This window comes from Mytilus trossulus, chromosome 10 (assembly GCF_036588685.1).
Source record: "Mytilus trossulus isolate FHL-02 chromosome 10, PNRI_Mtr1.1.1.hap1, whole genome shotgun sequence".
NCBI lineage: Eukaryota > Metazoa > Mollusca > Bivalvia > Mytilida > Mytilidae > Mytilus > Mytilus trossulus.
In genome coordinates, this window is record NC_086382.1 from 71,814,985 (window position 1) to 71,877,317 (window position 62,333).

General features: G+C 32.4%; 3 protein-coding genes and 1 long non-coding RNA gene across 6 annotated transcripts; 2 read left to right on the forward strand and 2 right to left on the reverse strand.

Annotated features, from left to right (window-relative positions):
- The first annotated feature begins 8,415 nt into the window (after positions 1-8,415).
- LOC134688483 (uncharacterized) lies at positions 8,416-11,302 on the forward strand. Its single transcript, XM_063549242.1, has 5 exons — positions 8,416-8,490; positions 8,784-9,234; positions 9,457-9,627; positions 9,894-10,169; positions 10,464-11,302. The coding sequence occupies exons 2-5, from the start codon at positions 8,791-8,793 to the stop codon at positions 10,947-10,949; spliced, it is 1,377 nt and encodes a 458-aa protein (XP_063405312.1). The 5' UTR covers positions 8,416-8,490; positions 8,784-8,790; the 3' UTR covers positions 10,950-11,302.
- Positions 11,303-16,636: 5,334 nt separating this feature from the next.
- Positions 16,637-18,045, reverse strand: LOC134686614 (uncharacterized). The gene is made up of 3 exons (XR_010101628.1): positions 17,799-18,045; positions 17,218-17,341; positions 16,637-16,732 (listed from the first exon to the last, which is right to left on the reverse strand). It is a non-coding gene; the product is annotated as an uncharacterized LOC134686614 (long non-coding RNA).
- Positions 18,046-20,930: 2,885 nt separating this feature from the next.
- Positions 20,931-50,314, forward strand: LOC134688484 (uncharacterized). 3 transcript variants are annotated; one of them, XM_063549245.1, is made up of 2 exons: positions 20,931-21,017; positions 47,759-50,314. In XM_063549245.1, the coding sequence occupies exon 2, from the start codon at positions 48,087-48,089 to the stop codon at positions 50,253-50,255; it is 2,169 nt and encodes a 722-aa protein (XP_063405315.1). In that variant the 5' UTR covers positions 20,931-21,017; positions 47,759-48,086; the 3' UTR covers positions 50,256-50,314. The 3 variants fall into 3 exon arrangements, with proteins under 3 accessions (XP_063405315.1, XP_063405313.1, XP_063405314.1); XM_063549243.1 differs by lacking the exon at positions 20,931-21,017 and adding an exon at positions 24,426-24,657; XM_063549244.1 differs by lacking the exon at positions 20,931-21,017 and adding an exon at positions 43,530-44,086.
- A 4,171-nt stretch (positions 50,315-54,485) lies between these two features.
- On the reverse strand, positions 54,486-57,310 carry LOC134686615 (complement C1q-like protein 3). The gene is made up of 2 exons (XM_063546290.1): positions 57,120-57,310; positions 54,486-54,986 (listed from the first exon to the last, which is right to left on the reverse strand). Exons 1-2 carry the CDS (start codon positions 57,307-57,309, stop codon positions 54,529-54,531), a joined length of 648 nt encoding a protein of 215 aa, XP_063402360.1. The 5' UTR covers position 57,310; the 3' UTR covers positions 54,486-54,528.
- Between the last annotated feature and the right edge of the window lie 5,023 nt (positions 57,311-62,333).

The following is a 62,333-nucleotide window of genomic DNA, read 5'->3' on the forward strand; positions in this document are numbered from 1 at the left end:
TTAGATACCTTTTAGTTGTCTTCACGTTTACATTCTTCATTTTATCTACACTGACATCTGTGAGGTATTTTATCAAATCCAAGAGTCGTTGTATTAATACTTGTTATACCAGGCATTCCATTTGTCTTGACAAGTTTCATTTTTAGATCCTGCACTGAAGTTGTTTTCCTTTTCTTTGGTGCAATTATAGGCATGAGGTCTGTTTTCTTCCTGAAAATTCCTCCCATGTTCACACTCTCATATATTTCGTCCACAGGATTATTCGGCTGACTAACAATACGTTCACTTGGTTTATCAACAAGTTTTAAATCATCATCATCATCCTCATCACTAGATATATCTGTAAACAGACTCTTTGAATTGTCAAACTTTACTTTATCTGCAAATAGTTCTCCTTCTTCTGATTTTGTAGTTATTCTTGTTTTATTTGTATCAACTGTTTGCAATTGAGTTGCAGGCTCACATGAACATACAGGTTTCTCGTTGTTGTTTTCATCTTTACTTTTATCTTCGTAGATTGATTTTGTTATTGGTTTTTACCTGGTGAGATTACCTCTCTTATTTGTGTTATAAGAACACAACTCACAGAAAAGCCTATAATCTGTACACTCAATTGAATGGCGGTTTCTGTCTTCCTTATTTCCAAATTCAACAGGACAGACTGGAATTTAAACTTTTCCTCCAAGACTTGTGTTAAAACAACCTCCCTTGGTGTTTTCTTGGTATTCGACATGATGTCCTTCTGAACATACAGCAATAAAAACACACTATTAATCTTTAGAATTAACTATAAAAACAACAGCAACTATATATACAATTTTATGTACATCTTGAAAAACATAACTTTAATACACCTGAATATACACCCTGACGCTTATTCAACACAGTAATCCTTCATCCATACAGATTAACAGGTTTACAACGCCTTCTCATTGCAGGCTGATGACTATTTCTTCCAAACACTTTGTTCCTAAGTCACTTGCCACATTCTCTTCTTCATTTTGCATGTTTTCTTAACCTTCTGTACTACATACATCGTTAACTGGTTCTCGTTCCTGACCGTACTCACTTTCTATCGCCTCGTCTCGGAGACTTTGCATATTCTTCTTGCGGATTATATCAACATGAACTACCTGCTCCTTGCCTCTATAAGCACAGTGACTCTGTATGTAACTTCTGTACAACGATCTATTATCTTAAATGGACCTCTCCAAAATGGAGTAAACTTCGGTGATCGTCCACTTTTTCTTACAGAAAATAAACATACACTTCGTCATCCTTTTCAATCTTTTGCCATGACAGCTTTAAGTCGTGATATCTCTGTTGTCGACGCATTGGTGTCTCGGTATTCTTTCGTACTATTGAATATGCACTTTCCATCCTTTCTTTCATTTTTTAAACCCACCTATTGGTTGGTACTTAATTTTTGTGCCTGTGGCATCTCTTACATAATGTCAAGTGGGGTTGATACCTCTCTACCAAACACCAAAAAGGTCGGCGTATAACCTGTTGTCTCATGTTCGGCACTGCGATATGCCATCATGACATAAGGTAGGTATTTGTCCCAGTCATCATGATTGTCGTTCATATATGCACTTAGCATTTTTGCAAGTGTTCCATTGAATTTCTTCTATTATCCTGTAGGAATGGGGATGGTATGGCGTTTTCTTGTTTTCTTTATGTTTAAAACTCTGCACATTTCATAGAACAAGCTGCTCTCGTACTGTCGTCTCTGATCGGAATGAATGTATGCTGTAATTCCAAACCTTGTTATTACTTCTTCTACTATCAGTTTTACTACCGTTTCAGCCTCCATATTTGGAATCGGAAAATCTCTTTCCATTTTGAGAAATAGTCTTACACAACGAGGATATATTTGTTTCCATTCCTTGTTTCTGGTAATTCTCCAAGTATGTCTGTCGCTATTCTCTACATTGGAAAGAGCTTTGAATTATTCCCATTAGTGCTCTTTTCGTTGGAATTGGTCGTTTCTTTCTAGAGCAAAACTGACAACCCCTGATGTACAATCTTACATCTGATTGTAATCCAGGTCAGTAAAAAGTAAGTCGTATTTGTTCTAATGTTTTTCTTGTGCCCAAATGTCCTGATGTTTTATCATCTGACATCACTAAAGAACATTTCTTGGTCTGTAAACGGTAGAACCACTTTTCGTCGATTTTACTCGTTTTCACTTTCATAATTTTGGATTAGATTTTCCCATTGACAAGACAAAATTCGAACAACAAAACCCTTAACCGATACTTCACTAAAGATGGGACGTCTATGATTTCGTAAACAAATCTTTATGTAAAGAAAATCTTTGGCCTTGTTTTGTAATTCTTTGAGATGCGATTGATCATCCTTATATTCGCCTGAGGTGTCCATTAAAACGCAAACTATTGCTTCCTTTAATAAAAATAAACACACTATTTCAGTAAAGGGTACACGACTTAGAGCATCGGCATTTCGGTGTTGAGCACACGGACAATGTACTATTTGTATTTCATACTAACTAAGGACTTCTTACCAGCAATTTCACTGAACCCTCTGGATTTTGAAATTGCATAAGCCAGCGTAAGGAGCCATGATCTGTCCTAACTACGAATCGTCTACCGTAAATATAGTGTTAATGATGTTTTACAAAGTTAACAACTGCAGGAGTTCTTTTCTTGTTACACAGTAACGCCGTTCAACCTTGCTTAAAAGAGGGACGAAAGATACCAAATGGACAGCCAAACTCACAAATCTAAAACAAACTAGCAACGCAATGGCTAATAATGAAAAAGGCAAACAGACAAACAATAGTACACATGACACAACATAGAAAACTAAAGAATAAACAACACGAACCCCACCAAAAACTAGGGTTGATCTCAGGTTAGCTTCCTTGTAAGCAGCAACCCTCTATCAAGAAAATCATGATAGGAAATGCAAGCACGGGAATATCGTATCAATTTGGAGATATATACCCCGTATGCAGGTGCTGCTGGAATGTTGCTACGTAGAAATGGAAAGTTCACAATTTGAAAGCTGAAATCATCTTTTCATGTTCGGCTGGAATAACATATCACAACGTTAGATCCTTGATCATTAAGTTGTGATAAAACGTCACCAATTGATTCAATACTTGCGTCTGTATCTAAAATAAAATCCTTTGTGAAATCCGGATGTGCCAGAATCTTTTTTAATTGTTTTTCAAAATTTCAAAAGATTCCTGGCATTTAACACTCCATAAAGGGTTTCCCCTTTTTTTTTATAAGAACGTGTAAGTACTGGCTATAATAATAAAGTTTTGCATAAACCGTCTATAACAAATAAACTTATCATAGATACCAGGACTAAATTTCATATATACGCCAGACACGCGTTTCGTCTACAAAAGACTCATCAGTGACGCTCGAATCCAAAACAGTTAAAAAAAATAAATAAAAAAGACCCCAAATAAAGTACGAATTTGAAGAGCATTGAGAACCAAAATTCCTAAAAGTGTTGCCAAATACAGCTTAGGTAATCCATGCCTGAGGTTGAAAAAAAGCCAATAACTGCATAGTCCCAAAAACGAATGTATTTCAGTCACATTGTTTAGGATTGGCCAGTTTTTCACGACTTAAATTTTTTTAGGGATCTCCTTTTCTGATATTACATGTCCCAAAAATAATACCTCTTTTGCACACAAAGAACATTTCTTTGCTTAAAGCTTAAGACCAGCTGAACCTAGCCTTTCAAATACTCGATCAAGATTAACTAACATGTCACTAAATGGTCAGCTACGATTACATCATCCTAAGAAACTTAACAAATGTCCCATTGCAACACAGCAAGAACTGTTTCCATCAATCTTTCAAATGTACTGGGTACACATCATAGACAAAAGGGCATGACTTTTTTTAATTGAAACAAGCCTCGTCTTGTAGCGAAAGGTGATTTGTAACTATCATCAGGATGCATTTCCACTTGCCAGTAACCTGAACATGAGAACCAGGCACTGCCAGCAACTTGTTCCAGGGACTCGTCAATTCTTTATATGTGGATACTCAAAAATTCGAAAGATCTACTGCTTAACCTTCATCACAATCTTTGCAATTTTTCAGCAACATAAAAACTTTTGATTTTTCTACGCTATATACTACTATTCCCATTCTCAGTTGAAAGATCGACTTCACCATCTCATAAAACAGAGCTTTTTCTATAAAAATGGGAATCGTAGATACGCATTTCTTGTTTTGGGTTACAATAATTCATATTTTGTGAAGAATCACACTGAATCTTCCAGAAAATATACTGAAGATGATATTATCAAAATGCTGGACTTTTTGATCGACAGTATATTTGTTGAGTTTGGAGGATTTATAATTCAAAAGGCAATCGGTATTGCAATGGGTACTAATTGTACATCCCTGTTGGCTGATTTGTTTTTGTACTCGAATGAAGCAGAATTCATTCAGAACCTTCTAACAGACAAAAAGAAAAACCTTGCGAAATTCTTTAATTTTACTCTCTGATATATTGATGATGTTCTATCATGGAATAACCCATACTTCAGCCAATAATTACATCTCATATATCCCATTGAACTTGAAATTGAGGATACTACTGATACTAGAAGGACTGATCCATACCTTGATCTTTTCCTCAATATTGACGTAGATGGACGACTTCACACGAAAATCTATGATAAACGGGACGATTTCAACTTCCCAATAATCAATTTCCCATTTCTCAGCAGTAACATACCCTCTGCCCCTTCGTATTGTGTTTACATATCACAATTGATACGTTATTCACGTGCTTGTTCACACTATACGGACTTTATATACAGGAGTGTGCTCCTTATGCAGAAACTGCTCCAACAAAGTTATGAGGAGGACAGACTAAAATTGACACTCCGTAAATTTTATGGACACCATCACGAATTGGTGGATCCATATGATGTGTCTTTGACCAAACTAGCTAAGGACATTTTTACAACATGGTAGAGTGTGGTTTGTCTTTATGTCATCTAATCTTTTAATTACCAAACGTGAAATTCCCGATTGTGACAGTTTTGCTGAGTGTGACTTCGCATTACTATAAGACGTGGTACGGTACTTGTCTATCCCAAATTAATGTATTTAGTTTAAATGTTTAATGTTGTATTTGTAATTCTCATCGGATTTTGTCAAATGTGTTGACGTCTTTTTTATTATATTTATGTGTTATGGAAAGAAAAATTAATCACCGCCTTCATTTATTAGATTTGATTTTGTTCAACGTAATCTGTACGATAATTTACGTTTGATTCATAACAAACTGGACATATGTATATTATAGTTTAAAATTGCTATTAATAAGTATTGCAATATGCATTGTGTTTAAATGTAATATCAGTATTTAGTTCTATTGTAATCTTAAATCAATCCTAATTCTATCTTACTTTTGAGATATAGTTTTGCATATGTCACGTCATTTTTAACTGTTTCAGAAATTTCATCAATTCAAATGTGACGTATTTTTGTGCCTTTTCGCAACTTGGTATGTGACGTCATTTTTATATTTATTGTGTTGAGGCCTGGATTGATTCGGGTGTGTCAATTCTGTGTTGGTCTTTGCATTATGTATTCCGGTTTTTGTTTTCTGTAATTAGTTAATACTTTTTTCATTTTCAGCCATAGCGTTGTCAGTTTGTTTTAGATTTATGAGTTTGACTGTCCCTTTGGTATCTTTCGTCCCTCTGTTAGTTCCATTATGTATATCTTTTATATTCGTTTAATAAAATTTACTGTTTGCAATAGCATTAATTGTTCTAAATAATAAGGATGTTCTTATCCCATTTAAAAACATAACCGTATTTGACACAACCTTTTTCAACTTTTGATCTTCAGTGCTGTACAACTTTGTACTTTTTTCATTTTCGATATTTTATATCTGGGCGTCACTGGTGAGTCGTTTTTGGCGTATTAAATTTTAAAGCTGATGCTTTCTGTTATCTATTAATCGTGTGTTTCTTTGTCTAATACGTTCTCCTATTTATTTGTATTGTAGTCCTGTAATATTATGTTGCATTTCAATGTTATATTTAGCATTGCCATAAAAGTGCGAGGTTTGGCATGCCACAAAACCAGGTTCAACCCACCATTTCTTCCTTTTTAAAAAAAATGTCCTGTACCAAGTCAGGAATATGGCCATGGTTATATTATTGTTCCTTTCTGTGTGTGTAACATTGTAACGTTGCGTCGTTTGTTTTCTCTTATTTTTTAGTGTAAATTCACATTGCGATAAGACGTGTCACGGTACTTGTCTATCCCAAATTCATGTATTTGGTTTTGATGTTATATTTGTTATTCTCGTGGGATTTTGTCTGATGCTTGGTCTGTTTCTGTGTGTGTTACATTTTAGTGTTGCGTCGTTGTTCTCCTTTTATATTAAATGCGTTTCCCTCGGTTTTAGATTGTTACCCCGATTTTGTTTTTTGTCTATGGATTTATGAGTTTGAACTGCGGTATACTACTGTTGCCTTTATTAACCGCTACCTTGTTCAATCTTTGATAATCAACACAGAAGCGATAAGATCCGTCCTTTTCTTCTTGGGTTAACAGGCTGGTATCGATTTTGATTGATCTCCGACTGTCAAATGAGTATTTATTTGTTTCTTTTGAACAAGCGGCATTAGATACAAAAACTACAAACTGCCGGCTACAATCGGAATAATTTGTCCGTGTAAGTAGATTTATCTTTTGAATAAGCACCTAAATATTCGTTCTAGTAAGGGACGACATCAAAAGTTCAATGTAGGATAAAAAAAAACTTACATAGTTTTTTCACTGACCCCCACACTACCCTCCCCCACCCCCCTCTTTACTTAATTTGGGAAAAATTGATTTACCAATAGGGATATATGTAAAAAATCAATTTTAGATATACAAAACTTGTAGACTTTTACCCCCCCCCCCCATCCTCCCCCAAACTATTTGATTTAAGTTGTTTATCCTACATCGATCTTTTGATGTCGTCCCTTACATCTGTCTAGTATGAATCAATGTTCGTTACGCAAAATCATTGACTTTTAAATTCTGACAGTGTAAGTGCCATAACTCTGACACGACATCAAGAATCGAAATATGGCTCATTTTTCATTTTGTAGTTGTTAATTCTTATATGTAAACTAGCTATCGTTGTATTGCATCTTCTTGTCTGAAGCCAACTAGATACATGTTGTAGGACTATCTCTATATATCTTGTAAGTCTCTTGAAATTTAAGAAGGGAGACATTATAACCTTTAATTCTATGTTAAAGTTATTTTGTTTATGTATATTCACTTAAATCAGTCATATGCAGGAAACACATGCCTAAACTAATTAAAGTGAAGATCTATTTCAATTGAAATAGAGACTAACATACAAAATAACAGTTATTCCCATGTTCCTAATTAATTACTTTACATTTGTTTCATGTACCAATATTCTGGTACAAAATCTCACAAGCAGCTTCGTAGCCGGACTATGTTGCAGTCAACAAATGCTTATATGTACATGCATGCGGCCAAAGTATGTTTTTAAAAAAGAAAAACATTTCCCTTCTTCATCAATTATATCATTCATCGAATCCCAAGCTCAGGTTGTGCATTGAACATTTCCATTTATACAGTTTCGGCTTGATTAAAATTCTCCCAACTACATTTTGTAAGTAGCCATGGATCAATGTTATGAGAGTATTATATATGTTGGGAGAATTTCTATTCACATTTTGTTACTACATTCAGTTATCAAAATAATTCAATTATTCATGCACATACACTTATCGAAGTGAATATCTTTATCAATTACACTAGATACTATATAAAAGTATTGGATTTCATTTACTTTAACATTATTAATAACATTTTGAACATGTGCCATTTCTCTCATCAAGTACAAAATCTCCCAAGCAGCTATACGTACCCGGACAATGTTGCAGTAAACAAATTCGAAATATATGCATGTGGCCAAAGTATCATTCAAAAAAGGAAAGACACGATTTTATTCAAACATGATATTTATCATTGAAATCTCTGCACAGGTTGTACAGGCAAAAGTTATGTTTGAACAATTTGGTCATAATTAAAATTCTCCCAACAACGACTTAATGGCTATGGATAGTTGTTATAAAAAGTTAATAATACGTTGGGAGAATTTCAATTTACATTTTATTGATACAATGAGTTCCCAAGTTATGCTTATTTAAAAACAATGTAAATATCAATCAAGAGAAAAAATACAGAAAATGCAAATATAATTGAGCCCATATTCATATAGTTTTCCTACTGATACGAAACATTTCTGTCGATTTAGATGTCTACTCGGACAACCTCGTGTGTTTTCTTGTAAATTGTTCACATGATCAGACTTATTTTTATCTATATAAATGTTTACGTCAACAGATTTTTACAGTATATAAACCCTATGATTACTAATATGGATCATAATATATCTGTAGTTCACAGCTTAAACATTTAGAGTTATATTGTAATAAAAGTGAGTATTATATTTATTATAGACTAAATATATAAGAGTGTTATATGATGATTTTTTATATACTAGTTTAGGGTTAATTGTATGCAATTACATTTTTAGAATTTATACCTTGATAATTCTTGTAATTGTTTCTTTATTTGAACTATAATTGTGTTGTGTGATACCATATCATTAGCCTAATAAAATGTTTTTATGATACATGTATTTTCATGATTTCGAAAGTAATTTACTCAGCACAGTCAAACATATATACGTAACGGTATGCGGATAACAATACATTATATTTTTTTTAGATCAAAGATGACTTTACCAGGTGGACCGATGGAAATATGTTTTTCATTTGATACGACTGGATCTATGTCAGGTTGTATTAATGAAGTGAAAGGAAATGTTCAGGACATGATACAACGCCTCCAAGCGGACATTCCTGGTATTCGGATGGCAGTATTTGCTCATGGTGACTACTGTGACAAACACAGCTACATAACGAAACATATTGACTTCTCGACAAATGTAGCAGAACTGTGTACTTGGGTAAAAAATGTGGGATCTACCGGCGGTGGTGATGGGGATGAATGCTACGAACTTGTTTTACAAAACGTCCAAAAGTTGTCTTGGACCCCAGGATCAAAGAGAGCGCTTGTGATGATTGGCGATGCTGATCCACACGAACCGGGATATAAATATGGCGGGAAAACTTATAAAATAGATTGGAGGAAAGAGGCATACCAGCTAATGACAATGGTAATTTCTTTCATAGAGTATAATCTTCATAACTTTATTTCATACTGTGTGTCCCATTCATTGAGAAACATTTGTTTTTGGTATTTCAAAAAAATAACTTTAGTTAATTCAATATTAGTTTACATAATATGAACACAACACTGTCAACACGATTTGATTGCTGATGTATTTATTTGTTTATACTTGTTTTCTCAGAATTATATTAAAAATATATATTTTCAGAATGTCAGAATATATGGCGTACAGTGCGGAAGTTATAGTTCAACGAAGGACTTCTACAAAAAGATATCTACTGCCACAGATGGCAAATGTTTAGAATTAGCAGATTTCAGAAACATGTTTGACTTTATGATGGCAATTTGTTACAGAGAACACGACGAAACTCTCTTACAGGTACACATTTAATATTCCCACAAAATAATTTTGATCAAGACAAAACTAGGATAGCAAAATAATAGACTGTAATGATTGTATATTGGAATCTAAACATAAACATTAACATATTTTATGTCACCGATCAAGGACCAACGATGATGAATCATTAGAATAGAATGCAAACAAAAGAAACAAACACATTCACCATATCAGAAAAGTTAAACATTTTGATATATTCAAAGCTAACATGCTTGTTTTTAGAATACATTTTTTTTTACTTTTAGAACTACGAGAAAGAGGTTCGGGCTAGAGGGTCAACGGTTCATAAAGATCTAGATGCATTATTTGGGAAATTGAGATCAGACGCTGATGTGATGGATACAGTTCCTGCTCCCATAACAAAGATACCATCGTTAACAAAGCCTGGATCTATTAAAGCCCTAAAACCAACTCCAAAGCCAGTACTAAAGAAAACCATAAAGACAAAGGCTCTACGCTTCAAACCAAAGCATGATAAATTGAAGGACAAAAGGAAAAACGGACTTTTTGATAAATACAAGGTATGCAATGTGTATGTGATATAAGCATTAGTTATAAACTATTTTATTGATTATAAAAATATGTAATGCAATTTCATAAATATATTTGAAACATAACTGTGTTTAATAGATCAACTTCATAGTCATATTTATATTATAGAATATTAAACTTTAATGGATTAGTTATGGCATAAATTCAATTAAATGTAATAAAGACTCTTAACTATATATAAGACTTATTCGAAATATGAGTCAAATATGTTTTTTTTTTATAATAGACATTTTTTTATAATAGACAGCTTTTGTACATTTCAGCTACAAAACTTGCCAAAACTAAAGAGGGAAAATGTTCCAGAAACAAATTTCATGTTGAATAGCGCACATTGGTCTAAATGGCAGGTTGCAATGGTATCGTCTGTACCAGATGACGAGGAGCACATGTGGGAAAAACGGCATGGGGATTCAGAAGGATACAGAAGGAAAGTAATTTGTGGCGGAAGTTACAAGAAACCAACTTTATACGAGTTCGCAGTACAAAATGGAGAACGTTGTAGGAGATACGTTGTTTACTGCAAGTCAAGTAAAGGATTCATTTTGAATAGAGGATCATGGGAAACTAGATTGTTGACAAAGTCTGACGTGAAGTCTCAGATTAATGACATTTTGAAAAAAGACATGCGACTGTTTGTCCGGAGTTGTCCATTAATGAAAAGTCAAGATAAACTACTCGCTTTGAATCATTATGACTATGCTTGGTCAAACAAAGGCTCAATAAGAACTGTGAAACACATAGATGTATAGAACTATAAATGGGCACTGCTAACTATAGTAATACTGGTGCATTTGTTATAAATACTCATCTAAGAAGGGGTGACTAACAATATATATCATGTCTCGGTCAAACATTTTCATTTTTGTTTTGCTGTGTATATTTCATAATGTTATCCTGATTGTAAATAATGTAAATATAATAAATAGTGTACATTGTAAGACGGAAGACACAGTTCAGCCAAGTTAACTTCTGTGATAAATTAATTGTGATAAATAAGGTTTCAATATTGTATATACAAATGTATATAGTGAACAATTATTGGTTTGTTGTATGTATGTAAATAGTTCAAATACATGTGAATAAAATATGTTATAAATGATAATTACTGTTGCTTCTCGTTTAACCATGTGGTGACCAGTCATGTTCTGACATTACTAAAGCAGGAGGCATACACGAACACATAAAAAATGAACTCAAATCATTCAATAAAAGTTCCTTGATTTTTTTTAACCTAATTTGATAGACATCTAAACTAAAATTTCAAAGGTTTCAAAAGTAAAAGTAAAACGGTGATATAAATAGCATTATCCTGATTTAGAGTAATTTCTCGCAATTTGATTGGCTGATATTGTCCTAATAAATTTCAGTACAATTTTTTATTACGTCAATAGGAAGTATCTCCCTTATTTATTACGTCATTTGGGATTATCTCCCTTCTACCGTTGACCTAATAATTATTTTTTTTTAAATGAGTTGCTTCATAGTCCTAATATTTGAATTTTTCACAGTTTTAGATTAAATGTCTAAAATATATTTGGTTGATGTTATCATTTTACTGAATTTAAATATAATAATATGTAATGTAACAAAATCAGGATAAATTCGTTACACAGTGTTCAATTGTCCTAATACGGAATTTATCGGGTCAATAAAATTCATATCGGGTTTGGCTTCGCCTCACCCGATATGAATTTTATTGACCCGATAAATTCTCGTATTACGACAATTACACACTGAGTAACTAATATTATGCACCAATGACTATTACAACTCAAACATTCTGCCACTGAACACAGATTTTGTATATCATTCATAGAAGTTCGTTTTTTTTTTTAAATCAATTGGGTACGTGTAACATGCATACAGTGTATTTCAATTTATACTGCATTCGTTCTATTTGAGCAGTCAAAATGCGTTGACTGTATATTTCTATGTCATATACAGTCACTGACCCGATATCACTTTTTCTCTATGAATATTTTTAGAAATTGCCGAAATAATATTTAATTATTCATACGACCTCTTCAACCTGTCCTTGTTTCCAATGCATACAACGATGCGTGGAACGACTCAACCTTGTTTCTTTTACAATTATTGGAAAAACAATTTTCATTTGTTAATATTTTTTGTTTGCAACCTATAAATCATTGTTTTATGCTTATGGTTGATATTTAGGTCCATACTCAAACGATTTCGTTCACCATCGAATGTGGGATTCAACAGGTACATGTAAATGTACATTTCATTGTGCTGTATTTCTCCACGAACATGATATGAGGCCTTTTTAAAGGAGATTTCCACCAATATTGTAATCAAATAAAAAACCTTAACGCATTAAACAACAGTTAAAATGCTTTTTTAGATTGCAGTATAAGGACAATAATAGTGCATTGACTTGACATATCAACGATATAAGGATTCGGCCCGAAACGGGGAAATAGCCCGGCACAAGTCAATGCACTATTATTGTCTATATATATTTGAGTTATGCCGCTTTGTCGGACGAATTTAACCTTATACAACAAAACGGATACAAAATGAAAAATCACATATTTCGTTGCCTCAATCAACATCGGTATCAACATCAACACAATTATCTTTATAAAACTCTCAAAACTTAAACCAAGGAATCCGACGTATATATGTACATATACGTTCATGACGTACAACTAGACGAATTTGCTTAATTGTTTTGTTCTTCCGCCCTTGTAATGAAAAAACATGGAAAAAATAAAACACCTACTTCAAAAGGGGTACAAATTTCTGCCCTGACTCGGACACTCCTATTCTTATTGAATTTCGATTCCAATACTAACGGAAATAAGCTGTATTTTTTTCTATATAATCGGAGGATATGCTTTTTTTGTACCCATTTTGAATATCACTATTTAATTCCACAGTGCAGACATTCAAAATCCGAAATTCTATCTTTAGATAAAAAAAAAATATATGTTTCCTGTTATTTTAATGTATGAGAACAAAAATAATATGTAAATTTATTTATTTTTCAAACACAAAGGTGATTAAAATCAACATTTTTTTCCGTCAGTATTTTGCAGTACATGATAGAAAATAAATTACAAAAGCGCGCCATCTTTTAGTTGACGTCGGCCGACGCAAAATAGTCCAATTTTCGTCGTAGGGCTACTGAGCGCCGCCAAATCATATTTGGGCCGAAAAGGCACATCCGGTTGTCCTACTGTTACTGACTGTACCATCCTTTGAAATTTATTCCTAGTCGGATACAACATGTAAAACTAACCAATATTTGCTGAATCTTTGTCAGTAAGATACATTTATGTCGTGAAACTCTCAACTTGTAGGTTATCAAGCTACTTCTTTTACATAGTCATAACAATGCTAGTTCATATTTTATGCTAACCTCAGACAATTGACTTTAGTATTGTGCAACGGGAATAGCAATGGCAATGGCAACTAGCTCTTCACAAGATACAAAAAGACACAGAATGCATACATTTCAGTAATCTAAGAATATTTTTATCCAGGGTACGTAGGATCGAACCGCATTGAGATTCAGAAAGATATATACACTTAGATCGGAAATATATAATAATATTTTTTTCTTTTTTACATAATTTGTGTTCGTTGTGGATTAATTTCCTATGTTTCATTATAATTTACTTGCAACAAGCCAGTCGACATTTGTTAAAAGTGGTGGTTCCTTAAATACCAGTTTAATCTCTACTGTTGATTCATAATTATTCATTACATTTCATGGATTTCGTCGGAAAGGATTACCACATACATGTATATAACTGTAAATGTTTACAGAAATACAAGCGTGGTACGCTCAATATGTTAAAACGACGTTTTCAGGTATCCATAGAATTACAAACTCTCCGGAATTCACGCAAATTGGTGCCCATGATATCAAAAGATTTCACAGTAACTCTTCAGAGGTTCAAAATAATATACATCCTATGCTTTGATAATTAAGGCATGAGCGTACATGTTGCAAGTAAATTCAAACTTGTGATTCGGACGTTACAAATATTACTAGGGTGTTAGAGTTACTTCCCTTTAAATAGTGCCACATTTAGAAGTTGAACTATTTATGAGAAATTAAACATATTAAGAAAGAAATAAAATCAGGTGTTTTGATCGTATGCACGGTAATTTCCAGTGGTCCACGTTAATCATTAGAATATGTTCAAGCATTCCAATATAAGTTTTTAAATATATATGATGTCATGAAATAAAACTGAGAATGGAAATGGGGAATATGTATAAGAGACAACAATTAACCCGTTCAAAGATAAAATAACAGCAGAAGGCCAACAAAAGGTTTTTAAGGCAGCGGGAAAATATCGCACCCAGAGAATGACCTCAGCTGGCCCCTTAACAGAATGTGTAAAAATGTAAAAATGTGTTAAATGTGAAAAGTCAGAGGCTTGGAACAGGCGCAAAAAATGCGGAGGGGTTAAACATATTTATTGAGATCTCAACCCTCCCCCTATACCTCTAGCCAATGCAGAAAAAAGAAACACACAGCAATACGCACAATAAATCTCAGTTTTAAAAGTCAGAGTCCGATGTCAGAATAGATATAAAAAAAAAAAAAAAAAAAAAACACAACAAAATGACAATGATTCATAATTTAACAAAGACTACTAGCAGTTACATTTGTACTGGTACGCAAGCTGTAAACCTCAGCTAAACTGATTGAATGATTATGTCTTCATCATATGAAAATCACGTACATTCCTTTCCGTTTCTTACTACTATAAGGACTTCGTTTGTCTATAAATTGTATATTATTCCGTATTGAATTACCTTTTGTGTATCAACATGTCTACTGTTTACATTTAAAAAAGAAGATGTGCTATGATTGCCAATGAGACAACTATCCACAAAAGACCAAAATGACACAAACATTAACAACTATAGGTCACCGTACGGCATTCAACAATGAGCAAAGCCCATACTGCATAGTCAGCTATAAAAGGCCCCGATAAGATGTATGCTGAAAACAATATTGTCTTGTCCAGAAGCCTTTATAATAGGACTTTAAAGTAGATAATAAAAAGAATGGTATGAAACACATTTTAAAACGATGTGTCGATATTTTATGCAAAATCTTCCTTAATCTTAAACACCCAAACACCGAAAACTTTTTTTTCTATGGGTTTATAATAGAAGTACTGTATAAATCGAGTAAATACAAGCCCAAAAAACTCAACAAGAAAAAACTGTGCATGTACTGATCTAGTGTCATAGATGGATGCCTTATATCATTTATTTTGATTAAACGCTAAAACTAACGAATGAAAAATGCACATGAAAACCTTAAACTATTGATTTATTGCCAAAATCTATATTTATACAATCATTTATATGCAAATTTGAAGATAAATTATAAAAAAAATTCATACAAGAAAAACTGTTAAAACTGTTTCAAAGTTGTCGGCAACATTATGTTGATATCTTATGAAATGTATTATAACATGATATCTTATGAAATGTATTATAACATGATATCTTATGAAATGTATTATAACATGATATTTTTCAATTTAAAGTATTAAATAACTTCAAATTGACTTGAAATGAAGTGTATATGAATGACTAGAGTTGGTGTAGTGAAAAGTTAATACACTGTAAAAACAGTGTTTAGACCCTAAACACTTATCTAAACACTTTTTCTGTGTACGTTTTGAAACGCGTTTAGCATCTAAACATGTTTAGATTTTAACAAGTGTTTAGATTTCAACAAGTGTTTAGATGTTATATGTTTAGAAATATATGGTGTTTAGACCTTCCAACGGTAAACCTACTAGTACTTTGATTTCACAGGAACTACTTGTGTGGTACAGCACTACAGGTTGATTAGTCCACACTGTATTGTAGAATATACAATACACGTGAATATTTCTGCTTTCATGTTCTTGCAATGATTTTTACCATAATAACATTTTTTGACTTGTCTATATAGTATATTAAAGCTGGAAAACTTCAGTAATGATAATAATAATATTAACAATAATATTTTTATTTTTCCTGGAGACCAAAGAAAAGTTTGTAAACAATACGACCAAGTTCAGTAAAGTCTGTAAACAATTGGACCAAGTTTTGAAAAGTCTGTAAACAATTAGACAAAGTTTAATCCTCCATTATTTATAAAGGAAAAGCCTGTACCAAGTCAGGAATATGACTTTTTTTCCCGTTCCTTTTGATTGTTTATGTAGTCAAGTGTTTGATTTTTTTTTACGTTTTATGGACCTTCCACCTTTTATACAACTTAGAGTCTGGTTCTTTTGTTTGACTGTTTTTCTGATCTAGTCTTAAACATAACATACAATCTATTCAAATTAGTTCAATAATTTATTTTTAAGTCTCACTAAAGCAAACAAAAAATACACAATTATAAAATTTGATGATTTTTATCCTCAAGAAATAGAAATTGTAAGTCCATCTCCATACAGGAATTTTTCATTGCGGAACAATCTTCTTTTGAATGATTAAGGCTCTTGGTGTGCAGTTTCTTTTCAGTTGTCAGGTGAACTTTTGTATCCTGAAATGAAAAAATGAAACCTTCATGTACAATTGTATGCAACAGTCACTTATTCTTAGATCATGTTTATTAAAAAACATTAAACAAGCTTCTTGAAAAAGATTCTTACAAAAGAAAAATACAAATTGTAGTTAAAAAGACAATACTTTTCACCTTGTACAAATGTATACATCAAAAGACAAATAAATCAAAGGGAACAATATATAGAGCAAACAAGCATGCAAGTTTTTTTTATATTATAAAACAAAATCCTTGATTTCTGAGAACTACAGCCTGTTTTTCCTATTCTATCCTAATAGTAATATTATGAATATTTTTTTTTTAAATTGACCATTTTTTACCTATTCAACAGGATAAATTTTAGAGAATGATTTAACCTCCATTTTTCAAAACTAAATTATAATCCTGATACCTTTGATAACTATTTCAATCATATTATAGTTCTGTTGGCAACTTAATAATATACTTGTAATATTTTTACTTACATCTGCTCTTGAAATTAAGTCATCCTTTTCTCTCTTCCTAATCTGTTCTTCAATTTTATCTATGGTATGGATTTATTCTAGCTCTTAAAATTTCATAATAATTTCCCACTTCAGTGTCACAGTCCTATAAATGCATACATACAAATAATTATAATAGGTTTAAATAAAAAAGAACAACTTGACACTTTATTTTTGACATTGGAGTCTCAGTTTCAGTGTTACTTTGTGTAAAGGATGTTGCAGTATAAGCCATTGGGAACTTATTCCTTGCAAAGATAGAATACTTGAAACTATGCTTTTATGACATTGTGTATAGCAGGGAACAGTATATCTAACATATATGTTCCTGTGTACAGTGACAGTTTAGACTATTCAATCTCATTTTAAATTTCCGAACTAGCTCATTCTTATTTTATGCTTGGTCCTTGCGACTGAGTATGTGTCTATATTATATGATTCATACCACAATAGTGGACTTGAAATAGCATAGGTTAACAGTTTAACGCACATATTCCTTTAATTAGTCTGTTAAATTATGGTTTGTGCCCCTCCCCCTTTTTACGAAATCTGGATATGCTTACCCTCCGCTGCTGCAATAACTGTTAAGATGGCTTTTGATTCCGTCAATATTCTAATATGAAGTTCTGTATCTGTTGCATCGTCAAAAGATATATATGCTTGATAGATATGATCCATTGTTTTAAATGTTGTTTGTCTTTGGCGAGTCCGAAGGCGTCCGTATCAAATTACAACGATAGATAACTCTGTTCGTTAATTAATATAAGACCACATTCGGACAACGACTCCGGAAATTAGAGAAATTCACTCACATACTATAAAAGATTATTTTATATAATATGTCTCTGGTATAAACAGTTAATTGCTTAACTTATAAGAAAATAATTGAAAGTAATTTTATAATCTTACAACACAAAAAAGGGAAACTCATTTGGGGAAGATGATATGATTTGTTCTCATTAATAAAGAAGCTCCGCATACGTTCTGAGACTACTATAACACAGAGATTGGTCACTCTCTGCTGAGACTACTGTTATAGTAGTCTCAGATACGTTGGACTGAAGTTTGAAAATAATGTTAATTTCAAGCAGAGACAGTCTCTGTTTCAAGACATCTAAGATATCATAGTTTCACAGAATATGTTTGAATATGTAGAAACATCGCAACTTGAGGTGAAACCAGTACTGAAATATTATAAAGTGTTTAGGTGTTTAGGAAAGTGTTTCAGAAGTGTTTAGATGCCATTTAATGTTTAGCTTAATGATAACATTCAGTGATAATAACCCTGCAACACGTTTAAATTCTAAACACGTTTAGGGTTTTATGTGTTTAGATAAATATCCGTTTAGATCCTAAACGCTTTCCTAAACACGTTTAGACCTAAACATGTTTTAGATCCGTTTAAAATCTAAACGCTGTTTTTACAGTGTACACAATAAATTGTTTATGCATTTTTAACGATCTAGTAAACTTTAAAACTTGATCTAGTCTATTTAAATATTTAGTAAATAAAATGCATTGAAAGAAAAAGCTTTAACGTGACACTTTTCTAACGGGTCAACCATCTCTTTTTAACTCGAAATACTTAAAAGATTTAATCAGAGAAATATATTTATATACTGCCTACATATACAAATATGCCTGTTTGTCCAACACAAAGAGAACATCTTTTGTAGTTTTGTCGTACACTGACTGTAAGGCATTTTTAAAGTAATTTCTATAGAATTCACGAACTCTAATTGTTACCACTGGACGAAGCTAGAGATCTACCTCAGTTATTGCTTATATAACTTGTTACGCGTTTTGACTTTTATAATTGTGTCTTCTAGACATTCGAATATATATAAAATGTATTGCTGCACGCAATTTTCTTGATTTGCTCATTTATTCAATTTTACATATGATATCGTTATGAGGCGATTACTTAGTTGAAGGCATTGTCAATGTTCCTGTCGAAGGTCGGTGGTTTCTCTCCTGGCATTCTGATTTCATTCACGACTAAAAACTGGCAGCTATATACCAAGGTCGCTGATGAAAGTTGCGTAATAACACTAACAAATAAACAAATAAAACAAATACATTAACATAGACTTTTTCGATTTTTTTCCTTTATTTTAGAGGAAACTTTCAGGTAGGACAAGATATTCGGTCTGTACTTACCCGGCTCGTGAAATAATAATTGAATGGATTCAAATGATAGACAACACATGCATCTTACAAAAAGACCTTTAATAAGGTCATCATGTTCTAGTTTTTTGTAGATTTTTGAACTCTACTAAATTTGAAGTACAACGACGTGACAATTGAAATTTTAGATTCAAATTTTTTTTTAGTTAAAATATTCCCATGGAAAATGCAAGATAGGATCTCATACAGGTTTAGGCATCAGATTAAAACAATAAATTCATGTGTTAGTTTTTTGTGTGTATGATTTGCTGAAACGGCCTAGCTGGAATAATCAGATTATTCCGCATTGATTCAGAGTGTGTAAAATGAGATAACATTTTAAGCATGGTGCATGTAATGTCCTAATAACGGCGGGACCATGAGGTACATGTAGACTTTTTATAAATTGTCTGTGATATAAGTAACAACTTTAACACTAGATAGAATTATCTCACTAAGCATATGCGTATAAGCATATAAATGATAAAATACGCCAGTTTAGTTTTCGTCATTGGTAGACTTTTCTTGAAATTCATTTAACCCAGACGTGCCTGTAACAAAATGTATACGCGTTTATACCGGACTATTTGGTATGGAATTTGCTCATTGTTGAAGGCATAACGGAGACTAATACCTATTAATGTATGTGTCATTTGGTGTGCAGAGTTGTAACATTGACAATCATGCAACATCTTCTTTTATATATTGAAAAACAAATTAGGTTTATCAAGTTCCATTTGAGAGAAACTCCTCAAACACGTTTCGGCGCTATACATGTCACAGTTTTCTCTTGAAATTGTCAGTGGCAGATACATTCAATTTTGTCAATTAAACAGGTGTTTAATATAGAAAATAGCTCTAGATAGGTATGGAATGGATTATGCATTTCACAAAACTGTTTGCTTTTTATTAACTCCAAATTTCTTTTTGAAGACCGTCGTTGGTTTCATTTCTATACACTGTTGAATTATTTGTATGGTATCTTTTTAAAATATTTATACCTTTTTTTTTACCGAAATCCCATATTTGAATGGAAATCTTTGTTATTTATTCAAAATTAACACCTGTTTAAATTACAGGTGTTAATCCAATATTATTAATTGACTAAATGAATGTATATTGATTCGGTATAATTATACATCAGATAGATTTGTTATTTACTACAATAAACGGCTTTTGTTTGAGTGTCTATTACATGAAATATTATTTTTACAGATTTCAATTACCTTTTAATGGATAAAAGAACCATACAATATAAATGAGTTAAAATAATACTTTTAACCTAAAGAATACGAAATTGCTCTTACATACTTTTTTGATATTCGGGTAATGTTTACAGTAGAGAAAAGTCTTAACCTACATGTATGTCAGCTGCATTAATTTACTAGTGATTTCCCAATAAAGTGAACTTTAAATTTCTATGCTTGATCATTTTCTTACATATTCCATTTGTTTTTAAACGTTATCAAAATGCGATATTTTACGAATATTTATCGGAATTAATGAAAGGAGATATTTCTGGATCCTGAATAACACGTGAATAGGAAATTAAACCAACTTTACAAGGAGCCAAACAGACATACAGACACAATGTCTATGAAACGTCTCTCCGAAAGGTAAGTCAGTTTACCATATCCATAGACCTAAGGCAGATGATTGGCTATACCATATGCATAGATTTAAGGCGGGTGAAATTTCAACGAATTATGAGACTTCAAATCATATACAATATATATATGGTATGCTTATATATAATAAAAGAAGATGTGGTACAATGTATGATTGCCAATGAGACAACTCCACAAGAGACCAAATGACACAGAAGTTAACGACTCTAGGTCACCGTATGGCCTTCAACAGTATACAATATCTACATGTATAGACCTAAGGCCGATGAAGTTTCAACAAACGGTGAGAATTAAAAAAAACATCATATACAATATAAATGGAATGCTTATGACTGACAGATACACATATGATGAAGGGTTGTGCTGTTCAAGACGATAATTAGTATACTTGTACTTGTATCGTTTTTACTCTATTATTTGAAAAGGATTAAAATACCATGGCAGTTTTTCAAACAAAACTGCTTCTTTGATTTTTTATAATGCTTTTTCTCACACGAAATTGTATGCCACTCCGCCTTTAATCAATAAACGCAAGAAGACTAAAGCCTAAACCGTATTTTTGGTAGATACATAAGAAGGACATCGTTAAACAACAACCCCAAATATATATAAAGAAAAGCTAGGTATTGTCATTCGGGTATGGTAATTCATTTTGGTTAGCAATGTTCATAGGGAATTGATCGTTCCCTTTTATGTATTCGGAATTCTTTTTCTTACTAAATTGTACATCATACATTACAAAAGCAAAGCAATTTGTTCCTATTTATCATATTTATGTGTCTGTAATTTTTATTAAAAGTATCCCGGTCTGGTTAATTTGAAATATGCACAATTGATATTGTAAATTGTTACCAGTTATAATAAATCAATTCTTCATTGCACAAAACTCCGGTACAGATAGAACTTAATTCAAAGATAAAATCCAAAACTTCGTTATTGAAAAAACTGCGCATTGTAAATTTTCAGTAACCGGACGTCCGGGTAATAAGTTTCTCTTTACTGCTTATTCTACGCACAAACACAATTAGAATGAATTACATGTCTAGAACGGAAAAGATATGGTGTATTAAGTGATGGCAGTAAATACGTTAATTGAATTTGAAAAAAAAACTTGGCAAAAGCGCTTTATTTATTTAGCAAATCACCAAAAAAAATATTTGTGCAAAGTGATGGTCTAAGTAGAGTGGACACCTATGGGTGGTGGCTGTTTTCAACAAATTCTAAGTACAGTTACAATGTAAATCAATATTCACTGAGCAAAACAAGAATTAATCTTACAAATTCGCACCCACTTCTAACCCGAATAATGCTGTTATTACTCCTTGCTATTCGATGCGTGGCTCAGTTACCTGAAGCGACTGGAATAATCGGGATAGCTGCTTCCTGCAGGTATTCTGAAAAACCCTCGAAACATAATTAGTAGAAACACAGACAACAAGGCCAAATAAAGAAAAAAAACAACAAAACATGACAAAGGCAAGACCATACTGATATGAAGAAACAATGCAGTAAATGTACATAACATAGCATTAATTGGACTTCAACTTCATCATAAACAACTTTGACTAAAAACTTTAACCTGAAGCTGGACAGACAGACTTACGGACGAACATACCCACAGGCCAGAAATCATATTTGCCCCTCTAATATTGTAACTGGGACATACAAACATAGCAAAACCTTTATAAAAAAGCTGATTGGTTCTACTGCTCTACATAATCAAACGTAGAACACGTACAATGTAGGTAGTGATAGTGCCAAAACGAGTAAAGGATGATCTCGTATTCTTCTTTGGCTGAAATAAAAAACCCATGATATACTCCACTTATCTTTCGATGTTTTTCTACAGTAAATGATATAAACTATAAGACTTTTAGAGGAACAGAAAGGGCTTAATACAACATAAATATTTGTTCCACCATTTTGCCAACTGCATCGCTCTGTATGCATAGAAGTTTTAAATGATTAAAACCCTTTTACATCTGTTATATAAGCAAGCGAGCATAAATATACTAAATTATTATTCATGAAAATACGTTAACAACAATATAAAAGGGCGGTTTGTGGTTTTACTAAAACGATAGCTTACATTACCCTTTCTATAAATGTTATTTTGATCAGGTAGAGTATTTGTAAATTGGGCATACACTAATGCATTGTAGAATTAGATTTAATCTATTGAATTTCAATTTAAAAGTAATGTTAAATCTTTCAGACTTTTTATGAGTATTTGAATTTGAAATTGATGTTTATATTAAAGTTCAATTAACACCTCCCTCTTGAATGTACCTGTCAATAGGAAAGAAAATACGCAGTCAGAGTTTTAATATAAATTCGTACAAAGGTTCAGATGTCTATTCTTAGTATTTACAATAAATATGCGTTTTAAATTCATATCAAAATCAGCAAAAACATAATGCTTCGAAAGGGTAGCCTGGATTGTCTGAAATCTAGAATTTAGTAAAACTAATCGGTCATAAGAATGATAATTTGATATCGGAAGTAATAAACGCGTCTTCGATTTCGCAAGATTAACTTCAACTATGAGTCCGTTTACGGTATTCGGTTTTTAAATGATTGATTATTGGTTTCTTAACGTCCAGTGGCAGATATTTAATGCATTTTCAGGACGATTCAGTAGTGTGTGTATTGATGCCAGGCGTTGTGGTCATAACACTTTCTAGTACGATTATCGTACTCAGGCTCAGAAATAAATCAATCGAATTATTGGATTTGGTGTTTCAAGCACTTTGTATTCCGAGTAATTAGTTTTTTTTGTTAGAATACCTTTTCGAGCAAAGCACTCCTTTTCCTTAGTTTTTTTGACTACACATACCCGTTGTCCCTTTGTTTTGATCATTATATTGCTAACATGTTCTAATCATGAGCAGGTTTGAACTGCTCTTCCAGAGCACCTAATATTTCACTAAGTAGACAGCGGAATTATAGTTTTTTTTTCCTGTTTACTATGCTGTGTTTGTCTAAAGGTAAAGTCAAATATATAAAGTAAGGTCACAAATGAATTAGGTATTAGTACACCCAGGCTTTAATTAGAATATTTAATTCAATAATTGTATAAAATTCCAATGTCTTTTTATATTCAAGCACGAAAAGTCGCTGTTAATTGACAATTAATAAACATGACAAATTTTCTCGGTATTATGGTCTACTTATTTTTACATTTTCAAACACAAATTCTAAAGGCGTCTAAGATTTTTTATTTAATATTGAACCAATTAATCTAATTAGTGTAATTATTTCAGTCGTATTTTATTGACCATGTTTGACGTCTAGATAACATATAACGGTAAATGCTTCGGTGGAGTTGAAATTTAAAAAGAAGTTTAAATCTCTATCTACAATTTAAAAGCCTTTCCGTCAGTTTTTGTTCAGATAGAAAGTAATACTTTAAATCACATTTGTTGACAAAACTTTAGGGCGATTGATTAGTGATTTTTCGCGCTCATTGATCAATCATTACAAAATCGATAATACAACGACAAGAACGACTTCTGTTGTGAAATCGGATATATTTAAGATTCGATTATTTCTGATGTTAATATTTTAGTAGTTCACAGTTATACATATGCAGGATTAAACGTTCGTTTTAAGACATTTAAATCGAGAGGTATGTACATGTAAGTTATGGTATATTTTTTTCAATAAATGCGATTTAAGAATGATTTTATAAAGTATCCTAAGATTAAGTCTAGCCTGGAACAAATCGTTTATCCAGAACACGTGGCTTTGTAAGTAATTGTGGTTCGGCATGTTGTTAGGTATGTCTTTAATCCGTTCATTCCTTTTGACTTATCAATCTTTCACGCAGATATCTATTATAGATCATTATACCATTTAGTATTTTGCCACTTCACTTATTTACTTCAATTGTAATAGGAAAATTGGAAGTTCAAAAATTAATTGGTTCAATTGCGTTGAAAAATATTGTTGTCTTTAAACTGTTAAAATCACGGAATAAATATTTTCCCAGTTTTTAAAATATTTTTTTTTACTACAAACTGGATGTTAATATCTAGTGATTTGAAGCACACACATTGTCGTTAAACTTGTCACGGTTGTTGTTGGTGAACTTCGGTGGGGGGGGGGGGGGGGGGGGGGGGGGGCTGTCTCCTTTAATTCACCAAGAAGAATGGAGCTGTTAAAGTGAGCAAATGATCCTAGTAGCATCTATCATTGCAGACAATATGTCGACCTCTAGATGTCTGTTCTGGTTGTGTACTCAGTTTGCTGTTTCGTTGAAGTACAATCCACATCGAATTGTATTAAAACAATATTTTAAATTTTCTTCTTTTTACATTAGATTTTTGCCCATAATTACCAATATTTATACTTTCGACTATGATCAGGTATTATTTTTATAACAAGGAACAAAATGCCATAAAAAATATGAATATATTTATTTTTAGATAATTCAAAATTAAAACTTTTGTATAATATTTAAGGCATTATTCACTTGAAGGTCATTGCATTCAAAGTGAATACACAAGTTTGCACTGCAACTTTTTTTTTACTAGTTATCTCAAGTCATTTTATTCAGGAGCCTGTAATTCAGTGGTTGTCGTTTGTTTATGTGTTACATATTTGTTTTTCGTTCATTTTTGTACCTAAATAAGGCCGTTAGTTTTCTCGTTAGAATTGTTTTCATTGTCTCTTATCGGGGCCTTTTATAGCTTACTATATGCGATATGGGCTTTGCTCATTGTTGAAGGCCGTACGGTGACCTATAATTGTTAATGTTTGTGTCATTTTGGTCTTTTGTGGATAGTTGTCTCAGTGGCAATCATACCACATCTTCTTTTTTTTCTTTTTTTTTTTATATTTTATGACTTTTTATGTTGTATTTCTTTTTCTTTGATTATTCTATGTTGTGTGTCCAACTTATTAATTCGGTGATAGAGAGAGTGTACACCATGTTTGTTGATCATTGCCAGTAGAGAGAGTGTTCCCCATGTTTGATCATTGCCATATTTCTCCATTCCTGTTTTGACTTTATTCCAACCTGGGATTATACAAGCATTTATCTACCAATATAATATTGAAATACTTGTCATTTATCGGCAAATTATTTTGGAAATGTCAATAAATTTGCCTTGAGTGATAAAGAACTTACATTTATTTCTTTTTACTTTTAGGGGTTTACTTATCTTCAATCAGACGTGTATAACGAATGTCTTTGTACTGTTTGAATTCAAGTTTGAACAGTTTGAATTTCTATCAATATTATCGCTATCCCATTAATCATTCGACTTTTTAACTGATCCAATACTAGAAATACGAGTTGAATACAAATTTCAAAACATCTTTTCAGTCAACGATACATAATTTTACAGTATTTAAAACAAAATAATTGAACTCTGTGAAAAGATCTGTCAGCTTATTACGCTTTACATTAAATATGTGCTGGCTTTTATATCAGATTTTACATGAATTGAACAGTGGGTATAGTCATATTTTACTGATCTTTACTGTATGTACAACTGATTAACATAAAGAATATTCGATTGAATACCCTTTTATGTGTTTAACCTTGCTTAGACATCACTTGATAGTCGTTTTCTAGTTTACCGAGACAGCCTAGTTGATCTACGGGTGACCCTTTCCATGTAAGGTTACATCGTATATGATACGGTGGCTAACATTACTTTTGTACCAGGAAAAGTGGCTAACATTACTTTTGTACCAGGAAAAGTGAAACATTGCTTTTTAATAAAAAATAATTGCAACTGCTTTATGTATATTACATAGAGGATTGCCATGCCTACCATATGCAAGTGGTCATTATTTGTGTTTCGGTCTGTCTGTCCGTCCGTCCGTTTCAATTTTCATGATACTATTTTTGGTTTTAATGTAGCTTAACATCAAGATGACGTGGAAGACATAAACAAAACTTTAAAAAACATTTTTTTTTTATGTTTTAAAATATATGCAAAAACTTACGGTTCTGACACAGATAAAACGACTTACGATTATAAATGTAATAGTTGTATCAGGGCAAAATGTCCGATAGACCTATGATCTTGTTCATTTTAAATTTTCATTAGCGTTGTATATCATATAATTTTTTGCATTGTCACTTTTCAAGACACTTTTTTAATAAATATTGTTTGAATGGTTGTATACAGTTACATATGAGCTAATGAATACTAATAAATGTAATATAAAGCTAGTCTAAGAATATTTTAGAAATTTCTATTTTAAAAAATTCAATTGCCTGGTTTGGTTCCTCAATAATAGTGTGTAATTATAAAACATTTAAGCTATTGACATTTATTTAATATTTTCTTCAAAGGCCAAATTTTAATTTACTCCAAAAGGTGTAAAAAGAATGAATTAAAATTAATTGGATTTCATTTTTACATTCTTTTATACAACCCTGAGAAACTTTTATGATAAAGGATGAGAAATTTAATAAATTCTTTTCAATTCAGCAATTTAAAAAAATATTTAAAGAACTATAGTTAAGGGCATACATATTAGACGCATTTCAACGAAGATTTATGCTGTGCAATAAAATGCCAATTCAGATAATAAATAAAACACAGCATAAACATTTGTGAATTATAAATGTCAACGGATTATATATATGAAGTTTAGTATACAGCTAAGACACACTTCAAAACAAGTACCTATGAAGTATGCTTCAGTTCAAATAAATACATTTGAATAGTCTGTATTTTATATTGTTAAATTATACAACAGTGCTAATGACCTTGTCATTCAATTGGTGCACTTCTATATTGTTAGCGACATGTGTGCTTGCTAAAAAGTTCTCCAATTTAGTATCATGATTTACAGTTTTGTTTAAATATCAAATCGAGAAGATATTGGAAAGGTTCACATAACTCTTAATGCTTGAAAAGCATAGTAAAATAAAGAAAAATGAGCCCTCAGTATGGTGAATGTGAAGTGCACGATGTCTTTGAAGTAATGCATGCGAATAATAAAACCCCGACAAAATAACAATTCCGCGTCCAATGTGAAATTGTGAATGTATTATTGTTGTGTAAATGTAATGTTTTGCATGTCTTATAGAGAGAAAAAAACATGAACGGTTCATCAAATAAATAAGAATAATGTCCAGAAGAGCACAGTTAATTTTGAGTTTATGCGGCATTGCATTGACAATGTAAGCAAGGCTTCAACTAGTATGATCTAGTATCAATTGCATTAAAAACAAATGAGTTTGCAGCTCCTGTTTATTTTTAATTAAACTCAGGTTTTGCTATATCCTTCCGCAAATGATTTGCACACAACAGTTCACATTTATAACATGATCTCCTCATAACCGGCCGAATCATAATTTGATAATACTAGTTCACGTTCAGGGTGTGATGTAAACACATTTATATTTATTTGTTTACAGAAGTAAGCTGCAAACCTTTTTTCAAATTTGCATCGTAAAGATAGTAAGTCGCTTTTGTGGTTGCAAGATTAATCGACAATTCATGTTTCTAATATCAGAAGATTTATTTTTAAATTCACTGCATTTGATGTTTTCAGTCTAAGTTTGTCTTCCTTTGCTTTTGTCATAACTTCTTTATTTAGCTCCGAGAATTCTTTTTTGTAGTTTTGTACCTGCAACCTTTCTGAGTTTGTCTGATTGCACTTACTTTCGGTTAATCTCCTTTTTTTTTTATAACATTCCAGATTTATATCTGAAATCCACTTTTTCCTTGTCCTGTTTCATATTCCAAGTACATTAGCAGCCGTATCACTAAAAATAGTTTTTACTTTGTTCCAATGTTGATTTAGATCAGGACCAATTTTGTCGTTGCTTTCACTGATATTTTGTAATGTTTAGTATTGGTTTCTCTTGCTGATGTTAATTTGTTTGTCCTATCTGGTTGTCTTTGTTTGTCTTAGATATAGGAAGATGTGGTGTGAGTGCCAATGAGACAACTTATCTGGTTGTCTTTAAGGCGATGGGTGTTATATGCTTTTCTGTAACGTTGTATTCTGACATCCTTTCTCCGTTAAATATGTGTATCTTTCCACGTAGACAAGGTGATGGTCACTTCCACAATCTATGCACTTTTATTGATCTACAATCTCTGACTGTAAATATCGACTTTACACTAAATCCATTGGAAGTTGAATGTGTACGATTGATAGTTAAGTTTTAGATGCATTGTTTTTTGTTGTTATTGGATATACAATAGCTGTGAGTAACTGCGAGCACTCTCAGATCTGTACTTAGTGGGTTTTTTTTGTTATTGGGATGTACAAGTACTCGGCCACGTCGACTCTGTTTTTGTGTGGGTTTTTTTTATAATATGTATTTCTATTTGTATCCCTTTGATGAGTGAAGATTATTTCAACTGAGTTTTATAGATCGTCTTATGTTGTACTGTCACACCACTGTCCCAGGTAAGAGTTAAGTGCTTTTGTGAAGAGTTATCTCATTGGCAATCATATCACATCTTCTTTTTACATATACAAATACCAGACAACAATACAACACATAATACATTTGCCATCATTTACACAACAGAACATGCGGCCCCCGAGCCATTTATGTTTGTTTAAAGTACAATTATTCACTGAGGTCTGTTTTAAAAATGAAAAATTAAATTATTCTGTAAGTATCATCTATTAAATTGACCAAAACAAACATAGTAATACCGTGTAATTACACGGCCGACACTCGGCTAACCGAGAGATAGGTCTGTTAATCTATATTGAGTATGCGGCTATATCGGCGGTGGGTCTGTTAATCAGGTTGGCTAAAGTCTGTTAATCAGGTGTTATCGTGAAAACCAGTGCAAGGTCATTATGTTTCATTGTATAACTTTTTAATTATATTTATATCATATATATATCTTTATTCTCACAAACCAAATTACAAAGGTATAGAGATAATTATACATATTTCAAAATTACATAAATAAATAATGTACGAAAGTAGATAGAGGCATTCACAATTGTTCACCCAGAAAAATTCAATTTGTTATTGATCTCCTTAATAAGTTTACATAGTTCGTTCAGTTCTGAACATTTTTTTGAATTCATTAAGTCATAAAACTTCAATGTATTTGGACTATTTCTATAGTAAAATGCAATACATTGTTTTCTACAGTTATCAAAAGCTGAACAATTAAAAATGTAATGGTATTCATCACCAATGGCATCTGAATTACATAATACACATTTTCTGTTTTCTCTTTCTATTTTTTGCCATCTTCCAGTTTCCATAAAAACAATTCATGTCTGACAAAATGATTTGGAGTACTGAATTCAGTGGTGTAATTCTTTTTTTTCTAGCTTCAATAAACGATCCATAAAATGAAAAGGCAAGTTACTCATCAGTAAATTTATACACATTTTACACACACAAAATCATTTTATGTACACAAAAATGACAAGTTGGTTGAGTTTACTGGCATGGAATCTTTTGAACATTGAAAAAGGACTGGCATGATGTTTGTTTACCATATTAACATCAATATGTGAAAAATCTACACGGAAAACAGTATTTTTGTGACATAAAGCAATTTTTGATAAAAATATGGTCTGTTAATGGGTCGGATGTATAAAACTCGGTCTGTTAATTGGTCTGTTAAGAGTTATGAATGACATTACAAGTATTATTTAATTGCTATATGGGGTGTTATCTGAATAAAGAGAAAGGCTCAAGATTAGTGGCTAGTATAAATGGAAACAAAAATGAACAATGAAACATAAGTTAAGACATTGGAATCTGAAAATTGATAGAAATGATTTTAAAAAGTGTAAAATCAAAGTAATATTAATTTCATCTAAGAATGGTCGCATATATCATGTGGATTCTGTTTCATTGATATGAATGGTTCCAATTTGTCATTTACATAGTTAACAAGTACATAAATCAGAGATAAACTTCGTAATGTTTTTTTTTATCAAATGAACTGAAATATGTTTATAATGCAAACAAATATAGACAAAACTTTCTCTACACCACCTTGAATTTCACTCGATAGAAAAAAAAAGCACGTTTGCGAACTGCAAGTCGGCTAAATGACTTACGATATTATAGGAATACATCATTACTCGAAAAATAGAATTAATATTATACATGTATTGTGATTAACAGGAATATACAATTGTCTTGTTGTTACACATTAAATCAGCACCCAACACTAATATAAAAAAAACTTCCTAATGTCTATTTCTTGTTTAGAACCACGGTTTAGAACTAAATTGGTACAGACATTTCCTTAGGCGGCAGAAAATGAAAATGATGACTCGGTACAAAGGAAAATACATACAGGAAATAAACTCCTCATTAATATATACCAGGATTGAAATTTGATATGTGCACCTTACATTTACGCCAGACACGCGTTTCGTCTACGAAAAACTCATCAGTGACGCTCGAAAAAAATGTTTAAAAGGCCAAATACAAAGTTGAAAAGCATTGAGGAAATGCAACTAATACCGGCGTTACACATCAGCGTATAGCTCCGGCGTGTTAACAATTATTCTAATATGACGTCCTTAATTATTTCGCTTTGTAAACAAAGCCGTGTTCTAATGAGCACAAAATATGTTTGACACATGCGCACACATTTATTTTTATATTTAAGTTATTTCCATCGTTATCCTTTAAAATATATACATTCAAGTAGCATACATAAACTTTTATAATACATGACATGTTATATCGAACAACATCTATTTACCCTGCTCGTATTTTTTAAACTTATCAAATATGAAATGTAATGTACAGACTCCTCGGGGAGGAAACGGGAACAGCTAAACATTTTTACGGTATTTTTGTACGCTTCGACCTATATAAAAATACTGTATTTGTCATATTAGAATCAAAAAAATTCCTTCAAGTCATGCTCTATGCTCATTTTCACATGGGTAGGCATTATGTTTGACCACAATTTACACCTCGCTAAGTTAAACGCTCAGTGTAAAATATCGACAAATATAATGCCTACCCATGTTAAAATGAGCATAGAACATGACATGAAGGAATTATTCCTTAATTTACGCTGCGGATATGATTTAAGCGTGTGTTGGGCGTACTAGAAGCGTACCTAAGGCTAAGCGTTTATCCGGCGTTCAAGAAACGTATGTTTGCGTATGTTGTATGCTTTTTATGCTGCATAAAAATGTCCTCGGGTTGTAGCGTTCATCAAGCGTATTTACTTTCCTTCAGTGGCTAGAAGTATAGGGGAGGGTTTATATCTCATAAACCTGTTCATCCCCTCCGAAATTTTGCGCCTGTCCCAAGTCAGGCGCCTCTGGCCTTTGTCAGTCTTATATGATTTTTAATTTTAGTTTCGTGTGTATAATTCGGGGTTTATTGCGACGTCCATTATTACTGTTCTAGTATACAAGTACATATTATTTAAGGGGCCAGCTGAAGGACGCCTACTGGTTTTTCTTAATATTGAAGACCCATTTGTCTGTTGCCTGTTCTCTGGTCGGGTTGTTGTCGCTTTGACACATTCCCCATTTCCTTTCTCAATTTTACCTTTGTATTTCGACGCACTTCTTCTTCTTCTTCTTCTTCTTCTTCTTCTTCTTCTTCTTCTTCTTCTTCTGATATATAGTTTCAGCTTCATTAATATTGAATATTACGAACTGTTGCATGCGCGGAGTATATGGTTAAAGAATATAAACAAAAATTCATCTTTAAATTTGTAGAATACTTGGTGATATTTATATGAAAGAAAACAACAAGTGATTAAAAAAAATGTACATTGTTATTTATAGAATTAAATTATGCTGTGGAGAACAGTTGGTGTCAACTGATCTCTGTAAATTTTAATGGTTTGACTTGCTACTACAACTTGTGGCAACAAGTTCCATTGGATGATTGTTTGCGGAAAGAATGACCATTTGTAGCTGTCTTTAGAGGTGGATATTTGCCTAAATGTTTGAGTATGTAATTATCTTGTTCTAGTATTTGATGGTATGAGGACTAGTGATGGGATTGCAATGAGTCCATGGATAACCTTGTAGAACATGATAAGTCTGGTTTTGAGGCGACGCTCAGTGAGTGAGGGCCATAGTAGTTCGTTTAACATGGATGTAACACTTCTGGTGGTGTGGTAATTGTTACATACATATCGGGCCGCACTCCTCTGTACTATTTCTAGCTTATTTTTATAATCTGCAGTGTGTGGATCCTATAGAGACTACAGGCATATTCAAGTTTTGGTCTCACTATTAATTGGTAAGCACTGGATTAGATACTGGTGTTAGAAATTTTTAAGTTTCGCCTCAGAAAGCCAAGAGATTTATTTGCATTTAATATGATGTTGTTGTAGTGATTGTTCCGTTTTAAGTTAGACTGTAGGGTTACGCCGAGATATTTTGCAGATGTTACTAGTTCTAAAGTATGGTTATGAATGATGTAATCGTGTTCAAATGGTTATTTTTGTGATGGTTACAATAGTGCATTTTTCTGGACGGAAGGCCATGAGCCTTGAAACTTATGCAACGCGCTTTGAACGATTGCTAAGCGTTCTTATGGCGTGCCACTAACGTATAACATTTTCTCTGTACGTGCACGCCGGTCTGTCCGCCAGTGTGTGACGCCGGCATAAGGTAATCTATTCATGAGGTAGAAAAGCCTTAGTATTCCAAAGAAAACGCATGGAATTTAACCAGCTGCATTGCAACATATGACAGATTCATAGATGTTACAGATTTTGAACAGACCAAAAAAAATAAGTCTGATTGATAACTTGGCGTAAATAATATATTCATGCGAATTCGAGCGGCCAATCAGTCCATATAACGCTGATTTGAAGTGACACGCCCTTTTAATAAAATGCAGAGATTTTTTTTTTAAATGCTCTTTCTATAAGGATACTGTTGCAACGTATTGTAATTTTTTCGTCACAAGTACATCTCATTTTTTTTAATGTGAAAATATAAATTCAAGCAGGAACATATATTTTGATATACTGTTTTCCAGATTCAAGGTAGTAAGACTATTGACGTGGCTAAATAACTCTTAACTGACACGATTTAAATTGTCCAACCCATGCATTAACAGACTGTATTCCACTAATATTCATTAAAATGTGGTATAACTCAACTTATATAACAAGTCAATTATGAAATATTTGTCAACGACAATTGATTTTTTAGAACCAAAGTACTACTTTGTGTCCTTTAAATCATATCTAAAAATGTTTTTTGGCCTTTTATCTAAAATATTGCTATGCGTAGAAGTTTAAAAACCACATACTTGCGCGACGCCTTTTCGTTTTACTTAAAATTGAGCTGGCTATGCATTTTTTTTAATGGTGAAAAATGTTCTATGATAGATATCATTTTGTCAGACACTTTTCTTTTTTTGATGTGATTCTCATAATATGCCAAAAAATCTGTATATTTAACAGAGTTTAACATTAAATTGTGAGTTTTACTCTTAACAGACTTTAGCCAACCCGATTAACAGACCCACCGCCGATATAGCCGCATACTCAATATAGATTAACCGACCTATCTCTCGGTTAGCCGAGTGTCGGCCGTGAATTATATCTATTGTAGCTAAATTATTTCAAATCTTTAAAATTTTAAACGTAAACAAGCAATCAATTATACATTTGTAAAGTACAATATCTTCTTGAATTGCAGTCGTTGAAAGGGAAACGTATAACATTGGCATTCGTGTGTTGTCTACGAGTTGTTACGTGTATGTTGATTTTATCTTTTGAGTGACATTTTCCCTAGCGAAAAAGTCTGCACTTGAAGTTAATTGCTATGATTAAAACCGACTCAACATATAACTTTCTATTGTTATATTATGTTACAATAGTATTGTTTATTGGTAATTGTTTCATTTAGGAATTTTAATTTGACTTCTTTTATTGTTTGACTGTCAGTCAGAGCGTTCTAGTTATAGAGTATATTAACTGTCAAGATTGTAGACTTTTCCACTCACAATTTCATTGTTAATTTCAAGGTGATCGAAATGTTTTCAGAAATCTAATGTTTACGTTTTTGAAAAACTCAGTTTGCTTTCAGAATTGAAATGCAACACAAACGTTTATATAAACAGTGGTTGCAAATGCATTTGCTTTTTTTTTTTTTTTTCCAAATGTGAAATTGAAAAAAAGGTTCCTTTCCAAGTTGAACTTCTTACTTATTTAAACAAACGTAGCCAGGTCACTTCATTCTTTTCGTATATTTTCATACAACTTGGGCGCATGTACAATTGAAGTTGATAAAATTACATGTATCATTAGTGTCCTTCTGGATAACAAGTGGTTTAGACATTAAGACAATGTTCTGCCTTATGTGAGAAGCGAAACCCTTGCAATAATGGTACGTTGTTTGTCAATGAATAAACAATGTTAGTTTAAACATTTTTATTTATAGTAGATTGGGAAACAAGTTTTGCAACTTATATTAATCCCTTTCCACTTTGCGGATGCGAGTGCTGCCTTGTAGCTGCATTAGCTTACTCTTTTTCGAAATCTACAAGGGTGTCTTTAACGTGCAAGAGATATGGCTCTCTCTTAACACGGGTCAGCTATTTATCGTCCCCTTCCGACGAACTATCATCGTTGCTGTTTTCAAGCATTCAGTTTATTACCTGTATTGCTGGTTCTACTTACGGTAAAGGCAACCAGTTAAATTTGACTTAGGAATAATTTGTTTCTGTTTAGGCCTTTTGGTTTTAATGTATTATTTATTTGCTTCTCGATCTTGGTTGCATAAACATTGATTTAACGTGTTCCCCTAAAAAATGAATGAAAATGTATCTTACCTGCGTATTTTTATCTGCACTGCCATGTAAAGTTCATACAAAGTAACATAAAAATGTTGACTTTAATGACTGCATCTATCGATTGTACTTGAAATAACTGAAGGATATCACAAAATAAGTTTGTCTGCTGCATATCAGGTTGTAGAAATTTTTTTTAATGCATGTCGGATTTGAATTAAAAGTTTACAGCAAAAGATATAATTTGAGCTTTCCAATTGTAATCTTGTTTGTCTATGTACCTACATTACCACAGCATCTGCATATAGAGTTATAACACGTTGATATAATAGTTCGAGCTTGCATTTTTTCTGATAGGTGGCTGCTGATTACATTGGGTCCGAGACCACAATTATTTCGTAGTGCATTTCTTTTAGAACATCTTTTGAAAGTTTCCGAAGTGCTAATTTTCAACCTTTTTTCAGCTGGACCAAATCACTACTTTCCTTTAAAATTCTGGACCAACGAAACAACGAAAATCAAGGGACGACAATTGTGGTCTCGGACCGTTGGTGCTATTTAAAAGTATTAAAACAAGTAAAGATGAAGCCATTATGTTGAAAGTACTGTGGACGTCATTGTGATTTAATTGACTGAGTTCGAATATCTGTATCATTGATGACCATTGACATAGCCACAATATTTTTTCCCGATTTATAGCAGGTCAATTTGACTTTTCACTCATCATACGCAATACACTGTGTTTCACTAGTTGAGGTGGATTGATGACATGTTTTTTGTTGGGTTTCATGTTGTTTATTAAGCTAAACTTTTCTGTTTAGTGTTTCGTAGAACGTTGTCTGTATGTATGTCGTCTTTCCATTAAGTTGGCTATAGTGTGGTTATGCATATTAATCAGATACATTATAATATGACTTTGTCCTTCATCTTCCAGATCTTAAATTATTTATTTTACAAACGAAATGTTTACTAGTATCATGTGTAAAGTTACGTTTTAATTTGACGCGACATATGAAGGTGCTACAAGATAATTTAATTGATAATATGTCATGATTGTGACACGAGTTTGCTAACACAATTGAAGTTACCATGCTTTTGAAAGAATTTAAATTCCAAATTATTAATAATATTCAGAGATTATTGCAAGTAAAGTGTATTATGACAAGTTAAGATGTCTTTGCATAGTTATAAATGTTTGAATAAAAGTTTTAAACAGAAGGGATATAGGTTATTAATTCTTTTTACAAAGTCCCTACACGCACCGGAATTAACTAAGTACGAAGTTGCGATTACTGCTCATCAAAACCGCAGTGAATATTAAAAAGAAGATGTGGTATGATTGCCAATGCGACAACTCTTAAAAAAGACCAAAATGACACAGAAATTAACAACTATAGGTCACCGTACGGCCATCATAAATGAGCAAAGCCCATATCGCATATAGTCAGCTATACAAGGCCCCGAAATGACAAATGAAAAACAATTCATACGAGATTACTAATGCCCTAATTTAAGTACATTGTGTACATACAGAATCTTGTGCGGTTAAACATGCTAGCGGGATCCCAACCCTCCCCTAAGCTGGGACAGTGGTGTACCAGGTAACAGTAGAACATAAGAACGAACTATTGAAAAAGGCTTAACTCATCAGATGGATACAAAAACAAATGCTACACAGAAGTCTGCAACACGATCGTTAGCTCAAATTATCAGTTTCTCTGAAGATTCAGGGTAAAATTATGTTAGTCGGTTTCTTTAACGATTCAGTGTGACCTGATGCCAGTTTCTCTAAAGATTCAGTGTGAACTGATGACAGTTTCTCCGAAAATTCAATGTGAACTGATAAGTTTCTATTAAGATTCAATGTCAACTGATGACAGTTTTTCTGAAGAATCAGTGTTAACTGATGACAGTTTCTCTGAAGAATCAGTGTGAACTGATGTTGGTTTCTCTGAAGTTTCAGTGTGAACTGATGACAGTTTCTATAAAGTTTCAGTGTGAACTGATAACAGTTTCTCTGAAGAATCAGTGTGAACTGATGACAGTTTATATTCATTCAGTGTGAACTAATGCCAGTTTTTCTGAAGTTTCAGTGTGAACTAATGCCAGTTTTTCTGAAGTTTCAGTGTAAACTGATGACAGTTTCTCTGAAGAGTCAGTGTGAACTGATTATAGTTTATTTGAAGTTTCAACGTGAACTGATGACAGTTTCTCTGAAGATTTAATGTGAACTGATGTTAGTTTCTCTGAAGTTTCAGTGTGAACTGATGTTAGTTTCTCTGAAGTTTCAGTGTGAACTGATGACAGTTTCTATAAAGTTTCAGTGTGAACTGATAACAGTTTCTATAAAGTTTCAGTGTGAACTGATGACAGTTTCTATAAAGTTTCAGTGTGAATTGATGACACTCAGTTTCTATAAAGTTTCAGTGTGAACTGATAACAGTTTCTCTGAAGAATCAGTGTCAACTGAAGACAGTTTATATACATTCAGTGTGAACTAATGCCAGTTTTCCTGAAGTTTCAGTGTAAACTGATGACAGTTTCTCTGAAGATTTAATGTGAACTGATTATAGTTTCTATTAAGATATTAAGATGCAATGTCAACTGATGACAGATTCTTCGAAGATGCAGTGTAAAATGATGACAGTTTTTTGGAAGATCTAAAAAAGTTTTTGATGAAGGTATTCTTTAAATTCAGTGTGAACGTATTTGTTGCCTTTGTTTCCCGAAAATGTGTGTATAGTTAATACTAGTAACAGTTTTTTGTAGAATCAGAATGACAGTAACAATTTTTTCTTGCACTTTGATTTATACTTTTTAATAGTTTTTCTGAAGATTCAGTGTGCATTGATTGAGTTTTGTTTCCTAGACATCAATTGTGTTTTGGATTTTGTTATAGTTTTGTCAAGACTCAGTGTGAATTGATGACAGTTTTTCACAAGATTCAATGTGTCCTAATAGCAGTTATGGTAGTTTAAATGAAATCTAAAAATCTTGAAAAGAAAAAAAAACTGTTGGAATTTATTTTCAAAATCAATAAGAATATATTATAAAATACTTTAACGAATCTGTTCAATTGTTTAAATGACGTTGTACTTTTAAAAGTCAACCATTAAGTCAAAACAAACCCTTGTGTAAATAAACGTATTTAATATACCAATTTCTAAAATGAGAAACTTTTATTTATTACGTCTGTTTCTTTACGCAAGGCTTAGTTGTATAAAAGCTTTCAGAACTTTAAGTACGAAGTCTACAAGCACTTAAATAGGACCTTTCTAATGATCCTTCACCAAATACCGTCCTGTACTAAATAACACTGCACATTCAACGGAAAAAACATTTTTTTTTCATATTGGTGAAAAGCGATATATATATGATATAAGTGTATTCTTATTGTTGTCATAAAAAAAACTTTCAACACTACATAGCTACGTACACAAGACGCTCTGAGTATCGTGGTAATTTTTTAGTCGCGAATTTAGTGATCTTAAATTCCATGAGACAATTAACATAAGAAACAATGTACATCAAGGACCAAAAAATGTGGTCAAAACTTGGAACGAACAAATACTGCTTTGACTTTTTAAACAGTTTTGATTTGAGCGCTACGACAAGTCTTAAGCAAAAGCATTTGTTTAACTAAATTATAAAACTAGGATCTTCTTTTGGATACAAATGATTACCGAACGGTTCAACCAGACTAATTAGGTGGGAAGGTACTAGAACACAAACATTATGGAGTATACATTTCTAATATGACAATCCATGAAAACAGACTAAAAATAATTCATTTCCAATAGTGAATAGACAATGCAGGTGAATGAATGAGTTGCCCTTCTTTTCAATAGTAAATGTTTTAGACTTTTTTGAAAAAAAAAAGTAAATCATGAAACTTAACGGATACCTCTATTAGATAATCATGGGTCAAAGCAATTAAGTCTGTCTTATACCTTTCGACAAGTCCATCAAACTATTATTGTAGTATCATCTGTACGGAAATATTACATACCATTCACTTTACAAAGAGAAATAAAACGTTTACAAGTATCACACGTGTCAATAATTCTGTTAGTATTAAATCAACACCTTTGATATGGTTCAACAATATTTGATTTGATTGATTGATCCGTCAATAGTCTGATTAGCAGACAATACACAAGTACATATCAACATAGGCTTGTATTTACCGTGAACAAATAATGTTTTCCTTATCTCTGCAGGTATAACTAATGTAATCTGGGTGGTTTGAGATTGTCTACATTATATAGCAAATAAAACTGCTGGGTTTACCTGACATATTGTAGAAAATACATTCGGGAACCACTGTAGAAGTGGGTTATATTTCTGGATCGAGATAGTGAACCGTATTGTAACTTTTTTTGTAAAAACAATTAAATGAAACGTTTTATCATCGTTACATTTGTTGTTTCTTATATAATTGTCCCCAAGGGTGACCTAGGAATAGAAATAGGACCAATTTGGTGTTCTCCAACCGTCAGTAACCCTTATCAAAGCGGTGCGTCCTTTGACTTAAGGGATGTGCAAGTACACAGACACGTCCGGTTATAATGGGGACGAACATTCAGTGACATGCTCTTCGCCAGTAAAGAACATTTCAAAAACTCTTTGAGGGGTCCGTAGGTAGAATGTTGTAAGGCAAAATATCTCCTAATCCAAAATACCCTTATTTTCCCGTAACAGTCCAAATTCCCCAACCTTCATGTACATGTATCAGACGGTCTCAGGCAGGATATTTGCCACTGATAGTAAAGCAATCATCAACCCTCAATCAATCACACATAAATTACAACATTTATGAATTTTAATATTACATGTATTAGTTATCGTCCATACTTAGCACTACGGGTTAACAGCAGATATATTTACTATTCCCCATACTAATGATACTACTTGTTAACAGTACTGGATGGTACTGCATATGTACTATTGTTTGTCTGTTTGTCTTTTGAATTTTTAGCCATGGCGTTGTCAGTTTGTTTTAGATTTATGAGTTTGACTGTCCCTTTGGTATCTTTCGTCCCTCTTTTGTGAACAATTACTTGTACTTTTTTAACAATATCATTTAAGTTGATTACATACTTTATATAATAAAACTTAACTTTAATCATAGCAATGTACATTATTATATTTAGAAACAAAGATATTTAGATGCTATCTGATACATGGAGTGCAAGGTCTTACGATGCTCTTTTCTACACATCAAGTATGGAAATCATATATTTTTGGCGTTTTTGTTCATAGTTTGGGGTGTTTTATTTCTGTCTGATTGTTTTCTTTATATCTGAGAATTGTCCTTTTTTTGTCAGTCATACATAGGTATTTGGTGACTCCTAGATTTGGATAACTTCGTCCTGACATGCATGAAATATTTGCCACTGAACTTTCAACCAACACTTAATCATTTGGATAACTGTTTAGTGTTCTTGTTTTTGTGCATAAGTAACAAGGAGGAATAATTAATGAAGTTTTGAACATATGTTTTGTAAAGTGCTTCCTACTAATCATATCAGTCTATATATATCTGTTCTTTTAATGTCCTTTGATAATCTGCCTTTGATGATTGGTGACTCCTGCATTTTGATAACTAGAATATTTGAGCAGCCTTTCTTTGGAATTGTCTATTATATTTAAGAAAAAAATAATATGCTAATCATTGTACAGATTTCCCTAAATTTGGTCCGCTTTTGGAAATACAACTTTTCAATATCTATCTGGTGTCCTTAGAATAAAAACGATCTTATGTATTATAGTATAAGGTCAGATGAAATTCAAAAACATGCTTACTCTTAATGTGTAAACTGTTGGACAACTATTTTATTCACAACAAAAACTATGAATTTCTAGCTTATGTACAATGTACAGGAAATATATTGAAATACCAAATTAATAGATGAAGTCTTTTAGGAACAATACTTATGGAGACGGATGATTGGAGTCACACGAGTGTCATGTATCTTTATTAGAGAATTACAAGGTTCCGTCGAATTTGACATGTATATTTACAGTCTACTTCAAGTCAGAATTTTATCCATGCATATATTGATCCACATTAAAAGCCTTTTTATCTTTAATTGCATACTGTATAAATGTTTATTTTTTCAAAAGTCAAGTAAATATATGTCTTGTAATTGACGATGGTTTGATCTTCTCTGGGATCTCTGGCACGCATATTTAGAGTTTCTGTTACAGAATAATAAAATGTGTTTGCATTACGTTCTGTTTCTTAGGCGGGATTTATTTATTTAAGTGTAAAATATTCAAGTATTAAGCTCAATAAATGTACTTTGTTAAATCCGTTGTCAAAACTGAATGATTTTATTATAACCTATTGACCTAGCGCGTTTTCGAAAACATATTCAAGAGTCCTATTTTTTCTCTTTTTTTAAGACGCATTTTTTCTGTATTTTTATTAAAAGGTAATTTTTTACTTAAAAGGTCATTAATACTCAAATGATAATATTTGTTTTGAAAAAATATCACGGACAAGGACGCGAATCTCTGATATAAGTATTTCGTTGAATATTTTGATCGATCTTCAAACTCTTGACATGATGAAATTAATAGAATCGAGAACTTGCTTTTGTCTGACATTTAGTATTTTAATATTCTATAAAAACCCGTAATTCGGGACTGTTTTTAAGTTGTTGGTTTTATTTTCTTGACAATTCTCAAACAATTGTTTGAGTAGACCAATCTAACGACCAAGAAACTCGAAGAAACCTATTTAAATCAGTCATGACTTTTTTTGTTTATGTAAAAGGCAGTTTTATCGATGCTTTATATTTAGCGCTCATATGAAAGAGATATAAAATAGTCAGCCTTACATTTTTACTAATAAACTTCAAAATAAAATTGAGAATGGTAATGGGGAATGTGTCAAAGAGACAACAACCCGACCAAATAAAAAACAAACAACAGCAGAAGGTCACCAACAGGTCTTCAATGTAGCGAGAAATTCCCGCACCCGGAGGCGTCCTTCAGCTGGCCCCTACACAAATATATACTAGTTCAGTGATAATGAACGCCATACTAATTTCCAAATTGTACACAAGAAACTAAAATTAAAATAAAACAAGACTAACAAAGGACTTAACAAAGGACTTTAATGGGACTATGTTAAACAAACGAACCAGTGACCTTAAAGAGTTGTGGCTTGTACCCTAGATCTAAACGTATCTTTTTTTAAAACTCTAAATTGTTGTTTTATAAGATTATGCCTAAATATCAAAATATTTGCGCTTAGATTGGTACAATGTATGTGTCACTTTTACATTGTGAACGACACACTTCATTCCTTGAAATATTTTTAAAGTAGTAACAATGATGTTAATTTTGTAATTGTGTCAACAATTTGGCATCAACAAAATTTTACAAAATAAATAAAAACACTTTCAATGGTTTCTCGTGAATTTTCTTTCTAAAAATAAAGATCCCCAATAAATTAAAGAAGTTTTCTCTATATATATATATTATCATGTCAAGATCTAGAGTTCTGGGAAGTTCGGAAAGAATCCGTATAAAAGGAATAACTACCCTTTACTAATGGGTTTTCAAAAATAATTAATGTTTGACATTTAACAAAAAACCACACTTGAGATTTGAAAAGATTTAATTTATATAAGATTTTGCCTTCTTCAGGGCTATTTTAGTTCGATAAAACACTTTTACTGTGATAAATGTAAACAGATTGGTATACCTTTATTTTATTATAATGGTAATTTCTATACAGATTTATAAATGTCTGTACTAAAGACGCCTCATAGTGCCGTTAAATACATTTATAAGATAATGGGGCTTTTATACATAGTGTTAAATACTTAATAGAGTCTTACCCAGTTGTAAAATATCTTTATGATAGTGCAAATGAAAGGTAAAAACAGGATTTAATCTTTTCAACAGTGCCAAGCTTAATTTACAATTATATTAATTTTTTCACGAAAAGTCGTTGACTTAGCAGTTTATTTGCAATTCAAAGCACACACAGAATCGGAGAAACACTCGTCCGCTAAACGAACTGACATTGAAGGATATTTTGTGTGATTCAAGATTCAAGATTAACCAATAAGCTAACATGTACTTGGAACAATCAACTTGTACTGATACATCATATGGACCCTCAATTTTAATAGCAATGAAATCACAAGATAAACATTAAAATTGTGTCCATTATCGTGTTGACATTGAGGAATATTCAATTACTTTGAGGAAATCATACATTGGACCTTCTCTACAAGAACAGTGTAGCTGTAAGATATTTTAAATATTCATACAAGGCTAGCTATACGGATAATTAGCCTATATATCAATGTTTCACAAACTGTGTATCATGTCGTTATAGGTAAGATCACACGAATTAGTTTAACATCTAATAATATATACATGGTATTATTTAACATCTTAAAGAAAACGTGTACATGTAATAACACTTTGAAAAATAAAAAAAAATTTAAAAAATGAGACATTTGTCAAAGTCAGAATATATATAATATCACGTATACAATAATGTAAATTGGTTGACGATTATGAAAAGCAAATATAACTATTCCTATTATATAATGGTGATATAACTAAGGAAGTTTAAATACATTAAATATTTTGAGACGGATGTATAACTTTAATTTCTTTCTGAAGACACAATGCAATGATATTGCTATTAAATTGAATGAAACCTGTAATTTATTACCAATACTACGTTTTGATGTCTATATAATTATTTGGTCTAGATAATACTTATGTAGATGTGCAGTATATTCTTTATAAAGCGTACAAATAACAGTAAAAAGTTGTAATTGAATGTTTTATTACATGCTACTCTATTTCATTATGCAGTACATTAATCTAGATAAACACTCGTATAAAGGATGATCGCTTCTCATGTTTTATACTTTCCTCGATAACCTTTCTTGCTATTATTGACTATAATGCATTGCTAATATGTGCTCAAGCAACCCAGGCAATTCTCCTACATTTACCTAATTGTATTAAAAATACTTTTCAATACATTAAAAAGCCTCACAATATAAAATAAATATGATAAATGCATTTTGTTTATATAGATTAGACCGTTGGTTTTCCCGTTTGAATGGTTTTACACTAGTAATTTTGGGGCCCTTTATAGCTTGTTGTTCAGTGTGAGCCAAGGCTCCGTGTTGAAGGCCGTACTTTAACCTATAATGGTTTACTTTTTACTTTTTAAATTGTTACTTGGATGGAGAGTTGTCTCATTGGCACTCACACCACATCTTCCTATATCTATTGACTTTTTAAAATTATCACTCTGAATGCGGAACTAGTATAAATTAATTCCTCCGGGTGTGGGATTTTCTAGCTGCTTTGAAGACCTTGGTCTATTTTTTGCTCTTTGTTCGGGTTGTTGTCTCTTTTACACAGTACTGTTTTCCTTCTCAATTCTTTGTAATTTATTTAAAACATTTTGTTAACAGTGAATGAATATCCATCAGACTATCATCTAATAAGAAATGTTCGGATCATAAAGCACATTTATGTATAAACATTACGAAATATTCAAAACCCAATTCGTTTTTTATTTGCTATATATATGTTGCATTTTTACAAACTGAAGACGAATTACATGGTCCCACGGTGTTCTACCAAAGTATCTTACTAATTGTTTTGCCAATGATTTCATTTTTTCTATCTGTATGTATAGCGACATCAAAACTTTTATAGATGTAAGTCTACGCATGACTTTTCAAGATGTTTTATTTTGAAATGTTTCATGTGATATCTATCAAAATAAGATCAACACGACATATGCCACATGTAGAGCAGAGTCAGATTAATCTTCCGGAGCACCTGGGATCATCCTAAGCTTTTGTTAGATTTCGTGGTACTAAGTCTTAAGATTATTATATTGTGTTTTGTGTACTATTGTTTGTTTGTTTGTCTTCTTTTGTTTTAGACATGGTGTTGTTATGCAGTTTATTTTCGATTTATGAGTTTGGATGTCCCTATCCCTATGGTATCTTTCGCCCCTCATCTATTAATATTTGGTATGACGTTTGTGTACCGAGTAACCTAGTATCCTGTATTCACTTCCTAGTCACTCTGTAGGATATTTACGTTAATATATATATGTGTATCTATTGACTTAACAAAACAGAACACCTACACATTGTCATAATGACTGACTAGAACGCATGCAGGACTTCGTGTGGTCTTAGATCTCTCTTAAAATGTTAAACAAAGATCATGGTACACTTTGTCCTTATTGATCGAAATACCATAATCTCTCATTCGGAATCACATAATCTCTCATTCGGAATCAGATCGATGTAAATATAAAATCATTATATCACTTAGTGTTAAACAAATCAAAATAAATTACCTCTCTTTGTATAATTTAAAGTATCAATAGATTAAGAAGTATAAATTACTTAATAACACAAAGATTAAATACCCTTATGTATATTCTCAATGACCTATAAGTATATATCGTTGATACGTATACTCGAGACCTTTATTTGTTCTTTGTAAACACTAAAAACAATGACTAAGTTTATATGTTTATATGGGCGCGTCGATTCTAATAGAAAATGATTTCGAAGATGCCATAAATGAGAATATGGATGCTTTTAACCATGTTGGACCGTTAACATGCTCATGAATTCTAGACTACTGACTAGTCTTTCTTTTTGTACCTCTTTTATTTATGTTCTTGCTTGGTCAGTGGGACGTCCGTTTGGCTGTGCAGGATGTACAAGTACGCAGACACGTCTGATAAGAATGAAAACGCTCAATCCGATTCCTCGTATAAAAATAATGCCACGCTCTCTGCATGCACGTTACAAACCCTTGCAAAAATTTTAAGGGGTCTTTATCTGAAGGTGACCTGTTGCAAAGAATGCAAAGCTCTCTGAACGTTAAGAACCCTGGCAACAACTTTTTCGGGGTCCGTATCTATATATGACCTGTTGCAAGGTTAAAGTTTTGTCAAATATACCCTCATTTTCCAGTGGCTGTTCAAATTCTCCCACCTTCATCCCGGGCGGCCTCTATTACAAGACTCACCTTAATTTGTTCTAAGCCTTAACATGCATGAACTGTTTCCCACTGAACGTTTATTAACTAACAACTAATCAGGCAAAACCATTATTTTTGGTTTAATATTTTGTGCCCAGTTATAAATGTCACAACTGCCTCAATTTACAAATATATCTTTTTTTAACATTACGAAATAACATCTGTGGAATTTCTTAAGATAATTTTTAAGTTCACATATCTGATAAAACTGAATCGGAAAATGGCAAACATGTGATAATGTGTCCTATTTGTGACTAGCGTCAACATATAATTTTTAACTGACATACTAGGTAAAGTAGAATTGTTCGAAATCAATGTTTTTCTTAGTGTATAGCCTTACTGCATGGATCAGCACAAGAGGTTAATTGTAATGATTTATAAAATAATGTGTGCTGCAAGATGGGTCTTGTCAAACAAAATTATATTATAAATTCGCTACCTGTTTTTTTGGTGTATATAAGAATACCTAAGTTATAAATATAATGGAATTTGATGCGATTGTCATACAAGTGAGAGGTTAATCGATATCAAACCAGGTTCAATCCACCAGTTTCTTCATTTGAAAATGCCAGTACCAAGTCAAGAATATATATGACAGTTGTTGTCCATTCGTTTGATGTGTTATATCATTTAATTTTGCCATTTCATTAGCGACTTTCCGTTTTTAATTTTCCTTGGAGTTAAGTATTTTTGTGACTAATTTTCACCCAAAAAACAAATATTAGAAAGACTGATCTAAATCACTCCAAAAAAAAAAAGAAGACGCGTGTTAAACGTCTTGAACAAAACAATGTGTACATATAGAAACATAAAATATGCTGATGTGCATCTTTCATTCAATATATATATAGAATTTAGAATAATCCGGATTCGACAACAAATTTCGTATTACTTTTCAGTAATTTCACATCTAAATGATACATTATTATTAATTTATAAACTCATTTATTTTTAATTTACATTTCAGATTTAAGTACACTCTCGGAGTAATCGCTTTTAGTTGAAGCAACGATCAAGTCCGTATACAATGGATTTATGTATTTATCCATATAAGATATACTTATGAGCGAGTTCATAAATGGATCAGCTGAAATAGAAATTTAATGGATTAGATATAATGATTATAAAGATTATTAAACCAAGGATTACGTGCTTTACGATGTGTGTTAATACTAAAACCATTTATTTGTGTCCCTTGACCTCCTAAAACCCTATCTCAATGTATAGTTTAAGTAATCTAGTTGTGTTCGTGAAGGTAGATGTGTTAGTCGTAGAATTGTTCTATTGCAATAATAATGAGTGCTGTGGTGTTCGTGGGTGATGCTTGGAAACCCTCCATTGTACAGATTGTCCCGTTTGCTGACAAAAACATTCAAAATAGTGCTAAATATAAACAATCAGCTTCCTCTGGGACAGATACTAACAACAGGTGCTTCCCAGTATTAGCAGTTACAAGAAGTCATTCTGGAATATCACTCAATACTGTCGATACGTATTCATCACTTGATTTTAGTGATTTTCAGTCAGAAGTTTCGGACGCTGTGTCTTATTCGGGACGTTTACCAACAACGTGCGTCAGAAAAGATAAAAAGTTCCGTAAAATTGCTAGACATTCATCGATGAGGGAAAATCGCAGCGACATGATGGTTAAATTTTCAGTCCAAGATTTGAATGAACAATGTGGTGCTGTAACGACACGAAGAAATAGTATATCAAGTATTGATACCGGAGTGTCCGTGTCAACCGTGTCAGCTTCTAGTTCCGTGTCAAATGGGCTTCCAAAGCCAACGCTTTCTGATAAAAAATTCTTGTACAAACAAAATGGATTTAAAAAAACATTGCCGTATACCCCTGGAGAAATAGAGTTACAGAAACAGAAAGAATTGTATGCAAAGGAACAGGCTCAAAAACGGAAAAAGTACAAGTTGAATGTAAATCAGCTACCGCGAAGTAATACGCCTATCACTGACCATGATCCTGATAAACTTAACATGAAACAAGTAATACGGTTTTTACAAAAGCAGAAACCCTCTGGATCACCACGACCTGATACATATAATGTAAAATCACCCGAGCGACGGTCAACTGAAAGTCCAGTAAAGACAGCTCCAGCTAATTTTACCGTCGGTGATAAAATCAGATCGGATTTAAAAACGAGTGACTCTATGAGATCATCGCGATCAAGTGAAATAAGCATAGCAAGTCGGAGTAAACTATTGAGTCGTGATTCGGATGTGCAGTCTAAGACTTCTGCAAGTCCAAGACATAATAATCGATATCATTATTCGCATAAACATGACTATAGTTATATAGAGAATTGTTCTACGGACAAACGGGATCGACACCGGAAGTCAGAGGGAAATGTCGATACAAAACATCGATCATCTCATGACGGTAGGGAAAACGATCGAAATAAACATTCGAAAAAACGTGAAAAAGAGTTTAAATTACACAGATTTCTTGCTTTAGCTCCCAATGGAGAAGGACAGAAAACTAATCCACTGATTATTTCAAACATTTCTCATGTGAGGACTAATAATTGGACAACAATGAGAGAAGGATTGAAATCCGAAGGTGCTGCACAAATTCATTCCAAGTCCGAAGAAAAAACATGCATAAGACGAGTTTCCTCCGAAAGGCATAATGCCTCTCACTATAGAGCTATGAACAAAGAAAATACAAATATTAACTTTAATCAATCTGAAAAAAACGAAGTCGAACTTCCGCCAAATAAAACTACAGCAGATCAAGAAAAATATAACATAGGCAAATCCGCTACCATCATGCACCAGAGACAAATTCGTTTTCAAAAGGTTAATCCGAGAGATGATATGACTATGTCAGAATCTGACGATGGCCGAATATCTCAGACAAATTCAAGTATGATACGTCTTCCAAGCGTACATGATTATGTAGAGGAGGAAGACGGAGAAACAACAACAACTCATGACTCATCTAAGTCAGACATTGACAGGAGAAGCCCGACGACGCAAGCGAGTGACGTTGACACAGAACAAAAGCGAGAGACAAATATTTCGCGTATTAGTTTGGATTCTTCACGAAGCTCTGTGTATAGTATTCCTATGTTATCACCTTCTCATAGGAAAGGATTTATTTCTAAAGCAAAACAAAGTATTCACGTGAGTATTCCTAAAGAGGAAGAGGAAACAAAGGAGGTCAAATTATCATTGCGACAGGAAAAGGACCTAACGGCCCAGCGAAGCTATATGCATGATATGGTATCTAGTAGATCAGCTGATCCATTAGAAGTGATCTATAAACATACCAACGGGCATACAGTGTCGCCATCTAGTGAATCTTTTTATGATAGAAATGTCTTCCGAATATCAACGGTATCTATGCAAAGTAGAAAATCTGAGGATTGTGGGATATGTGATGGAACAAGACTGTCGCCTGAGTCTCATATGACATCTAGGTCCATTGGTGCTCTATCTAGAAACTAATTTGTAAAGTAGTTTTTTTTATATATTTATTAAATTGAAACTCTTGGCTAAAATCTAAACTATTTGAAACTTAATAATGTAATGGCATACAGGCCCTATACGTACCATGCAGCAGGGTTATGAATTACAAATATAAATGGGTTCAATTAAGTCACTTGTGGTATATCCTAAATAGACCTAGTAGAATTTATTTGCTTTTTCATTTATGATCTGTCCTATATGCGCCAGGTAAGTTTCAGGCTGTACGATATCGGAACACTAATGAATTTAAAAGAGGAGCGAAAGATACACAAGGGACAGTCAAACTAATAAAATCGAAAATAAACTGAAAACGTAATGGCTAAAAATGAAAAAGACAAACAATCAATAGTACACATGACACAATATAGAAAACTATAGATTTAAGCAACACGAACCCCACCAAAAACAGGTGATCCGGAAGGGTAAGCAGATCCTGCTCCACATGTGGCACCGTCGTGTTGCTTAAGTTATAACCATCCGGTAAATAGTATAATTTGGTAGGTCACATTCATGAAAGGGATGGCGATTGTAGTTATAACGTAAGGAACATATCAGATATCATCGGACTGTTAAATATAAACGGTTAACCAACTCGTAATGGCGCCCGTAAAATTTACGAAGGGATGATTTCAACTTCACCATTTGGAATTCACCTCTTTTGTCATTAAGTTGTGTTTGTATCCAATCCTCATTGTTAATATCTAGATGTAAGTCAAGATATGAGGCCGACTTAACTGTATCTGTTGTATCCTTTATATCTAGTGCCATCGGATAGATGCGTTAAACATAGTCACTAAATTTTTAAATGTTTATTGAGAGAACATCATCTTTATAGCGGAAAGTAAAGTTCAAGGATATTGCCAAATTCTGATCTTTCTTCCTCGGAAATTTCTGTATAAAGTCAGCCTCATAATAATAAAGAAACAAGTCGAAAGGAAGAAGGGCACAATTGGTTCCCATTGGAATTCCGACAGTTTTTTTTAAAAACACGTCCTCCAAACGTAAAAAATATGTTGTCAATCAAGAAATCAAGCATCTTGATAATGTCAAATTCAGCGATTTTTTTGTATGAATCAGAGTGATCCTTTACAAAGTAGGATGTATCCCTCCCTAATACAAGATACTTGTATCTACGTTGGCCATTCTTTTTTATGAAACAAAGCAATGCTAACTCTTTCAATGTGTCTTTTAGTTTAAAATGTGGAATACTTGAGTAAAGTGTAGAAAAGTCAAGTGTTTTAATACTATTGCAAGATGAAAGATAGTTTGATTGTATGTACTCTAAAAGAAATTAAAACGTCACTTAGGATTATCCTGGCAGGAAGATTAAAACGTCGTTTTGATCTTATGATACCAGGTTCATTTTTGACTTAAAATATCGTTTAAATCTATAAAAAAATGGCTTCTCTTTAACTGTAAATGACATCTTGATTCTATTATATAAGAGGCATCTTTGACGCTAAAATGTCATTTAGATTAATCATTACCGACGCATCTTGCACGTAACAGACGTCATTGTCGATTTCGAAAGAGAGCAGGCTATAATGCCCATGCAAGGGAGCACTCACACCCACAAAGTTGAAAATTGTTGATATAAGTTGTAATAACTAACTTCCCAATCTACTATCAATAAATATGTTAAAATCAAATTATGTAGATCTGTTATGACATGTAAACTACGTGCACTTAAACATGATACGTACGAATATTCTGAATTGTACATGTCAATGTCAAAACACTATAAGATCTGTATAACAAACTTTTTACAACAAAAGTTGTTGAATTTTACACTTTCAAACCGTGTCAGGGTATTTTTACATCCTAACAATAAAAAAGACAAAAAGCATCGATTGAGAGTACAGAAATTGGTGGATGAAACTTGGACGCCATTCAATATAACATTAAAGTTCAACGACATCGACATTTAAGAGACTCTCTTGGTTTTAATAAAAACTGACAGGAGATTATTTTCGCTATAAGGTATGTACCAAGTCAGAAATATGACAGTTATTACCAATTCGTTTGATGTTTTTTGAGCTTTTGTACAATTTGATTAGGGATTTTCCGTTTTGATTTTTCCTCAAAGATCAGTATTTTTGTCATTTTACCTTTTTGCTATTAGGGATCAATAAATACGCAGCCACTTCGGAAATGGACATTTTAGTCTCTCAATGTTAGTTAACGTACTTCTGCAACACCGTGTTATCCGTGGTAAACTTTTATTCCACAGGCAAAATTCAAAATTATGTTTCTTTTTAAGACCACTTATATTCCACACATTTTTATTTTGCGCTACCTATTACTTTAATTGTGAGAATGAAGAGGTTTATCAAGCTGGAGAGACTCTGACCGTTATTAAAAGACACATGTCTGTGTTTTTGCAAATTATTGTTTACCTCATATCTTGAATCTCTTTATATATATTTACCTAATAGATTTTAACCAAACAAATTAATAAGTTTAAAGCGAAATAACTCAATTTAAATAGGTTTCTATATAGCAATATTTGGAATTATTTAAAATCTAAAAATCGCTAAAGAATTTGACTTCTTGAAAATGGTATTTAAAAAGCCACAATTGGTGACAGAACAACAACTTAAAGGGGATTGGAATGTGGATGTCCCATGTCGAAGAAAACGTATTATATACCGACATTCATTGCATTCATTGCCAACCCTTCATCGTTTATAAGCAGCAGCTCTGCTTAAATGTTATTCAGACATGAAACAAAAAAGCTTTTGTCTTCTAACTTAGTGATGTATACTCTATATACAGGTAAAATTGAGAATGGAAATGGAGAATATGTCAAAGAGACAACAACCCGACCATAGAAAAACAACAACAGAAGGTCATCAATAGGTCTTCAATGTAGCGAGAAATTCCCGCACCCGGAGGCGTCCTTCAGCGGACCCCTAAACAAACATATAGTAGTTAAGTGACAATGAATAAAATTGAGAATGGAAATGGGGAATGTGTCAAAGAGACAACAACCCGACCAAAATAAAAAAAACACAACAGCAGAAGGTCACCAACAGGTCTTCAATGTAGCGAGAAATTCCCGCACCCGGAGGCGTCCTTCAGCTGGCCCCTAAACAAATATATACTAGTTCAGTGATAATGAACGCCATACTTATTTCCAAATTGTACACAAGAAACTAAAATTTAAATAATACAAGACTAACAAAGGCCAGAGGCTCCTGACTTGGGACAGGCGCAAAAATGCGGCGGGGTTAAACATGTTTGTGAGATCTCAACCCTCCCCCTATACCTCTAACAGTGTAGAAAAGTAAATGAACGCCATATTAAATTCCAAATTGTACACACGAAAACTAAAATTAAAATACTACAAGAATAACAAAGGCCAGAGGCTCATGACTTGGGACAGGCACATAATTGCGGCGGGGTTAAACATGTTTATGAGAACTCAACCCTCTCCCTAAACCTCTAGCCAATGTAGAAAAGTAAACGCATAACAATCGGCACATTAAAATTCAGTTCAAGAGAAGTCCGAGTCTGATGTCAGAAGATGTAACCAAAGAAAATAAACAAAATGACAATAATACATAAATAACAACAGACGACTAGGTGTTTATTAAACTATTAATACGGAAAGTTTTCACAGGCATAATCCAAAATTATCTTTTTTTAAATATATATTCTTCAATCTTTTTGCGCTCCATTTGCTTTAACTGTGTTGTGAACTTGTCCTGAATATATATGCATGATATATTTACTATTGCACGCGCCAAAAAATAAAAAAAAAGTGTGTTTACTAAACTGAACAACTGTAAACTGTGTTGTTTTCATTTAGTTTTCCTCAATAAAATTAGAAAACTTATTCTAGATAAATGCAAATTAATATATATATAGTGTTGATAAAGTGTTGCTATATATATATAGTAGCTTTGGAGTGGTAGGAGAATAGACTTTAAAACATGAACAAGAGATACAAGGCAATTGCCAAATGAAACAGTTACCACACAAAATGAAACAGCCATTCACCTACAACCTCCAAAACTCCAGGCAAGCACACTCCAATGAGCCAATCAAGGCGTTAAGAAGTGAAATATTGTAGGGTTCTAAGTTAGTTCAGCTGTATAACAATGCATATATATGTATAGTTATGCATTTCAATCAAGAACTAAACAGTCTTACTCCTTTGCCTTATTGAAAACAACAACCCGAACATAGTGCACAAAATGTTTTTTTTTTACAAATACTGGTAAACCATAAGTGCAATATGTTTTCACATTTAATAGAACAAAAGCCATCCTGAGAATGTTGTCCTGGTATATTTATCGCTTCTGATGGTACCTTCGTGTCCTGCCCCCTGTGATCTGGTGTAAACTACATCTCCAGTTTTGAGGGTATGTATGACGAACCCAGTTGAACAGTGTTCTTCAGCATGCGTTTCGGAATCAACATAAATACTTCCGTGGACTTTATTATCGATCACTAATTCCACTCCGATCTCACTATTGACGCTTCCGCTCGCACATACTGTCCATGTAAATGCATATGTCCCTGGAAGTGATGGTCGAAAAATACCTGTGAAGTTTTCATAACCATTTCCAACATTGCATTCAACATGGTCATAAATGAACGTTTGTCTAAGGCCAAATGACGTTGCGTCAAAGGATGCCGATTTGTAGGCAGAGAAGGCCACACCAGGACCTTCATTCAAAAGAAATCTTCGATGTCGACTATTACCTGCAATATATAGACCTACTAGTTACATGTATATCTTAAATATGATAAGAAATATAACCAAAATATGAATGATGTGTGCTTCGGATACCATTGCCACCATTGCAATGGAAGCGTGGCAGGACACAAAAAAGAGGAGGAACATTACTGGTATCATAACGGTAACTTAATACCGGCGTCTTGGTGATTATTGAACAAAATGTATAATTGCACGCTGAATGCCTTACTATCCTCTATATAAATATATATTTATATACTTATACATTTGTATATAATAAGGCGAGGAATATATTTCACAAAACCAGTTTACATAATAAAAGGAGACCGAACAAGCGACTGTATGTCAATAAATATCCGCATTTTGACTATTCACAAGGAGGACCTAGGAAGCAGATGTATGTTGGAAGCCATTATATCAAAGTAAAAAATATCATACTCATATTTATACCTCATCTTGACAAGCCTTTGAAAATTAATCAGATGACTATGCTCTGGATAGTGATGTCACAATGGTTTCGCAAACTTGTCTAAATTTACATGTTTAACCCGCCACATTTTATATTTGTCTCTCTCAAGTCTAAACTTAATGTAATGCATTGGTTTTTACATGTGATTTGTTTTAATTTGCCACGTTGGAACCTTTCACAGGTTGTTATACAAAATGTGGTTTTATGATTGGTATAGCTGTATGGTTAACCAGCTAGAAGCCCTTATGTCATTTTTGTCTTTGGTAGAACATTGTCTAATTGGCAATCATACATTGCGAATAAGATAATAGTTTATCAAAACCACTCGTTAGAGTTGAGATTTGGTTAATATCTTAATATTAATGATAATTTTACATCGTAAGGATATGTTGATAGTTACTACACTTTGAATTTAATGAAATTTAAATCCGACCGAATGAGAAAACTTTTAGAAATATAGAAATACCGAGATTAGACTGTGTGATGTCGTTTGAAATTCTGGTCCATAGGTTGCATTATCATTACTTATTTCAGTTTTTGAAGTTAGAGCGGCTCTGACCTTTATTAAAAGACATATGTTTGTGTTGTTGCAACTGCCTTATGGACTTCATTGAATCTCTTTTTATAAATATGTAACTAAATGATTTTTTAACAAACAAGTTATAATTTCAAAGCGAAATAGCTCAATGCAAATTCGAAAAATCGCACAAAAACTTAATTTCTTGGCTATGATATAGTAAGATCTATAATTGGTGAAAATGGATTGAGTTGTGGATGTGCCATGTTTGCGGAAACATATTACACAATGTACGTATATACCACCCCTCTCCCAAAATAAACAGGTCCACTGTGTTTCGTTGTCAACCCTTCATCGTTGGTAAGCAGCAGCTCTGCTTTAATGTTATTCAGACACAAACCCAAATGTGGCATTTATCATATAAACTTATATAATTATGAAAAAGTAAAATCACAGAAATACTGAACTTAGAAGAAAATCAATTCGGAAAGTCCATAATCACATGGCAGAATCAAATAACAAAACGCATCAAAAACGAATGGACAAGAACTGTCATATTCCTGACTTGGTACAGGAATTTTCAAATGTAGAAAATGGTGGATTAAACCTGGTTCTATAGCGCTAACCCTCTCACTTTAATGACAGTCTCATCAAATTCCGTTATATATACATTGATTCGTTAAATAAACTGATATACTCTACGTACATGTGTTTATTAAACTATTAAGGAAATTTTGAGGTATGAGATTACTTGACAACGTTTATTTCTGAGCATAAATCAAAGTTCAAAGGAAGCGCATTTTCGCCCTCAAAAATATTTGTAAAAGTTTTGACTCGTATTTGCGTCAAGGTTCAAGCCATGATTGATGTTACATGACCTTTTATTAAATTTTACAAAAAAATTAACAAATAGATACAGGCTGATGGAAGATTGATACAATTTTGAGTATATCCATATGTAGCTACTTTATCCTACTAGTGTGCTTTACGGTAAATTGGCTTTGAATATTCGTTTTTTTAAACATCTACAAATTAATACATTATTACATTATTTCATTATTTTACGACTTCATCAGTTTGTTTCAAGATAATCGAAGGAAGTACGATGTTTATCTAAAATGACACAATATATTACTCTAGTAATATTTTTACCTTTAACTATTTGTCGTAATTCGGCTGCTTCTTTCTCAATTACAGACATCCTTTCAACCTCCATTTCAAGTTTGGCTATTTTCTTTTCATAAGTTTCCATTCGGTCCAAAAGATTTTCCAAATTAATATCATTTCTGATTGCAATAATACCATGGAAGGACAAGCACAGAATAATTCTATACCATGCCATTTTAAACATCGAGAGATAAGAATATGTGTCAATGTTCTGTTCTTATCAAAATATAGTCCTACTTATTAATAATATGTAATAATTCAGATTTTCAAAAACACTATCTGCGTATTAACATTCATATGAGTTGACAGAAATAAATGAACAAACCCATTTTGATATTCTTATTATACCCAGAAGCATGTCAAAGAACAGAAGAACACAATATGTTCAACAGTGTTGGCTTTCCAACAGAAATTGTATAATACTTTTTTAAATAATTTGCATGTGTTTGGTTTAAATTTTCAAATTTTCCCCTTACATCTTGCAAAGAAAAGCATTGTACAGGATTAATCTCGGATCATATTTTCATAGTTCTGTAAAGATATGTTGAGGTGGGTCGAGACGACGAACATTTTAACATTTTTCAAATTTTCAGTTTGAGTTGTTTAAATTGATTATCGTCAAACAAAGCGGCATAACTCAGGTATAAATTGATAAAAACTGTATGACTATGTGTGACTACTTGTTTGTAAGAAAAAGAAAAAAATAAGTATATATTAAAGGCCTCATGATAACCTGCATTGGTTGTCTTTCTTTAAGGCAATTTGTGTGTCTTTGTTTCATTAGTGATTAAGATTATACTACAATGTTGCCATAGGTAACCCATTTGTTTACGAAGTTTTCCTTTCAAATCTGTTTGTTTTGCTTACAGATTAATTGTTGCGTTTTTAATGGTATTGAATGCGACTGTCATAGACGTGAGAGGCATAGCTAGCTATAAAACCAGATTGAATCCAATATTTTCGACATAAAGAAATGCATGTACCAAGTCAGAAATAATACAGTTAACATGTTCTATTTGAAAAAGAGATTTCTATTTTTTTTAATTTTTTTTTGTGGTTTCAAATTTGTGTACCAATGTGAATAAAAAATGTCAACAACTTCATTAGATGATGGAAATGCACTAACATGATTTTATCAAATTTTGGATAATCTCCCCACTCCATGAAAGGAATTATTCTCCTTGAATAAAAAATAAAGTACCAAAGGGTAAATATACCCACATACACATATAAAACTCACGTTAGATTATCCCCACGATAAGATGATTATTTGAAAAAACAAAAGCTTTAAAATATTGTTGACAATTAATAGGGGAAACTTCCCAACAATCCCATCATATTCAAGTTCGATGTCGTTGACTATCAATTGAGGAAATTTCCCCATAATCTTGAAAATAGATAGTATGGATAGTATTGACATAAGATAGTATTGAGAAGATTCCCCATCATCTCATTAAGTTCAAATTGACCGGTAACAACATAATTGTATGTACTAAAAACTGTCGTCACAAGTCGTTAATATTTAGACAGTCTTCGGACAGTTAAAAGAAACAAATATTGATATACTAGTCAACAAAAGAAACGATACACGACTTTGAAATAAAATTTATCCAAAACTATTAGATATAAAACAAAATAAGATACACTATTTTAAAAAGCTTTCATTTGCAATGTATGCACATGTGATAATGAAAATCAAAACTTGTCGGAAAGTATCTAAATTCTATATAAACGAACATAGGGTGCAAATTAGTTTTGCGGAAAGTTGAATAAAAAATCGACACACATTTTTCTAAGTACTGCATACAATTTCAAATTTGTTTGAAAATATTCAATATGCTAATCAAGTTATGTTCTTGTTGTCAATAATTGGTTGAAGTATTGTTTTTTTTTTCAAATTTTTGGGAAAAAAATTGTTTTTAAAATTTCAAAAAATGCAAAACAATTTTTTTTATTTTCGTCTCAAATCAATGCTTTACATATTAAAACAACACACAGTAAATTTGGAGCCTTCGGATAAGTTTTAAGTTTGTTACCGCTTTTTAATTATCACTTTACACATACTGTCTATGGTAAATTAGTTAATAACGTATACATTTTAACGATTTCTCGTGGGGACGAACTTTGCTGAACAAATAAACGAAGAAACTGTATAATTTTTAAAAACAGATTGATGGCAAATATTGTCTTTTCCTTCAAATTAGAGACGGATATAAACGGATTTATATTTACATAATGATTAAGTATTACTACCTTCAATATTGGTCCTATAAACGGAAAACTTTATCTTTAATTAAAAAAAAAGTCTTGTATCGTTTCTTTTGTTGACTAGTATATATTGCCTATTAATAATAATATCACATCCTTATAACTAATCAAAGTTAAGGCTAGAATTTTAGCTGGTATCTATGATGAGTTTATTTACAACCAGTGGGTCGATGCCACTGCTGGTGGAGATTTATATCCCCGAGGGTATCACAAGCCCAGTAGTCAGCACTTTTTAAGCTGACATGAATTATCCTTGATTTTGTTATATTTAAAAATTAACTGTTTACAAAATTTTGAATTTTTCGAAATACTAAGGCTTTTCTACCTCAGGCGTAGAATACCTTAGCTGTATTTGACAACACTTTTAGGAATTTTGGATGTCAATGCTCTTCAACTTCGTACTTTATTTGGCTTTTTTTTAAAACCTTTTTTTGATTCGAGCGTCACTGATGAGTCTTTTGTAGAAGAAACACGCGTCTGGCGTATATATAAAATGTATTCCTGCTATCTTTGATGAGTGTTTTTTTGCTGTTTTCAGTATAAAGAAAGCAGAACGTTTTGAATACAGAGATTGTCTGTGGAAAACATATAGCTTTCAATCATGAGGAGTTTACTTAAACAACCCTTTAAAAACGGAAAAGACTACAAAAGAACCGGCTGCTGTGAATATGGTACCCACAGTGTATTAGAAATTTAATTGCAGAAGTTAATCTTGTAAAAGTAAAATATACCTTGCGATATGCTCATGATAAGATAGATGAAAATAATTATAAATCAAAATTCGTAGAAAGAGTTCTAATTTACGCACTGACTTTTCTACAGTTATGCTCCTTTGAAACTTGAAAAAGTTTCAAAATTTGTCCTCGTACTCTCAATTACCATTAATGACATTAATCCACAATGCTAAGAACCACAACTCACTGACACAGTTCGAATTTTGGCATTGCGTTACTAACAGTTCTCGAGATTTTTTTTATAACATATCGCCTTTTATATAAAAAAAAATCTAAGTGGTTCGTATCTGCACTGTTACTTAATTTTTCCTTTTCCTCATTTCGTTTGACCCAAACACAATGCCAAGTACCAAAACCTGCAGACAAAGTTAGAATTTGGGTTGCGATTCATTTACCGTTTAATAGTTGTGCTCCTTTTTAACTTGGAAAATAGCAACGCTTGAGATTGGATTTTGGTGTCCTTAGAGAAACTCTTCCATTACTTGTGTCCATGCAGTTGTTTGTCTTTTGGTGGTATTTTTTGTTTTTGTCCTGTCATTGTCATTTTATTTCCGACTGATGAGCGTTACATTCCCTTGGGTAATGTTGCCTCTATTTTGTAACTGTTGTTCTTTTCACCAAAGCAAAAATGCTGTAAAGGTTTATTTTTTGTAAATTCCGATACTATTATGGCATCGAGACAGCTTATTAGCAACGGTGCTAAAAATTGTTACTGTTAATTACTATTGATTGTCAAAAATAAAATAACAAAAATACTGTTATATTTGTTATTCTCGTGGTGTTTTGTCTGATGCTTGGTCCGTTTCGGTGTTGTGTCGTTGTTCTCCTCTTATATTTAATGCGTTTCCCTCGGTTTTAGTTTGTTACTCCGATTTTGTTTTTTGTCCATGGATTTATGAGTTTTGAACAGCGGTATACTACTGTTGCCTTTCTTTATCTAATCAAATTGCAAAATCAAAAGCTCATACACATAAAACGAATTGCTAACTCCTGACTTGGAAATTTTTAATGTATACTTTTTTGGATGAAACCTAGATTTATAGCTAGCTAAATCTCACACTTGTATAACATTTGCATAAAACATTTCATTATATTGAAAACAACTTTTGAACCAAACAAGCAGTTATAAAAAGTAAAAGTTTGAAAAAAACAACAGTGTGTTAAAATCTCAAACACCAGGGTTTTCGATATCACAAACTAGTCAAAACATTTACTAAATTTTATCATCGGTATAAGGAATAATTATTAAACATAACTCAACATGCAAACATCTTATACGTTCAGGTATTTCACATCCAATCTTTTATGGTAATAATCTTTACAAAACACAAACATGTCAGTATTTACCCCAAAAGCTTACAAAACCTTTAAACAGACTTATTACATAAAGGCAACAGTAGTATACCGCTGTTCAAACTCATAAATCTATGGACAAAAAAAATAAAATCGGGGTAACAAACTAAAACCGAGGGAAAGGCATAAAATATAAGAGAACAACGGCACAACAATAAAATGTAACACACACAGAAACGGACAAAGAATCAGACAAAATCCCACGAGAATAACAAATATAACATCAAAACAAAAATACTTAATTTGGGATAGACAAGTACCGTGACATGTCTTATCGCAATATTAATTTACACTAAAAAATAAGAGAAAACAAACGACGCAACGTTAAAATGTAACACGCACAGAAACGAACAATAATATAATAATAGCCATATTCCTGACTTGGTACAGGACATTTTTAAAGAACAAAATGGTGGGCTGAACCTGGTTTTGTGGCATGCCAAACCACGCACTTTAATGGCAATGTTAAATATAACATTGAAATGACAACATAATATCACAGGACTACAATACAAATAAATAGGAGAACGTATTAAGAAGGGATATAGTTACGATACTGTTGTCGGGTCATTAAAGATTGCATATTTTGGCTTTGGTATTGATTCACTTATAGGGTCTTTGCATCGGAAGTAAACACATTTATTTAAAAAACAGTGGTTGGCATGACACGGGTTATTTTCTTTTCATATATTGTATGATTGTATGATACTAAACCCCTAACGAGAGGGATTTTGCCTGATATTCATATGATGAAGAAATAATCTATCCATTAGTTTAATTGAGGTCTGGAGCTGGTATGTCAGTTAACTGCTAGTATAGTCTGTTGTTATTATGTATTATTGTC

What these genes read in the sequence shown, in the direction of transcription:
- LOC134688483 (XM_063549242.1), top strand. Translation starts at nt 8,791, where the DNA reads ATGACTTTACCAGGTGGACCGATGGAAATATGTTTTTCATTTGATACG. An exon ending in CATACCAGCTAATGACAATG is followed by an intron (nt 9,235 to 9,456) that starts GTAATTTCTTTC and finishes ATATATTTTCAG; the next exon opens with AATGTCAGAATATATGGCGT. An exon ending in GACTTTTTGATAAATACAAG is followed by an intron (nt 10,170 to 10,463) that starts GTATGCAATGTG and finishes TGTACATTTCAG; the next exon opens with CTACAAAACTTGCCAAAACT.
- LOC134686615 (XM_063546290.1), bottom strand. Translation starts at nt 57,309, where the DNA reads ATGGCATGGTATAGAATTATTCTGTGCTTGTCCTTCCATGGTATTATT. An exon ending in ATTACGACAAATAGTTAAAG is followed by an intron (nt 54,987 to 57,119) that starts GTAAAAATATTA and finishes TATATATTGCAG; the next exon opens with GTAATAGTCGACATCGAAGA.
- LOC134688484 (XM_063549245.1), top strand. Translation starts at nt 48,087, where the DNA reads ATGAGTGCTGTGGTGTTCGTGGGTGATGCTTGGAAACCCTCCATTGTA.